Here is a 72,089-nt window from a genome sequence, read left to right on the forward strand (position 1 = left end):
TCACCTGTTAATTATAAACTTATTTAGTCACGAAGTCATTCCATTATAGTATGGTGATTGAACTCTCCCCAACGACATACCATTACAAAAGTAACTCGATTAGTGCTCGTCCAATGACCTTGTTATAAGTGTTACCCTCATAGGATATCCCTAATCTCTTTGGGATAATATCCATTCCTTCATGAAAAGTCAATCACTATCAAATAGTGATCAAGTCATTCATCAAAAAGACGAACAACCCGCGGTCACGTTTACTTTTCATCAACCATGATGCCAATGAAATGATACCCATTTCTCAGTCTATGAATTCTACTGTTGTGAATGACGCTACATACTGCAGAAGTCGTACACCCAATGCACCAACTTTCGATTTCTTATCTATTCAAACTTAGTCTTTTACTTACATCACAGTATACGAGTCATTAATACTTGGTCCATCATCCATTTAGGATTTAGGTATGTCACATTATAAACATCACAAGTCGATAAATCCATTAATAGATTAATAATCTATTCTTCTTGGGTCCAGTTTGATATACTGTCAGTCCTGTCAATCATATCTATGTCTCTCTCTTCTAGGAGTCACTCGCTTCGATGCCCAAGAAAAAAAAATCTCCTCAATTGGACTTGATAGATGACATATTAGTGTTTCAATCGATTTGCTCATTTCCAATTAGACTAAGGACATGTTTAGGTTCGTCTACTAACATAAGTTTTCTTTTCATATTACGATCTGACCACATAATATCGCTTAGTATTAGTTTAAACATTAAACAACCAATGAGCAACATTTGCTTCCATTTTACTTTGCTTACGAAAATCATATGAGGACAACCATACAAAGTATATTAATGTAATCCATGAATTTGTTTTATTATTCAATTTGTTTAAAAAAATACAAGTTTCCAAACTAATATACTACACTCGAAGCACTAGATCCAACAATTTGAGCAAGAATTGGTTGGGTTGGCTAAAGTAGTGCAACATATTAATCACTATAGCCTCAACTACATACTTGAATAGAGACTCATGAAATCACTACAACAACACTAATTAGCAAATTATAGGGATTTGATTTTCAACTTGAGTACAAGGTAATAAGCCTAAACAAGGTTTTCGATGCACTTTCTCATCGTGACGAAATTGAGGGGCTAGTATATGCAATTTAGTCAACCTCGTGTGTTATTGTTTGATATGATTCAACTAGAAATTCAAAATACTACAGATTTACAACAATTGCGTGAATGAATTGAGAAAGGAGGATTGTGTGACTTATGGTCAGTGCATGGAGGGTTGATCTTATACAAGGAACATGTTTATCTATTATTATTTTCTTCACTAATTTCCTTTGTAATACCCTTACCCAGTCTGGTCGTCGGACCCGAGCTATGAAATGCTACAGTCATAACTAGAGCAGTACGCTTTCAATTCACATCGATTATTTTAAATAAACATGGAATACTTCATAAATACACAAATAATACTCAAATTAAACATAATTCATACAATCGTAGTCAATTCATTTCGTAATTACCAAATACAACATTTCTCTGGCCTTATACAAGCTAATGTAAGCTCCAATATTACCTATGTACTACCCCAAAATTTTCAAGACAACAATTGTATTGTTCCAATAACGTACATGATAAATTTATTAAGAAAAGGGATTGAATGTATTGAAATTTGGTTTGGCAAAAAGAAAAAAGAAGAAAGTAAAATAAAATAATTTATAATTTAGTAAAACTTAGAGGACTAAAAGTGAAAATAGGTTATAAGAAGAAAAGGTGGAATCACAAATAAATATTTTTAACGCGACATAAACAAATAAAAATAAAATATTTATAGGCAAAAATAAAAAATAATGGTATGGACTAAATTAAATAAAATATAAAAGTTTAAGAACTAAAGTATAATTTTACTATTTTTAAAAAATTAATTGACAATTTTTCAATAATTAGTTGATTTTATGAGACATGATCATTACATTATATATTTAATTAATATACTTGGATACACTTGGATGGAAGGAAAGGTAATTAGGAGTAAAATTTGGTACAATTTGATTGGTTGGTGAATTAATGGATTAGTTTTCTTTTGAAGGTTGAACCGTAATTCGAGGTGAAAATATATATATAATTTGAGTCGTCTTTTGGAGAAGGAAGAAAGATTAGAAAAATAATAAAAGAAGATATTTTGATTGGATTATAGTAGTTCTTAGATAAAAGTTTCAATGATTGAATCCTAACCATTGATTTAATCTATTAAATAATAAAATGAACAAATAAAATAGAAAATTAAATTAAATTAAAGAAACAACTAGAAGATAGAAGAGAGTTCATTCTCTTCTCTATAAAAACCCCAATGTGGGGTGTAAAAAAATGGGGGAAAGAACAACGCCCTTGGCCGAATGGGAATGGAAGGAGGAAAAAGAAGAAAAAAATAAAAGGCTTTCATCTTATTTAATTTAGTCCTTTTCATGCAAAATTTAGAGTTTTCATAAAAATTCTTCTACCCCTACAAAAGGTCCTTGCGGTGGGAGGGAGAGGAGGTCTAAGTAAGGCATTTTATTAATTTTGTCACGGAAGAATAAGAGGAAATTTGGTTTGGAGAAAATATTTTAATAGAAGTTAATAGTTTATAAGAGTTTTAATAGAAATCATATGAATTGATTTAAGAGAATTATTTTCCATGTTTATAGAAATGGAAAGATTATCTCTATGAATGGGTGTGTTAATGGATGGGGTTTTGGAATTAATTTATGAAAGATTTAAGCAAGTAATCTAATGGAAATAAATAAAAGTGACTTGATTGCTAAAAGAGAAAATTTAAGAAAGTTTATTGGAGAAAAAACGATAAGTTATTTTATGCATTTAAATCACTTGTTATTGATTATGATTTTGGTTGAATGCAAAGATAAATGTTCTGTGACTAATTCGATGAAAAGATAGAGAATGATTAAATTGAAAATAAGATAAAATAAGAAAAAGGACCTTTTAAGGATGATGAAAGTTTCTGGCTTATAATAATGATAGTAAAAATTGAAATGAGATACCGATTAGTTAAAACATCAAATAATTTAATCATCGGGACTAAATTGATTAAACTGGATTTTTTGAAGTAGTGGACTATTTTATAAATTTTGAAATTTATGGGAGTGTTTATGTGATGTACTAACCAAATTTCACATTAAATAAATCAAAAGAAAATATTTGGTATTTTAGGGATTGAATTGTAAAAAAAAGTCAAGGACTAATATGTAAAACAGTGAAAATTGGACTGTTTGGATAGTTCTGAAAAGTATAAAACTAAAATTAGAGTAAATTGATTCTATAGGGCAATTTACCAATAAAAGCCCTTTTTTTTAAAAATTACCGAAATGGGCCTATTTTTTAATTATTTACCGGAATGGTCATTTTTTCAAGAAATCGCATCCACGTCAGCATCTCGCGTTGACGTGGACACGATTTTGGCCCGCACGTGAACAGTACCCAACGGTCAAAAAAATAAAATATCGGGCCCATTTCGATATATTTTAAAAATATAGAGCTTTTTTGGTATTTTAAAAAAATAAATTTTGAATCTTTTTGTACTTGTATTTATTTTTTAATCAATTAACTCTTCAATATTACATCAATAGCAACAAGTACAAAAAAGATTCAAAATTGTTACTAACAAGATTTGAACCAAGGTACTAAGGAAAAGAGCAAGTATCTTAATCAACTAAGCTAAACTAATTAATTAACATATTACAGAAATACTGTTATTATCTTAATTATATTACTTACGTTTTAACGATTTATCGAACCTATTCCATACATGTGTCAAATCAGAAAAAATAATACAACAATTCTGTAAAAAAATCCGGTGTTTACTTCAAATAAATAAAGAAAATAATGATTTGAATGTTTCAAAATTCAAATTTAAACCGAAAAAATCGAAATTTAGGGGCAAAAAGGATCTTTTTCGACGAAAACTACGGCAAACCGCCTTCGGCTGTTTGTCAGCACGTAGATCTCGAAAAGTTATTCTAAATCAAAAAAAAATCGTCTCAATCGGACAACCGAGCGAAAAGTTATGGCCTTTCAAAGTTTTCCAAGCTAAAAAACACAAAACTGTTCATCCACGTCAGCAAATAGCGTCCTCGTAGGCGCGATTTGTGTCCACGTAAGCAAAGCGCGCTGACGTGGAAGCGATGTTTTGACACGTCCCCTGACATCGCGCTGACGTGGACGCGATTTCGGAGAAAATGGCCCATTCCGGTAAATAATAAAATACTGGGCTTATTTCCGTAAATTTTAAAAAAATAGGGCCTTTTTTGGTAATTTGCCCGATTATGTAAGTGCTCAGATGAATTATTAGAGAAATATTAAACTAATAAATAATAAATGATTTGGTTTAAAATTATTTAATAAAATTTGATTAATAATTTATTAATGGAATAGAAATACGAACAAGCACGGAAAGTACAATAAAATAGAAATTCTAAGTGAAAAAATTATTGAAATATGATTATTATAAGGAATAAAGTTGACGTGGTTTGATTATAGAGAATAGTATTATAATTTAAGGAAAAGGTAAAGTAATTAGGAAATAGAATAGTTAAATTGGAAATCAATTATTTTTATGAAAGGAATAGAATATTGTTGGAAATATTATTGAGTTGGTTAATTTATATAAAAATTGAGGCGTTCTCTTATTTAGATCTGTTTATGAATTCTCATATAAAGGATGCAGAATAGAAATGTGGAAGAACAGTAAAAATAGTAGAAGAGTATGGCGCTTAAAAATTGTTATATAATGTATGAATGGACTCATTTGTAGTACTTTGATAGTTGTAAAATTTTATAATTTGATTTAAAATCATACGGTGTTGTAATTTGAAAGTAGATGCATATGAATAATAGTAATTTATATGGTATAGTAATTAAATTGCAGAAATGTGTAAATGTAATATTTTAGTAGAATTGTATGATATGAAGAGTTTGCAAATAGATCCTAAATGGTCTATAAACTATTGAAAGAGCTAACGGTAGCTCGAATAAAACTTGGAATGAAATTGGAAATTTATATTAACTGTAAGTCGTACTATTAACTTGATTAGGAAGAGTTTTTGAACTAAATTTCTCCGAAGTTGCTTTGGCAATGAGTGTAACATTCTGAAGCTCAAACCCAACATGTGGATCGGGTATAAGGGTGTTACAGCCCAGAATTTACTAGGACTAATTTGAAACATTTCAAAAATTACAAATCAAATACATCATAAATAAATCCTTCAAATAATCAATCTTGTCATAAACACTCACATATTATGATATACAATAAGATTTGAGTTTTAATCCAGCTTACGAAAACTCTTAAGTTGCCCGAGCACAAATAATGATCAAATTGAAACATTTTCAAAAGATAAGGGCATTCATAAAAATCAGGGGACATGACCAAGTGATAGGGGGTTGTGCGCGGACCAAGATCGAGTTGCCAAGTCACGAGAAAACTCCTACGAGGCTCTCAACGAACAGATCTGAAACGAAACAGAAATTAAAAGATTAGAACTTCGAATTTCCAGATCTGAAATAAAAATCCCCAAACCAGCAAAGAATCAAATTGAGAATAGGAATGAGTGTTAATAAAGGTTCTTGGGGAATCAAGAACATGTGATTGAACCCCAAAGAATACTCCAATCTGCCGAATCTGAAAAGAAAGACACAAACAGCAAGTTAAATTTCCCCAAAATTCTAGCAATCAAAACAACCCAAATCTGAAAAGAAGAAATCGGCAAGAACAAGGAATTTAGGGATTTTGAACGAATTTTGCTGCCAAGAACAAAAGGGGCGATCCGATCTTTAGTAAAGAAGAGGGCGAATCAGATTTGGAATGCTTTGGAACGCCTGAAACGCAACAAGAACAACAAACAAAGTGATTAAATAAAATCGACACAAGCAGAATTTAAAAGAAAAAAATTGACAACAAGAAATTAAAAGATAAGTCCTAAGAAGCCTTGAAATCCCGAAAGATATCACAACTCCCTTCAAACGGCTCTAATCTCCCCTCCAAAGGAATATCAATGGCAAGAAGAAGGCTGAAGATGGCTCCCACAATCAAAAGATTGTTAAAACAACTTCTAAAGAAAACTCAAGAGAGAATTCTTGGAGAAAAACTCAAGGAGAATTCTGCACTTAAACAAATCTGAAATTTTTAATATATTTGAGAAGTGAATCACAAGGTGGCCGGCCAAGCCTTTATATAGGCCTCTCAAGTGTTTTCCTAATCTAATTAGAAAACTAAAAATAAAAAAACTCCCAATTATTTTAATATTTAAATGAAAATTCGGCCAAGGGCTTTTAATTGGGCCTCTTAGACTGAATATCTACATAAAAATTTAAACTAAGTATTTAAAAAAATAAAACTTTACAAATTGGGCCTCTTTGACAATTTGACCTGATTTTCAAGTAAGTATGGTTTGTCTTCTTGTTTGGGCTTGGAATCATCTTATTGGGCCTTGCCTTCAAGAACTTGGGCTTGTATTCTATCTTCTACCGAAATTGGTTCGTTGATGCTCGTAATGGAGATCCAATGCGCTTTGGCTGCAAGATTTGGTTTCTTGGACCAAGATTTCCAAGAATTGAAATCTTGATTTTCTTGATTCTTGAAATCGCTCCAAACAGCAAGATTGGGTCAATATTCGGTTTCTTGATTTTCTTGAAAACAAGAAAGTGAATCTTGATTTTCTCTTTCTTTCGTGTACGCATCCTAAGGCCTTTGTGACTCGTATCAAGCCAAACGATAGAGGGTTGCGCGCGGACCAAGATCGAGTTGCCAAGTCACGAGAAAACTCCTATGAGGCTCTAAACGAACAGATCTGAAACGAAACAGAAATTAAAAGATTAGAACTTTGAATTTCCAGATCTGAAATAAAAATCCCCAAAGCAGCAAAGAATCAAATTGAGAATAGGAATAAGTGTTAATAAAGGTTCTTGGGGAATCAAGAACATGTAATTGAACCCCAAAGAATACTCTAATCTGCCGAATCTGAAAAGAAAGACACAAACAGCAAGTTAAATTTCCCCAAAATTCCAGCAATCAAAACAACCCAAATCTGAAAAGAAGAAATCGGCAAGAACAAGGAATTTAGGGATTTTGAACGAATTTTGCGGCCAAGAACAAAAAGACGATCCGATCTTTAGTAAAGAAGAGGGCGAATCAGATTTGGAATGCTTTGGAACGCCTGAAACGCAACAAGAACAGCAAACAAAGTGATTAAATAAAATCGACACAAGCAGAATTTAAAAGAAAAAAATTGACAGCAAGAAATTAAAAGATAAGTCCTAAGAAGCCTTGAAATCCCGAAAGATTTCACAACTCCCTTCAAACGGCTCTAATCTCCCTTCCAAAGAATATCAATGGCAAGAAGAAGGCTGAAGATGACTCCCACAATTAAAAGATTGTTAAAACAACTTCTAAAGAAAACTCAAGAGAGTTGCGCGCGGACCAAGATCGAGTTGCCAAGTCACGGGAAACTCCTACGAAAGCTCTAAACAATCAGATCTGTAACGAAACAGAAAATTAAAAGATTAGAACTTTGAATTTCCAGATCTGAAATAAAATCCCCAAATCAGCAAAGAGTCAAATTGAGAATAGAAATAAGTATTAATAAGGGTTCTTGAAACCCCAAAGGAGGTTGCGATTCTGCCCAATTGATCACCAAGATAGTTTTCCCCAAATTTCGGCAATCTAATTTCACCCAAAAAGAGTATGGATGAATCGGTAAGAACCCTAGAAATTGGGGATTTTTGGCTGATTTTTTAAGATAGAAAAAAAAGCTGGAAACAGAATAAGAACAGCAAATAAATTAGATAAAGATTCGGCACAAGCAGAATTTAAAAGAAAAAAATTGACAGCAAGAAATTAAAAGATAAGTCCTAAGAAACCTTGAAATCCCGAAAGATCTCACAACTCCCTTGAAACGACTCTAATCTCCCCTCCAAAGAATATCAATGGCAAGAAGAAGGCTGAAGATGGCTCCCACAATCAAAAGATTGTTAAAACAACTTCTAAAGAAAACTCAAGAGAGAATTCTTGGAGAAAAAATCAAGGAGAATTCTGCACTTAAACAAATCTAAAATTTTTAATATATTTGAGAAGTATCTTAACAAGGTGGCTGGCCAAGCCTTTATATAGGCCTCTCAAGTGTTTTCCTAATCTAATTAGAAAAGTAAAAACAAAAAAAACTCCTAATTACTTTAATATTTAAATGGAAATTTGGCCAAGGGCTTTTAATTGGGCCTCTTGGACTGAATATTTACATAAAAATTTAAACTAAGTATTAAAAAAATAAAACTTTACGAATTGGGCCACTTTGACAATTTGGCTTGATTTTCAATTAAGTATGGGTGGGCTTCTTGATTGGGCCTGGAATCTTCTCATTGGGCCTCGCCTTCAAGAATTTGGGCTTGTGATCCATCTCCTACCGAAATTGGGTCGTTGATGCTCGTAACGGAGATCCAATGCGCTTTGGCTGCAAGATTCGATTTCTTGGACCAAGATTTCCAAGATTTGAAATCTTGATTTTCTCGATTCTTGAAATCGCTCCAAATAGCAAATTTGGGACAAGATTCGGTTTCCTGATTTTCTTGAAAACAAGAAAGTGAATCTTGATTTTCTTGTTCTTTCGCGTACGCATCTAAGGCCTTGCTAACAAATTCTTGAATGGTCCCATTTAGTTTGGAACGCATTTGTCGGGCCTTTGATCTCAGACAGTACACGTTTAAATTCTACTAACACAAGAAACAAGAAGGTGTTAAATATTGTAAAGGAAGAATAAAAAGCAAACAAATGAAAACCTACAGCTAAGAATCAATAAAAGTTGCTGAAATCCAAATACCCGAAAAACTGCGGAGCAACTTGACCACTTTGTTCGAGGTGTTCCTGATCTCCAAAAATCACGAAATTAAATCTGGAATGTCATTAAATATTTAATTTTTGATCTGGAAATTTTGGGCACAAAACGCAAACCGTTGAATATTTTTTAAAATTTTTATTGGATTTCGCCTTTTTCAATTTTTTGACTTTTTCGACTAACTTTTTTGCGGGAAATATTTTTTTATATTCAATCACAGTGCCACAAATATGTATGTAAAATTTCAGATCAATCAGACAATGTTTACCGACTCAAATGAATTTTTTTTGAAAAATTTTTCTGGGTAAAACTGCTGTTTGTAGTTTAAAAAGTAGATATCAGTTTAGAAATCAACCAAGAACACCCAAAACGCCTAAAATCTAATACCAAATGATAAAGGGTTGCGCGCGGACCAAGATCAAGTTGCCAAGTCACGAGAAAACGAGGCTCTAAACGAACAGATCTGAAACGAAATAGAAATTAAAAAATTTGAACTTTGAATTTCCAGATCTGAAATAAAAATCCCCAAACCAGCAAAGAATCAAATTGAGAATAGGAATAAGTGTTAATAAAAGTTCTTGGGGAATCAAGAACATGTAATTGAACCCCAAAGAATACTCCAGTCTGTCGAATCTGAAAAGAAAGACACAAACAGCAAGTTAAATTTCCCCAAAATTCTAGCAATCAAAACAACCCAAATCTGAAAAGAAGAAATCGGAAAGAACAAGGAATTTAGGGATTTTGAACGAATTTTGCTGCCAAGAACAAAAGGGGCGATCCGATCTTTAGTAAAGAAGAGGGCGAATCAGATTTGGAATGCTTTGGAACGCCTGAAACGCAACAAGAACAACAAACAAAGTGATTAAATAAAATCGACACAAGCAGAATTTAAAAGAAAAAAATTGACAGCAAGAAATTAAAAGATAAGTCCTAAGAAGCCTTGAAATCCCGAAAGATATCACAACTCCCTTCAAACGACTCTAATCTCCCCTCCAAAGGAATATCAATGGCAAGAAGAAGGCTGAAGATGGCTCCCACAATCAAAAGATTGTTAAAACAACTTCTAAAGAAAACTCAAGAGAGAATTCTTGGAGAAAAAATCAAGGAGAATTCTGCACTTAAACAAATCTAAAATTTTTAATATATTTGAGAAGTATCTTAACAAGGTGGCTGGCCAAGCCTTTATATAGGCCTCTCAAGTGTTTTCCTAATCTAATTAGAAAAGTAAAAACAAAAAAAAACTCCTAATTACTTTAATATTTAAATGGAAATTTGGCCAAGGGCTTTTAATTGGGCCTCTTAGACTGAATATTTACATAAAAATTTAAACTAAGTATTAAAAAAATAAAACTTTACGAATTGGGCCACTTTGACAATTTGGCTTGATATTCAATTAAGTATGGGTGGGCTTCTTGATTGGGCCTGGAATCTTCTCATTGGGCCTCGCCTTCAAGAATTTGGGCTTGTGATCCATCTCCTACCGAAATTGGGTCGTTGATGCTCGTAACGGAGATCCAATGCGCTTTGGCTGCAAGATTCGGTTTCTTGGACCAAGATTTCCAAGATTTGAAATCTTGATTTTCTCGATTCTTGAAATCGCTCCAAATAGCAAAATTGGGACAAGATTCGGTTTCCTGATTTTCTTGAAAACAAGAAAGTGAATCTTGATTTTCTTGTTCTTTCGCGTACGCATCTAAGGCCTTGCTAACAAATTCTTGAATGGTCCCATTTAGTTTGGAGCGCATTTGTCGGGCCTTTGATCTCGTATTGTGCACACGTTTAAATTCTACTAACACAAGAAACAAGAAGGTGTTAAATATTGTAAAGGAAGAATAAAAAGCAAACAAATGAAAACCTACAGCTAAGAATCAATAAAAATTGCTGAAATCCAAATACCCGAAAAATTGCGGAGCAACTTGACCACTTTGTTCGAGGTGTTCCTGATCTCCAAAAATCACGAAATTAAATCTGGAATGTCATTAAATATTTCATTTTTGATCTGGAAATTTTGGGCACAAAACACAAACCGCTGAATATTTTTTAAAATTTTTATTGGATTTCGCCTTTTTCAATTTTTTTGACTTTTTCGACTAACTTTTTTGCGGGAAATATTTTTTTATATTCAATCACAGTGCCACAAATATGTATGTAAAATTTCAGATCAATCAGACAATGTTTACCGACTCAAATGAATTTTTTTTGAAAAATTTTTCTGGGTAAAGCTGCTGTTTGTAGTTTAAAAAGTAGATATCAGTTTAGAAATCAACCAAGAACACCCAAAACGCCTAAAATCTAATACCAAATGATAAAGGGTTGCGCGCGGACCAAGATCAAGTTGCCAAGTCACGAGAAAACTCCTACGAGGCTCTAAACGAACAGATCTGAAACGAAACAGAAATTAAAAAATTTGAACTTTGAATTTCCAGATCTGAAATAAAAATCCCCAAACCAGCAAAGAATCAAATTGAGAATAGGAATAAGTGTTAATAAAAGTTCTTGGGGAATCAAGAACATGTAATTGAACCCCAAAGAATACTCCAGTCTGCCGAATCTGAAAAGAAAGACACAAACAGCAAGTTAAATTTCCCCAAAATTCTAGCAATCAAAATAACCCAAATCTGAAAAGAAGAAATCGGCAAGAACAAGGAATTTAGGGATTTTGAACGAATTTTGCTGCCAAGAACAAAAGGGGCGATCCGATCTTTAGTAAAGAAGAGGGCGAATCAAATTTGGAATGCTTTGGAACGCCTGAAACGCAACAAGAACAGCAAACAAAGTGATTAAATAAAATCGACACAAGCAGAATTTAAAAGAAAAAAATTGACAGCAAGAAATTAAAAGATAAGTCCTAAGAAGGCTTGAAATCCCGAAAGATATCACAACTCCCTTCAAATGGCTCTAATCTCCCTTCCAAAGGAATATCAATGGCAAAAAGAAGGCTGAAGATGGCTCCCACAATCAAAAGATTGTTAAAACAACTTCTAAAGAAAACTCAAGAGAGAATTCTTGGAGAAAAACTCAAGGAGAATTCTGCACTTAAACAAATCTGAAATTTTTAATATATTTGAGAAGTGAATCACAAGGTGGCTGGCCAAGCCTTTATATAGGCCTCTCAAGTGTTTTCCTAATCTAATTAGAAAACTAAAAATAAAAAAATCCTAATTATTTTAATATTTAAATGAAAATTCGGCCAAGGGCTTTTAATTGGGCCTCTTGGACTGAATATCTACATAAAAATTTAAACTAAGTATTTAAAAAAATAAAACTTTACAAATTGGGCCACTTTGACAATTTGGTCTGATTTTCAAGTAAGTATGGTTTGTCTTCTTGTTTGGGCTTGGAATCATCTTATTGGGCCTTGCCTTCAAGAATTTGGGCTTGTATTCTATCTTCTACCGAAATTGGTTCGTTGATGCTCGTAACGGAGATTCAATGCGCTTTGGCTGCAAGATTTGGTTTCTTGGACCAAAATTTCCAAGATTTGAAATCTTGATTTTCTTGATTCTTGAAATCGCTCCAAACAACAAGATTGGGCCAAGATTCGGTTTCTTGATTTTCTTGAAAACAAGAAAGTGAATCTTGATTTTCTCTTTCTTTCGTGTACGCATCCTAAGGCCTTTGTGACTCGTATCACCATGTGTCCAGGCCGTGTAACTCTCTAGAGCTGTGTGGGTAAAAAAAACAATAACTTTCATCCAGCAGTCACATGGTCGTATGGCTTGGCTGTGTAACATACTGAAGCCATGAGAAAAATAGTTGACCAAATCGACAATACTAAAATGGGCGTGTGGCCAACCCGTGTGGTGCAAGAATAGGTCATTTGGTATTTGTTCAAAGTAACCACTCAAGTCATCAAATAGGTGCACTTATCCAACATGAAAACATGTTCAAATCACTTAAAATTCATGCCAAAACATATCATATATCATTTCCCTTAAACATCTAATCAATATGTCACATGTGGTACCAAAACACAACAAGGTTAAATGTTTTACTTCATGTCATTCAAGCTACTTATACAATTCCAGACCATTCATCCATTTCATGTAATCAACTAGTTTAAAATACTTAATTCACTTTGATTATTCTAACCTTACGTAAGATGATACCAACTTACAAGCATAACAAATTAGCATTTCCATAAGAATTTATGCTCAAAATTCCTCAAAACGTACATAACATTATAAACGTCTAAACACTCCTAAGTACATGGCACATATATTCGGGTTCAAATGATCAAAAGTCTACCAAATCAAGAGATAGATAGTGTGAGCTCCTTGAGGATCTGATTGGCACGTTTCAGACGTCCAAAATCTACAGGGGAAAAAAGGTATGACAGAATAAGTATTACGAAATACTTAGTAAGCTCATAAAATATAAACAATTAACTTACATCAACCATTCAATAGATATACTAAAAATAATGTAAAATCAAGTTCACCTAACATGGCATAACACAACAACATCAAGGTGAGTTTGACTCATAGTTGATTACATAACATTTCAATTACAAGCATAAGTTTTATATCATTTACATTCAATTTAACCACCATTCAATCATATGGAAATATACTCAATCATTGCCCTTAATCTCTCCATTGCACCACTTAGGATCAATATACATAATTCACATTGTTCAATTTCTACATTTTTGTATCATTAGTGTTACCTAATAAAACATCGTAAAAGAACTTGAATACACTGATTCTAATCACATCTGGTGCTAGCCCGAGCTAAACATATTCACTTGTGTCGGGTTACCCATCCGAGCTAAACCTTTTATCAAAAACTCAAATATTTTAGCCAAAGATGTAAATATACATGTCAGGTTACTTGTTCAGGCTAAACCTTTAAAACGTCATCAGGTTCCTTGTTTGAGCTAAACCTGTCACATGTATCTTCGAGTCCGTAACAAATGTTGGATCTCGAGATCATTGAAAATCAATCTATAACCATGTGTATGTGACCGTCTTTGGACATACAAACTTCCAGAGTAGAACTTCTGCACAAAAGATGTGAATAAACGATATCCGCAAGTATACAGGTCAGGGTGTAATATAGTTACAATAGAGTAGGTAAGTACTCCGAAGATCGTAGCCAAGGGAGGCGAGCACTAAATTAATTCTAATTTAAACATAAATAGATCTAATAAGTAAATTAGTTAAATTATATTATGAAATATTAAAAGAAGGGTTTTAATAAACTATAGGAAGAATCATAAAAGAAAATTAAATAAATGAAAAGTAAGAATTCAAATAAAGAAATATGTATCAAATTTGAGCATTGGTGATTTAGCTTGCTTCGGTATACATAATCAACTATTGTCTTGAGTTTTCTTGTTCAATCAACTACTCAATACCCTAGCAGGATCTTTCGATATGTACACTGAACTACATATCTTCCGACCTCACATTCCAGACCGGTTCAAGTTTAAGGTGTTCACGGATAGACCATACCAATTTTGGGTTAATTCCCACCTTGATAACTTCCTAGGGTTGTCAGACCTAGGGTTTTAGGTTCTTCATCTGTTAATAAATCCCTACAAAATAATTAATTATTCATAATTCAACTCGCTAATCCCCACAAGAGGATTAGTTCCTCATGGTTCTAGTGAACAATATAAAATTGAATGAAAGAATGAACATAAAGAACAGTTTCAAGAGTAAAGTTTAGAAGAAGCCTGATTATATTGAATTTAAGCACAAAATCCTCATAAGTTTGAGAATAATTCTAGAATCTGATTTCTTCCTAACAAAAAATAACAAGAACGGAAATCTAAAACCTAAGAAAAGAGAATATCCGAAGTCTAAATTTAAGGAGAAAATTATACAAAGTGAAAATGGGTCTATATAGCATGTGTTATCTAAGCCTATTTATAGATTTAGAATGGTCGTTGTCCTTAAACCTAGGTCAGCTGACATTCTCGAGCTTAAAGTTAGATTGTGCGGACCAAAAAGCCCTTGGCTCGTATTAATCTCTCGTACACTTGCAATGTTGCGACACATCAAGTCTTGTGTCGCGACATCAAGGGCAGTATGCTCAGGTTCAAGGGTATGTTACAACACCCTCAGGCTGTGTTGCGACATTGAAGGCAGTATTGGTCTTTTCTTAGTCTGTTCCCTATGTTGCAACATCGCATGCTCCGTATTGTAATTTAGCAGCCAATACTGAGTTAATACGCCTTCTAATGGTCTCCTGCACACTCACAAAGTATATTAGCTCCCCCATAGGTCAACAAAAGACTTAATTTACGCATTTATTAAACTTAATTAAACTTATTGAAATGTAATTAAAACGCAACGAAAATGCTCATGTTCAAGCTCTTAAAGTGCAAAAACTAGTTTAATATACTACATCAAATTACGGTCGATCAGTAAGATACATTTATAAATTTTCATCAGGGTAATTCAATCATGTAAATTCATGTTATTCCATTTCAATTTAATCATTTCTCACTCTTTTGTACTAAATTGTAAACAATCCAAAGTTCACTAAAACATTTATTATATATATAACATTCACAATCTAATACACATGAGGAATCAAAATATAAATACACCATATGAACTTACCCGAAACGGAAACTACAAAGTGTCAAGGATTAATCTGTAATTTCTCCTATTTCTTAATTAACATTCGATTGATTTAAATCTCGATCTATAATAATTCATTACCAATTATCAGTTCAAATTACCTTATAACATCATTTCAAGGCATATGATAACTTAATTTCATTTTACACAATTTCGCTAAAGTTTTGCATTTTATTCAATTTAGTCCCTAAAATCGAAACTTTCATAATTTTCACATTTAAGTCCCGTTTTTATTCCAATTTCAATTTCATCCTTGTATAGCCCTCTAAATTCAATAATTATAGAAATTTCATGTTAATTTTGAAATATTTTCATTTTAATCCCTACACTTATAACTAACAAATTTCACTTTACAAATTAGCTCTATTACATTTCCAAGCTTCAAATCCTACCATTAAACATCAAAAACCTCAAAAATCATCAATAAAAACTTTTAAAACCTTTGGTAGTTTTACAATTAAATACCCATGATAACTAGGTTAAGCTACAACGATATCAAAAACATAAAAATTACGAAAACTGACTTATTTAAGACTTACATGCAACGACCAAAAGTATGAGCATCAACAATGGCTTTACTAGTTTTACTTGATGAAGAAACGGTGATGAGAAAAAGAAAAATGATGAAGAAAATAATTTTTACCTTATCCTAACATATGTTTAATCTTTTATTAAACATTATTTAACATATTTTTCAATTAATTAGTGTTCCTACCGTCCATTACCTTTTAAAAGTGGTTAATTTTTGTTTAAACCCTCAAACATTTATTAATTAAGCATTTTAACTAGTAAAAATCAATAGCAATTAACTTTTACGATTTTTATGATTTAGTCCTTGTGCCTTAATTAATCACTAAATCGAAAAAAATACTAATCCAAAATTCAATTGAGCTATAAAATAACTTCATAAACATTTAATAAAAATGTTTACGGGCTCGATTTACAAAATCAAGGTCCTTATACCTTATTTTCCAACACCATTGACTTGAAGGTTGGTACACTTGTACTTTAACTAACTTTCCAATTGACAAATTTCACCAAACCAAAATTCAATATAAAATTATAATTAACTTGTAAATATTAATTAATAATATTTACAAACTCAATAATCAAAGAACGGGGCTTCGAAGCTACCATTTTTTGCACTACTAAAAATCAAACTATTACATCTTTAGTTCTATTTGGCTTCTATAATGCAACACATTAAGGGATACAAAAGACTTTATAGCCTGTGCACAAATATTTAGATTGGAAAGCGATGAAATCAACCATTAATAGGTATGTGGAAACATGTTTGGTTTGCCAATGCAATAAGGTCAAGCATTTAAGCCCAATTGACTTATTACAACTTCTACAATTACTAACACAAAGATGAGTTGTTATCTCAATAGGCTTTATTAACGGTTTTTCGAAATCATGGTATAAAATAATTTTTCTAGTGGTGGTTGATAGATTTTCTAAGTAAACCCATACACTGAAACTAGTGTAGCAATTAGCTTCTTTGAGAAAGTCATACAACTTCATGGCTTGCTAAAATCCATAGTAAGCAATAGTGAGGTACTTTTCACAAGCAAGTTTTGGAAGGAGTTTTCTTATTACATGGGACAAACTTAGCTTTTTCTTCGACTTATCATCCACAAAAAGATGACCAAACTGAAGTCATCAATCAAACAATTGAAATGTATTTGTGATGCTTTGCGAGAGATCGACCAAAGCTTTGGGTGAATTGGATTCCATAGGCTGAATGCTGTTATAATCCTTAATTTCACACCACACTTGGTACTTCCTTTTTTTAATGTGGTTTATGATCGAGATCTACCTCGTTTATTGTCCTATGAGGTTGGTTCTTCTCAAGTAGATGCAATGGACCAAGCATTATTAATCAAGTTATTGTATTACAATAGATTTGTTTTGGGCTTTAACAATCCTAACAACATATGAAGACTGATCTGTCATATTTACATACATCAAATAAAGTTATTTAAACACTTAATGAGCTTATTCTCGAGTACTTTATACTGTATTTTATTACTTTTCCTTGATTATTAGATTTTATGCATAATTTTAGTTTTTATTGCATTTTTATGCTTTTTGGAATAAAATGACAAGCTTGTTCCATTAGGAACATAATTTTTTATTTAAGTTTTTTTTTAAGCATTTGGTTAATATGAAAATGAAGAGAAAACCCTAAGCTAGAGCCAAAGTTGAGACACCAATGATGTAACGACACTAGTGCCTTTCCTATCAACCAAGGAATTGGACTTCAAAATTTTTCACATTTGAGTTGACTATCTTTAAAGTCGCAACACCAACTCTTAAGGTCGCAATTGTGGCCTAGCAAGGTCGCAACACTAGCCACAACCCCAGTAGATGAAAAATTCAAATTTCCTAAGGACGATGTCGCAACACCAAAGGGTTGTTGTTGCATCACTAAAGCCCAAAAGCATCATTAGAGTAATCTACTGCTAATGTCGCGACACCAGTATGTGGGTGTCACGAGACCGAGTCTAATGAGGCCAAAATTCTACAGGGTATTTCACAATCCAGCAGGGCTTAAGTTAGATTTTAAGTGAGGTCATAATTGTCTTTATTAGGTCAAATGTTATTAGACTATAAATACTACTTTATAAGCTTTTTGGAGTAGATTTTTTGGGGTTGAAACTTTTTCTTTACTTATCATATTTTTAGATTAGATTTTTTTTTCTTTTCTTCTTATTTTTAGATTAGGTTTTCCCTTTTTTAGAATAGATTTTATTTTTGTTGTTTTATTTCTTCTTTCTTGTTAAAGACTTTTGTAAATAAAGAGAATCAAGCTTTTGGATGCCATTGATTTCAAATCTAAATGAGCATTTCTTACTCTTACCTTTAAATCGTGTATATCAACTATACGATGACATGTCTATTTGGGTGTTAAGCTTTCTTATGTGATGATATTGCTTGTTGGTTAATTCATGAATTGATTGTTAAATTAATTTAATGTCTATGCTAGATAAACGAGACCAAAATGAGAGTTTATCATTAGATAGTTCGATATAATTATGTCGAATAGTGAAATTGAGAGAATATCTATATGCTTAAGTGAGACTGATAAGAGAGCTTAGGTGGTATCTTTTAGTTTAGAATGAGACCGAGAGAAGATTTCTAGCTAGAGTGACAAACAATATAATCGGTATAGGTTTATTAGCTTAGTTAGCAATTAACAAATCAATTGAACATTGTTTTAATCATTTTCATTGTCTAAAAATATGAAGAAAGTTTAGCTTAGTTTGTTTAATTGATAGTTTAAATTTAGTTTATAAACAATTTATATTTGAAATTTTCTTGATAATTTCCGACTCAATAGATTAGTAATTACTTAATTTGTAATTAACTTGATAAACACATTTACCAATTTAGAAATCCCTTAGATTCGATCTTTGAAAACTCCGAGTGTTCCATTATAACACTTATAAATATTACAACTGACATGTCACACTTGTAGTGAAAGTCACTATTCATTTCTCAATATTTTATGCTAATTCTCTACTCGACGTTCGTAAATCGTGGCACGGTTTAAACCATATTATGATAAAGGTTATCGTGACATTGATTATGTACCTGGAACATTGGTTTGGTTACATTGACGTCCTTATTGCCAAAAATCACTTCCAAAGACGCCTCAACATAAGCTTACCTCTAAGTTTTATGGGCCTTTCAAAATGTTGCACAAGATTGGTTCTATTGCTTATCAATTAGAACTACCCCCTGTGTAAACTTCATGACGTGTTCTATGTTTCTCTACTCAAGCCATTTCATAAGAACCAACCGATGACTATGGTTAGCTTACCATGTATCATCGATGGTCAAGTTTGACCCATTCCATCTAAAGTTCTTCGTGCTAAACTAAATCATGGTAAATGGGAAGTCTTAGTTAAGCGGATTGGTTTAGTTGAATTTGACGCCACTTGGGAGGATGTTGATGATTTTCACAATGCTTATCTAGACTATGAGCTTGAGGACAAGTTCTTTTTCCAGTGAGAGGGTAATGTTACAAATGCATTTATGGGTAAAACCTATAAACATTGAAGACCCACAAGCTTGATGTTTGATGGAGTTGTTGTTTGAGGAAATAAAAATTATGAGAAGGATTAGTAGATTGAACATTATTAGTGTAACATCCCATAACCGATCTGATCATTAGGTTCAAGCTACAGGATGCCACATTTGTTGCCAAAGCAACTATAATTAATAATGATTCAATTTAACCTTGTATGTGCTAAAAATTATGCATTCAATTATAATATGATAAATACTCGTATTCAGGTCTTATACGAGCTTACAAAAGCTCTTGATGTGATATCGATCACGTCATGTGATTTGATTAAAAGAACTCAAGAATGGGTCAAGCTTGAAGGGACTAAATGCAAGATGAGAATCAATCAAAGCCATGCAACATCTTGCATGTGAGCTTTAAGGCCTAAAAATCATCAAAATTATTTAAATTCCACAACCTTTTAATTTTTAAGTTTAGTTTATATATGTGTTATTTATTCTTTTGTGTGCTGCATTTTTAATATGTTTTAAGTTTGGTGTTTTTTTTAGTTAATTTAGTTGTTATTTTATTTAGTTAGTTTTGTTACATATTTATTATGTGTGTTTAATTTGTTTCATTGTTATTACATCTTTTAAATGTGTCTTAAGTGTGTCAATGTGTCCTAAAAGTTTGCTTTAAATTTGTCTTTTTTATTACAACATTATTAGTTGGTTTAATGTGTCTAATGCATGTTAAATGTGTCTTTCGGAATGTTTAAAGGCTGATGAAGGATCTAGGGCATTCACACACTCCAACTATTTGTTTTTGGGAGAAAAGGTGTTTATTCGGTCCCCTTAGGGGCTGATACATGAAGGCATTGCAAAGGACATTAGAAGATAAATATTTGGAGTAATTTTGTGCATGAACCAACAAGCTTACAAGGCCATTCGTTTTCTTGTTACTTTACCTATAAATAGTTTAGTTTTTAAGCATTGTAAGGTTAGACTTTTGAGGCTATTTGATATAATATATTTTGAGTTAATCTCTTTGTTCTTCAAGAACTTATTGAACTTATCAAGAACTTGTTCTTGTGGCATTCAAATCAATCTTATCACTTCATTTACTATCCCAAAGTGTGGCGATCTTTCTTATCCATCCTTAAAATTTTTGAGTCTAAAACAACCTTATAGAATTCGGGTCGCATTATTATATAACGTCGGTTCTTTTCTGGTCTGTTTTATTCGAGAGTTATATCCAATTCTACTTTGTCGTTTAAATTCTATCATTTTATCAACTTTTGAACTAGTACCTATTTAGACAATCGGGACATTTAAAATCGTGAAACAACTCGTAACTAAGCTCACGTCATCTCTTAAGGTGACTCGGGTCGAATAAGGACCAAACTGTAAAGGTTGCAAAATATTGAGTTGATGTCGTGACTTCGAGAGTTTCTCATTGCGATGCAACATACTGACTAGACTCGTCGCAACGTTAAGGGCCCGACATTGCGACGTGACCTATGTTTCTAACAAGGTCTTATCAGCCATTCCAACACCTAACCAATTGTTCCATTCAACCATTTAATTAAGAAATACCAATTCATATACTCAATTCTAACCACAAAACAAAATTTAACATGTACATAATTCAATATATCATTCAACACCTAAGCAATTGTTATAATGATGTGTTTCATCTATCTATGCTTAGATGATATCTATTCGGTCATTCTCATATTATGTTAGAAGATGTGATCGAAATTCAATTTGATCCATCCTATGAAAAAGAATCAGAATAGATCTTATCTCAAAAAGTAAAAGAGCTAAAAAATAATGCGTGCCAATATTGTAAGCCTTATGCGCAATTATAGTGCGAAAGAAGTTAACTAGGGATCAAAAGAGACAAAGAGATCCCAGTATCCCCACCTCTTTCTCAGTAAATTTTGAGGACGAAATTTCTTAAGACGAGACAATTGTAATGACCCGAAATGCAAGTGTCGAAAAGTACAATTTTGGAACCCCATTTTTGTAAACTGAGTCTATAAATATTAAATAAAAATATTTACGGAGTTATTCTAAAAATATATTGAATTTTGGTTAAATAATTTAGCTAAAAATCGTTAATTAAGGCTTAGGGACTAAATTGTAAAAGTCCAATTATTGTCGTGTGATTATGATAGTTTAAGATGTGATTAAGAAATTGAATGTGAAATTATATATATTAATTGGACTAAATTAAAATGAAATTAGATAAATGGATGTCGTGTGATAAAATAGCGTACATGGTACGAAAATGAAAATGTGGTCGGAAACAGGGTATGACAGGTAAATAAGAATGATTACAGGTATGGTAATGATATATATATGAAAATGATGCTTGTGTGAACTTAGTAAAAGGCTAGGATATATTTGGCATGCCAATAGGGTATACGCTTGATTGATCAAGGATTTACATGTTATAATGAGGTATTGTATTTATTGCAGATTCTCTAGTTATATGTATCATAGGTTTAGCCTGGACGGGTAACCTTGATATAATGTCGGCTTGTGTGAGCAACTTATTCACCCGTGTATCCGAGTCTATTTTACTATAGTTCTATCAAGCTATATTCAATTAAATGTAAATGGAAAACTAAAATGTGAATTGGAAATGAGATAGCATATGTTTGATATTTGATATATGATAGGTATGTGATTTCATTAATGTAGTGATATTACTTATGATATGAAAACATGACTAATATAATTGGTTGATAATGTTTATATGTGTCTATTTATTTCATTATATGCCAAGGATAGCCATGTTGAATGCCAAAATGATTAGTAGATATTATACTTTTAATGATCAAGGTAAGCTAATATAATGTGTGAGTTGAATTGAAATGGTAAGAAACTATGAATTGATAATAGTATATATGGACTGATTTGATAATATGGAACTATATGTATGTATATATTTTAATTTATGAAAGAGTAAGAATATGAAAATTTATGTGAATTGGATAGAATCAGTCCGTTAGCTCGAACATGTTTGAAATGGTAAAATGAAATTGAGAACTTAAATTGATGAAATAATAGGTATAAATATATGCTTGCAAATGGTAGTAAGAAATGAGTAAGTAGATTATGAAATAAATAGAAATTGGTATGGTAAGTAATAAGAAATGTGGTATGAATGAAAGAATCTGTACCTTAGTGTTAAATGGCATGAATGGTAAGTTTAAGTGCATATGTAGTGAATTGATGTTCCAAAATGGTTATATGCATGTTTCATATAGTAATGGAAGTTCTTGGTATGCAAAATGGCTATAATTTAAATTTGATTTGAGTGTAGGCATTTGAGTTAAGTTTGTGTTATATTGACTTGAATCATGGAAGTACAATTGAGCGTTATCGCTAAGCGTACGGTTTATTTATTTTGTGTGTAGGTATTGGTATAACTCGAAGTTCTGGAGGTGATTTCATCATCAAATTCGTGATCCTCGACTTGGCAATGTCAGTATGGTCCCTTTTTGTTTAATACATGGCATGTACCTAGGTTTTGAATTGATTTTGTATATATATAGTTGCATTGATGTTTAAGCTAGTAAAGGTTAGCTTATTATGGTCAATTGATATTGAAAATGTCATGTTGAGATGGTTGAAATCGAAATGTCATGTTATGTTATGCTAAATGGATTGGCTTGATATGAAAGGTTCAAATGCTTCAAAAATGGTAGAAATTGTCATACAATTCAATGCAATGAATGATATATTGAATTATGTACATGTTAAGTGTTGTTTTGTTGTTAGAATTGAGTATATGAATTGGTATTTCTTAATTAAACAGTTGAATTGAACAACTGGTTAGGTGTTGGTATGACTAATTGGGTACCAAATTAGACCTTGTTAAAAATAGAGGTCACGTCATGACATCAAGCCCTTAATATCGCAACTAGTCTAGTCAATATGTTGCGTCGCAATAAGGAGCCCCCAAAGTCACGATGTCAACCCCATATTTTACAACCTTTACAATTTGATCCTTATTCGACCCAAGTCACCTTAAGAGCTTTCATAAGCTCGCATAAGACCCGAATATGAGTATTTATCATATTATAAATGAATATATAATTGTTAGCACATACAAGGTTAAATTGAATTGTTATTAATCATAGTTACTTTGACAACAAATGTGACATTCCTTAATTCGGACTTGGCGATCAGGTCTGGTATACAGTGTTACAATTAGGAGTTTTGCCTCAGTTAAGATGTTTAATTTAATTAGGAGATTTTTATCTATTAGGAGTCCTTTTGTTGGAATATTTGCTGTAATACTTTATTTGAACTATATAACCTTTATTAAAGAGACCAAGTTGGGAGAAATAAAATTACGTTAGAATAATTTAGTCAAGAGATTTAAAACTCAAACGAGTTTCACTAGTTCACTATAAGTTATTCATGTGAAAGAAACAAGAGGAAAAGCTCCACTAAATCAAAGGATTCTTTTATAAATCGTTCAGTAACTCGATCCGTAACTAGAAACCTTAAGAATAGGCTAATAAAAAACTGGTGAAAGCTGATCCATTAGACAATGATTTATAATTTTTATCAGTATGGCGTGGACCCAAACTTCACAATTGTTGATAGTTGGTGTATTAGTTATATGGAACAATATAGAAGTGCTCAACATTTGAGACGTGATGGGCTAAGCAACTACATGTCTTGCCGAGAGCGATAAAACCACCAATTGGATGGTTAAAATTAAATGTGGAAACAGGGAAGATAATATCAATGACAATATGAGCCTGGAGGTACTGCTACGGGATTTAATTGGTAATTTTATTGCTTTTAAGTGATGCGGTGTTAGAATTCACCTAGTTGTCTAAGTAATATGTATGGATTTTATTAATTTATGAATGATTATTTTAGATGCACTCTTTTTTCTTTTTTCATATAAAAAAATGGGTTTTTTTAAAATAAGACATCTTTTTCATTAAACTGTTCTAATTCAATCAATTCGTTGTTTATGCTTTGTTGATTGGTAGTTGTTGGTTCCAAGTCTAAACGTTGGCGGAGAAGTCGAAAGTTAAAACAACATTCCAATTTTCCAAGCGGTTCAACTCTATTATATCCCAAGCTTAGCTCCGGAAACTGCGACTGATCGATGAACGAAGCCGTGGTCCCCCAAAACAGCACAATTTCCACGTTTACACTTTCAACGCCTAACTATTTTGATTGCTAACATATTTTTATATATTTCTAGAAGCAATTAATCGTCAACTCCTTTTATTTTTCCTGTTCTACAAATCCTTTTTTTTTCTTTAAATGAAATTTTTAAATTAATTTAGTTGATAAATTTTATCTTTTTCAATTGAAATTAATTTGAACTTTTATTAAGTGAAGTCAAATGCAAAAGAAATTCTAGTCAAATAAATCTATTTGAATTAAAATAAAATTTAAGAATTCCACCTAAAACTCACAAATCAGTAATATATGCAAAATGATTTAGATAAAGAAAAGGCTTGAGAGTACATGACTCAATTTTTTGGTTTTTTGAAAATCTAATTCATAACTCATCCCAATTTTAACATAGGAGGATAAATACAGTTTCAGCACGCTCGAACCCACATCTTCCTACATTGACAATAATGTCAGTGCAACCAAACTAAGACTCAATAAACCATAACTCTATTTTTAAATACCAACTACTAATTTTAAAAACAATGATACAACCTTCAAAAATAAAAACAATTAGAGAATTTTGAGAAATTAAAACTCATTATTTTTTATACAATGCATATTTCTGTTCATAATTCCTCTCAACCCTTAAAATAAAATAAAAACACAATTAAACGTGCTCAAACTCATTTTTTTTCGCATTACTACAATTACAACTGAATCAATTAAACTAAAGCTTAATCAGCTACTCCCAACTCATTATTTATATTTACAAGAAAAACTTGTTCAATATATCAATACTGAAAGAATTGTAGTAACAATTGTACTAAAATAGTCATTGTTTGATAGAAAAATGTTAAAGTAAAACTAAGATTTTAGTTAAATGTCAATTTAATCCTAACGAAATGAAAACCTAGTATATCAAATATTCCTTTCTCAAAATTTGATAAAAATTTAAAATTTATTTTATAATTATAGTTGTAATTTCCATTAAAATTTACTATATAAAATTTCTAATATATATCTATACTTACTATATATAAAAATTTTAATTGACTTGGTATCATTCATAATCGAGTTTCAACTCAGTTCTTAAATTACATAAATGTCTTAATTTCAATAAACAATAAATATTAAGTTAAAGGTATTTTTATTTTTTACATAAAATCTAAAAAAATGCATGCTTATGATAAGATTTGAAATCGAGACACCAAACAATACACTTTCTTAACTTTACTATTTCACATGCACTCGTATCTTTAATAAATATATTACATAATTATTTTAGCCCACATGTCATAATCTAATTAAAATAGAAATGTTATGAAATACGGTAATTCATTAGTCAAAATATTTATTTAGCAAGTAAAAGTACCACAAAATCACATGTACTATACCTAAATTGTATTTTAACCCCTCTACTAAAATGATGGGCAAATTAATCCCTGTATGTTGGATGAGTGAGCAAAACAACCCTTCCGTTAAAATTTCAGCGTTAAATGTTTGTTTTGTTATTTATATGCAAGGTATAATAACAAATTTAGCCCTCAACCTTTATACAATTATTCAATTTGACCCCTACTCTTTTACTTAAAGTAAATTAGAAATTTTTGAAACTAAGGCTAGATGGTCAAAAAGTTGTAGTAACAAATTAAAAATATATCATATAAGCCCTTTTAAATTTTAAAATTATTAAAAATCATAAAATTTATAAACAAAATTTATAAAAAATGTTATAAAATTTAAAAATTTAAAATTTTATTAAAAATAACAATATCGACCCAATAAAAGAGTAGGAGTCACTTTTTCTTAAACCTTATAACCATTTTTTTTAAAGGGTCAATATTATTATTTTTAATTAAAATTTTATAATTAAAATTTTTAATAAATTTTGTTTATAAATTTTATGATTTTAAATATTTTTTAATTTTAAAAGGGCTTAATTGATTTTTAAAAATTTTACTAAAGCCTTTTGATCCTTTAATCTTATTAGTTTTAAAAAATCTACTTTACTTTTGGTAAAAGAGTATTGATCAAGTTAAATAAATATGTAAAATTGAGGACTAAATTTATTATTGTATATTGTATATAAATATCAAATTTTAACTGCTCATACATCTATGGTACAATCGGAGAGAATTTTGTGATATTTTTACTTTATTTAGCTTATATGTTTGATTCGGGTTTTAAAGTATTAACTTCATTCTTCTTTTAAAAAAATATAACTTTACTCAAATTTATTTATTTTTAATTTAAAATATTTAATAATTTTTAAAATAAAAGAAGGTTTAAAGACTAAGCAAAGTAGATTGGGCACTGAGAAATCAGAATTTTAACTATCTCACCTGTAACCCATAATTATAAATAACTTTAATGTAATCTTAAAGAAAAAATTTCTTCCACGTGAACCAAACTCAACTTCATTCACTGAAAATCTTACTTTTTCATGGATAAATTTTCACATTATATGTTAGTCATATTACAGATGCTCTCAAATCAAAAAGGAAACGAAAAAGAATTCTATCTGCTGAAAATATATTAGCAAATAGAACGAAACAAGAAAAGAAAGAGTTATCTTTGTATTAACTGACCCAAGAAATGGTCTAATATTCACCTTGAGTAAACAGGTTCTTCTTTGATTGTTTCCAATGAAGGTTTTCTTGACCTACAAACAGATAACCTATGCTTGAATTCTTCAACCCCTTCTAAGCTCAACCTTGTTCCTCCCATCGACTTTTCTTGCTCGTCTTCAACGTTTCCGGTCTCCGGCAAAACCCTCACTTTTCCACTTGATATTCTCTTGGCTGAAGAGTTCGCCGCCATGAAAAGTATAGCCATATCGGCTGCGGTGATCACGGAATTGAGTCTTTTCATCGGGAACATGAGGAAAACGTTGCCCAGCTCCAATTCTTCATCGGCGGTCAGAGCTGAAAATCTCTTGCCTATGTGAAGAGACTGGGAATTGGTGAGAAAAAAATTGGGACACTCCAACATAAGCTCGGCAGCCTTTACGGGTTCCCGGAATTGCCGGATTTCGCCGCCGGGAAGGATCACCCTTGCAGCTTTACCACTTTTGATTAAAGGGGTGGCCAAAGTGCAGGAAACGTAATTTCCCATGGTGATTTGCAAAGAACAAAAGATGATAGCGGTATTGGAAATTAAGAGAAGAGGTGCGTGTGTTTTGAAAGGAAAACAGTTATGTAGTTGGTTAAAGAGATTGAGAGGGGATCCTAAGATATTTATATGAAGAATGTAATAGTCAATTATAGAAGGCTAAATACCAGCAAATAAAAATAACAAAAGGCCAAAAGGGACGCGTTAGTTAGGCAAAAATTACATGAGAAAAGATGGGGAAGGTGCATGTTTTGCTTGTGCAGTACTAATTTGTAATGCTAAATTTCGCTGTTATTGGCGTGTGGGTCCAGCTGAGAAAACTGCAGCTGGTGTTGCTGCCTATCTTCCATTTGCCCTTGTTTGCTAGCAAAGCATGTTCCAGTTGTTTTTATTATTTTATTTCACATTATCTTCGTACACGGACCAAATGTTTTCCTTCATAATTCGTGCATCCATATTCCCAACGTGTCATGTATATCTATTTTATATTCTTCTTAAAAAAAAGTTATTTTATTAACTTAAGTTGTGACTACTAATACCATCGACTTCCGTAAAAATAATTTGGGTTTAAATTTCAGTTGCATAAAAATTATTTTATATTCGTGTTTCTACTTATTGGAAATAATAGGTTAGCGAATGAAATATATAAATATAAATAAACAAATATTTATATATAAAATAAAATATAAATTAAATAATTTATATTTAAATTGTCAGATACGAAAATCAATAAATACCGTAACAAAAATCAGAAATCGAAAAGAAGAATAGAGATTTACTAAATGTTGAGGCATGTTTAACACAATTTCCTTAAGACAGATTCGGCTGCTCTTACGGTATTTGGAGAAACGTTGGTTGACTGTCTCCTAGAATACAACAACACGATGAGCAAAGCAGTATCACCTCTGCAGCGATCAACGAACAAACGTTGTATTTTTCTATCATCGAAACGTTGGAAAATATGGAGAGGAAAAGAAGAATTTTGAGAGCAAAATAAATTCGATGTGAGAGAGTATCAGTTGCAAAAAAATTCTTTAGAATTCAAAGCCTTCTTAAAAATAGATTTTGTATGTTTGAGGAAAAATAATTTTCGTGTTGGGCTAACATATCTGTAGACCCATTTTGGGCACGACATTATATATATATATATATATCTCACACTTGGTCTTTAACCAATGTGGGATCTAAGTTTTTCTTTTCCTCAACAAATATTTTCAAGTAACTTACTTTGAAAATCAATTTCTCATTCATTACCTAACCATTTTGAGCATATGATATACCGTTGTAAAAGTCTCATGGAGTAGAATATAAAACCATAATTTTATGATTCAACTCTTCACCTTTATCAATTGAGAATATGTCTCAAAGTTACCAAAAATTACAATTTTTCCAACACTACTTAATGTATTTACTTTTTAAAATGTACTCTTTTTAACTTTACTTTTTAAAGAGTTTTTTACTCAGATCAAAACTTAAAGTTATGTCTCGTCTAATGATTCAATCATTTGAATGTTAAAAGACTAATTGAGATATATAACTAATTTTAAACCGTTGTATGCCAAATGGTGATATCATTGTGATGTTAGTATCCAGCAAATTAAACATATATTCAACATTATAAACATTATAAAAGTAAGTACAAAAATATTAAAAGCATTAAAATTATTTAAAAATTATAAAATTTTATATAAAAAAATTTAAGAGATGGGAAGAGATGTCGAAGGGGATGGTGGCTCGTTAGAAGTTAATTGATGCAAATAACTTTCAATAATTTTTATAATTAAAAAAAATCTTTAGACAATTGATGTGCTATTGTTTCTCTCCTCAAAAACCCCTCCTCTCACTTCTTTTTTGAGGGAAAGAGAAGAGCTTTTTTAGAGGCCAAACAAAGCCCAAGGATCCTATATTCATGTTTTAGTATGCCATACCCCTATCTCGCAAGTTGTCAAATAAAGTTATTGGTAACTTGATTGGATGGTACAGGCTTTGGCAAGGGTAGTTGGTGGCGGAGTAAGGACTCTTTAGGTATGATGAAAGTGAAATGAAGATTTTTAGGTGAGATTAGGAGAAACTCCCTAGGTAGGCGTAAATTTATAGTGGCGAGCCTTTAGATGGGTGAGCCACTACACTAGCGGGGTTGTATTAGAAAACACCATGTTTGGTTTGGCATAACAATTTCCCTCGCCCCCTAAACGAAAAGAAGGTCATAAAGTGGTCTTTCTTGAAACGAGGATGGGTACACTAGGTTAGCCTTGCTCTGTCTTTATTTCATGCTTAGTGAAGTGTGAATTTTCTTTGGTGGACTTTTATCTAAAAAAGTAAAAGGGAGGATTGTTTTTTTCCTTTTAAGGAATACCATTAGTTAATGTTTTGCTAGGTAAACTTGCGTATGCCTTTATTTTTGTGCTTGAGGTTTTTTTGTTTCCATTTGCGACTTACGAATTATTTTTAACTATAGCACGTAGCTAATACGTGACACATGGATAGTTTTTGTTATGATTTTTGTGGCTTTTAAGTGTGGTAGGCCTTGTGTTGATTAAAGATTGGGTGCTGGAACGATGCTTGTTTAAGTATATTTTTCATGTGCTATTTGGTAATTTGCTATTTGTCCCAAAGTTTAATGGAGACTTCATTTTGGCACCTATAAATTCCTCTTCTCCAAGTGCAGAGTCTGTTTTGGTTTGTCTTGACCTTTTTTTTCTTTTTTTTTCTTTTTTTGCATTTTCTTGGTAGAGTTTTCTATTGTTTGCTTCTTGCACAACTTTTCATTAGCTCTTCCAAGCTTTTAAAGTCATTTTTGTGTAACACTTCTTGCCCGACCCTATTGTCGGGTCTGAGCTACAGGATGCCACATCCGTTGCCACAACAAACTACTGACAAATACACCATAAATAAATCATTCAAACATTCAATCTGATGTGATTCCACTCACTAAGGCTAAACTAATTTCAGCAAAGATGAACAAGATGATGATGGATCGAATTTTCAAGGCCCAACTCTTCATGAAATGGGCAATTTCAAACCTGAACTTTTGTACTTACCAATTGGGCTAATTATGGGAGGCCGAGCCAAGTGGGTCAAAGAAGAGCTTATAGGGCATATGTATGGGCATTGGGAGCAAGTCCAAATTAATCTTCTTCTGATTTAGTCAAGTCTAAGTCAAATGCTGATTCAAGCAAAAGATGAAACCTTTGTTGGGTTTGATTAATCATGGGATAACTTAAAGGACTTTAATTTTGTTTTGTTTCAGTTTAATAAGTTTGCATATTTAATTATGGTCTGCATTATATTTTTTTTCATTTTAAACATGTCATGCATTATATTATGTGTCTTATATGTTAATTATGAGCTTGTGTCATAAGTGTGAAGTGTGTCATTAATTAAGTTTTATTTCAGTTTGCATTTAATTAAGTCATGTATTATATTTATGTGTCTTATATGTTAATTATGTTTAAACATGGGTTTGAGTCACGTGTTCATAAATAAATGCGTGTGTGTGTTTATAGTATGCTGATTTTTATCATAAATATATGTGTTTTTAGTTAAATGTTTTAGCTGAATAAGAATGTGAAAAGTTGCAAATGTTTAATGTCTATTTACTTACGTCGTATGTGACTATTTATTGGACCAAGGAATGACTTTTCAAGTCTAATCGGTTTTATGCACTCAAAGCTTATTATGTTGCCATTAAAATAGATGAATGTCAAGCATTATAACATTCGACCATAAGGAAAATGAAGGGACAATAAACAACACATTTAAGGAACATTAAACCTTTATCAAGTGAAGAGACATGCTTGAATCAAGTGAAAAGATATGACTCTTTGGCTGTCCACCATATGTTATGAACTGGATTTAATTGTTTGTGTTAATAGCTAGTTGAATGCCGAATTTGAAAGGTCACCTATAAGTCTATATAAGTTGGTGATTAGACATTTGTAAGGGTACACAATATTTCTGAATTAAACATTACTTTGTGAAAATTTTCTCTTTGGTTCTAAACAAAACTATATCGAACTTATCAAACTTTCTAAATTTGTGGCATTCAAATTGTCTTATCACTCCGTTCACCATCCCGGAGTGTGGCAACTTCACTTCTACCAATGTTCTAGGAGATTCGTGAGTTAAACGGGTCTTTGCTTTAATATAGCTTAGGTTTTTTAGTTGCTACTACTACGACTCGAGGTTTCCATCCGTTGAATTATTTCAAGACGATCCAACCCAATCGAACCATTTTTGAACCATCCAAGTCTGGGAAATCGCATCATTATCATATCATAAACACATTCACATTATAATACACAATTAAATTCGAGCCTTAATTGAGCTTACAAAGGCTCTTTTGTTGACCTGAGCATAAAATACAAATTGAAAAGTTTCAAAATTTCAAGGCCTACGCCGTGACGTCGCCAAACAGTTTGACATGTCGTGACCTCAGCCACAACTTATTCAATCACAAATCATTCATCCAACCAACTAGTCATTCAAAATCAACTTCTCAACTATGCTAATTTATGTTCAAATAAGTTATTTTAAGTTTCATTCATAATTCAACCATATTCTCCAAAAACACACCACACCATTTACATTAAACATTAGCATTGCCAAAATTAAGCATTAGTGTAACGCCCTCCACCCGACCCGATGAATCGGATCCAAGTATTGGATGTTACGTCCTATAACAGATGTAAATTAAGCTTTTTGCCTATGTAAAAGTTCTATCTATGAATGTGACAGAGTCTCTTATGGGTGTACATTGTATGGTTACATTTACAATTCAAGATAATAAAATTTTAGTATCTCTATTTTATCTCTTAGTTTACTGTAAACGCATTGGAACGCTACTTAAACAACTTATGCTCTAACTTGAACGTGCCACTTAACTTCCTCTGTATGCATAACAGCCCATTGCGCCACTTTTTTTTGGCGTAGCCCTGGTGTCGTCCCTCCTGGTGCATACTTCTTTACAACGTGAAATATGAAACAACCTTTGTAAGTTCATAAGAACTTAGTGACTTAACCTTAAATATCTGATTCATTATATCAAAGCGTGATAGATACTTCACATGTCCTTCATGTGTCCTTTAACTTTTCCTTATTCCTTCTAACGGTTACTTGACTAAGATTTCTTTTAACATATTGTAATTACTCTTTTTTTATTTTAGACCTTTCTCTTCCTCTCAAGGTATTTAAGGACTTATTTTCCTCTCATATTCATTAAGCCTTCACTCTACTAGGCTCTAAATTCGAGGTCCAAACTCAAATGGTCATGTAACATCTCGATTTTGACCCTATTCGGAACTGTGGTTTTGGGACCACGAATCCGGGTCAGAAAAATATTTTAAAATTTATTTTTGGTGTTTATTCTGTGTGAATTTATGTATGTTAAATTTTCAGTTTGAAATTTTATCGTTTGAATGCCTGATTTATTAAAAGGACTTAATTGCGTAAGTTATGAAAGTTGCTAACTATTTATTAAAGTGTTTATTTGCTATTGTCTGTATAGTGTGGGGTCCTTAAAAGGAAATGATTCCATAATTAAAAGAATTGGATGGATATATCTTAATTTTATAATGATTTTACATTAAATCATAAATGTTAAATTTGTAAATATAGTAAATATATTAATAAAATATAAAAAAAACATGCATTAGTTCATCTTTATTATTTTTATTGACTGAATATAACTAAAAAAATGATAAAGAAAAGGTTTAAGGTTTCGGCACTTTGAAGCTTGAATTTAGGTATGTGTTTAGCTCAGTTTTTGTTAATTTTTACGTTTTTGATATCATTGCTTCGAATACTACGCAACCCATGCTTGAATTTTTGAATTTGGTGATGATTTTGTATTTTTTTCCATTATTGAGAGCTTGTGACTTTTGTTGTTGATGTTAGAAAATAAAAGAAATGAGATAGATAAACATATGTTGTATTTGAATTTTTGATGATTTTGAGTAATTATGGCTAAATTGCAAAAATAATAAATTGAGGGACTAAAATGTGAAATAAATGAAATGCATGGACTTATATGAGCTTAGTGAATATTCGGCCAAGCTATTGTGTAATGAAATTTTGTTTATTTTGTATTTTGTGAAATAGGGACTAATTTGTGAAAAATGTGAATGTTAGGGGAAAAAGTGTAATTTTCCCATTTATGTGTTTATGGATGAATTTGATGGAATATGTGATTAAATAAGTTTAAATTATACGAATTTAGATCAAGAAAAGAGGAAATCGGAATTGGATCGGGGGAAATCTAAAGTTATGGAACAGTCGTCCCGGTTCGTTTGTCTTCGTCCGAGGTAAGTCTATAAGCACATAAATGTTGTTAAATTTAAATAATTGTGAATTTGAAATGTTGAATTGAATTTATGTGTATATAAATATGAGATAGCCGAATGTATATGTATATGGAAATAATATATATAAGTTTAATTCGATCAAAATACGACGTACGAAGTCCTGAGTGAACCAAAGGAATTCTGATAAGTGTTATTGTGTTAAACCCTGTGTGGGATAGCGGCATCAATTTGTAATTGTGAGTAAGACCCTGTGTGGGACAGCGTCATCGCTATGTGATTACATGTAAAACCACGTGTACGACGTGGGCACTATACGATAAGTATGATTATTCGAGTATTCTATTCAGTTCCGAATGGTTCAGCAGGCATTATCAAGTTCTGATTGATTGTGAAATCAAGCTGAAAGGGTCAAGTAAGTGTTAAGTTCAATGTTAATAAAAAATTAAGGTAAGCTTGGTATTTGAAATGGTGATATAAACTATACATGATATAAAGTGAATTATATGTATTTACATGAATGCTCATATTCTGCTAAATGATGTATTTGTGATATTAAAAGTGAGAGTAATTTGTGCTTATGAGTATATGTGCATTCGGTCAGATGATGTTAAATTACTAATATTTTGTGATGTTATATGAATTCGCTAGTATGATAAGTGTAGATGTGATTAAGGGCTACTTGATTCGGCCTAGTTAAATTATATTAGATATCTTTGAAATGGTTTATTTTCTTATAACTTACTAAGCTATTCAAGCTTACTGTGTGTGTGTGTGTGTGTGTTTGTTCGTTGTTTTATAGTTTTGGAATCAAGTTATGAGCTCGGGGATTGTCGGAGTAATTAGACATACTATCAATCGCTAATTTGGTATTTTAAAAGTTGAACCTTATACTTATGGCATGTATAGGCTAGCTTGTGTTTTGGGTTAGTTTTGAATTTGTAAATATTAAGCCATGCGAAAATGGCTAGATATGATGCTTAAGTTTAAGCAAATTTCGGTTATGGTATATATATATGTGTGTGACGTATTTGGTATATGCATGATGATATAGTCTTGAAAGTTGGCATGATTTGCAATTATGGTTTGTTATAATTTGATTTAAATGAATTAGGTATAGTTGATGAATGAGTTCTTATTGATGACTATAAATTACCTTGTGATTTGGTAGTGGTGTTTAAATCATGGAACTAAATGTCTAGTTATATGTTACCGTTAATTTTTCTTATATTTGTTAAGTGTGGATTATTGCTATTGTATTATACTTAAATTGATATACATATTGTTATTAGAATTGGTAATTGGTATAATGAGTCTTGTTTACTAAATTAGTTTTATAAGTGACATATGATATGTTACTGGATTAATATTATTTATACATATATATAGGTTCGATTTTGGCATGTAATGCATTAGTAGATTTGTTTTCTATATTGTATATATTATATATAATGATTATGTTTTATGAGATGTCTTTACATGTAAATGATAAGTGTTTGTTTTATATTTGAAAATGACTAGGATACTGGCTTAGTAAGGTAGTAAATTAATAGCGACATATTTGTGCATATATTTATGTATTAGATTATGGATTTAAAAGATGTGATCAACAATGATGTATGGTAATTTAGAAAAATTAGACTCGTATTATTGGAAAGTTGATGTCCTTTTGGGTATAAACATTTGCGTATAATTGAATGATTATTATGGTGTATTTTCATTTATGTTTTGGCTAAGCATTGAACAAAAAGGCTAAAGAATAGTAAGGTACCGATTGTGATATGGTTATATGTTGTGGTTTGACTTGCTCGTTTTATATGTATATTGTAATTAATAAAATTGTTTATTTTGATATGCGCATAGGTTTATATGGGGAAGTGTTATTTTGATACTTTGTTTATGTATTAAATGAGTACAAATATATATTAATTCCGTGTCCTGAAATGTTTTAAAGTTGGTTGGGTTTAAGAGATTTGACCATGATTACGTGTATATACATGAGTTAGTTTGGAAGTTGTGTCGGGTCCGGTAATGCCTCGTAACCCCGTTTCGGCGACGGATACGGGTTAAGGGTGTTACAGCTCTTTTTTTTTTTAGCGTACTATACTTAAAATCTCTTCACTTTCTATATCTCTTCTTAAATCCTATCTTTACATAGTCCTTAACCATTTCATTTACCTTATTAGCAGACTTAAAATCTTATTTCATACTTATTGATTTTACCACTACCTTCGGGCGAGGTAAACTACACCCATTACTTAACGTAGAGTTAACCCAGATCTTCCTTACTTTAGGGTGCTATCTATATATAAATATAACACATATCCCGGATTCGTCACCTATTTTGGTGCACTCTAGCTTCACTATTATTTTCTTGTTATTATATACATGCGTTAGTTCAGAAGTTGTGTCGGGTCCGGTAATGCCTCGTAACCCCATTTCAACGATGAATACTGGTTAAGGGTGTTACAGGTCAATTTTTTCCTTTGAGCATACTATACTTAAAATCTCTTCACTTTCTATATCTCTTCTTAAATCCTATCTTTACATAGTCCTTAACCATTTCATTTACCTTATTAGCAGACTTAAAATCTTATTTCATACTTATTGATTTTACCACTACCTTCGGGCGAGGTAAACTATGCCCATTACTTAACATAGAGTTAACCCAGATCTTCCTTACTTGAAGGTGCTATCTATATATAAATATAACACATATCCTGGATTCGTCACCTATTTTGGTGCACTCTAGCTTCACTGTTATTTTCTTGTTATTATATACATGCGTTAGTTCAGAAGTTGTGTCAGGTCCGGTAATGCCTCGTAACCCCATTTCGACGACGAATATGGGTTAAGGGTGTTACAAGTTATTTTTTTCCTTTGAGCGTTCTATACTTAAAATCTCTTCACTTTCTATATCTCTTCTTAAATCCTATCTTTACATAGTCCTTAACCATTTCATTTACCTTATTAGCAGACTTAAAATCTTATTTCATACTTATTGATTTTACCACTACCTTCGGGCGAGGTAAACTACGCCCATTACTTAACGTAGAGTTAACCCAGATCTTCCTTACTTCAAGGTGCTATCTATATATAAATATAACACATATCTCGGATTCGTCACCTATTCTGGCTCACTCTATCTTTACTGTTATTTTCTTGTTATTATGCGGGGTTCACTTTTTTATTTACATACGATGTCTTTCTTTTAGAGTTCCTTGGATGCTTAGTTTCTTCTACTTGTCCATATATTATCTCTTACATTTACAATATCTTAAAATTTCTATCTTTACTTTTCTTTCAGAGGATCGTTCATGTCTTTCTTTCATAATTCCTTACACGTCATTCATTTAAATTTTTTTGTAAAGACATTCATTTATTTAAATAGCCGCAAAGGCTTCCTTTGTATTCACCACAAGGAATTTCTTTTGCAAAATTGAAACCAAGGCATCATGTTCTTAGGTTATGCCACAAAGGCGTTTCTTTTCAGATATAACCACGAAGGCTTCCTTATGAGGTTGCCACAATGGCTTTCCTGTCTAAAGTTTTCCACAGAGGGTTTCCTTTGATAAAGGTTTCCACAAAAGTGCTTCCTTTCATAGATTTGTCACAAATTTTGTCCTTTAACAGGTTTGCCAAAAAGACTTACTTTTCTAGATTTTTGTTGCAAAGACGTCCTTAAACAAAAATTGTCACAATGGCTTTTTTTCTCCTGATGATTTAGTCAATGGGGATTTTCCTAAACTCACACTTAGTGAGGTTTGCCCCTCATCGTCCTAGGACACAAAAGAACCACATTAGGTAATAATCTTCCTTAAATTTTTCCATATGATGTCATAACCCACTAGTTACGGTCTTACATGATATGGTCTCCTTTCCATATGATATCATCCCACCAGTTACGGTCTTACATGATATGGTCTTCTTTCCATATGATGACATAACCCACCAGTTACGGTCTTACATGATATGGTCTTCTTTCCATATATGTCATAACCTACGTGTCGAAACCATTTTCTTGTAAAAGGGTCGACCTTTATTTTGAAAATGAAAATGAAAATGGGAGTAGTCACTAATCCTTTTTATTGAGGTGTAATCGAATCACCTCATAATTGATCATTTTAATAAAATGTTTTGATTTACTAAAACAACAATTTTGGTCTGCGAAATTCAGAAAAAACTGGGTTCGGGAGTCAGTTACGTATGAGGAAGGATTAGCACCCTCGTAACACCCAAAATTGGTACCTAGTTGATTAATTGGTGTCTTAATGTCAAAAATTGAAAACTTTGAAGAGATTTAAAATACGATCATTTGTTAAAATATCGTTTAATTAATTTTTTTAAAAGGGTGTATTTCACGTCAATCGATAAAAAGAATTATATCTCGTGAGTTAGGATACAATGTCTGAAATCCTTGAAACGAGAATAAAAACCAAAAGTTTTATTATTTTAAAAGATATTCAATTATCTTGGTTTTAGAAAAGAAATCATATTCCATAAGTTAGAACATGATCTTTTATTAATTCACGAGATTAAAAAACTTATGTTTAAAAAAAGGGTTCGTGTATTCAGATTTATCGAGAAAATTGAAACCCCGTAAGTTAGAGAACAACCTTCCGAATTCCAAAGTACGAAATATTGCTTATTATTAAAAAATGAAATTTGTGTATCGGACAAAGATTAAAGTAATGTAAATTGGTAATAAAATATAAAAGAATAAGCAATGGTGCTAATATGCATAAAAAGCGTTAATCTGAATGACAATAATATAAATGTACTAATAGGCAATTCATAATACATCACTTTAATACCAATATTAACAATCAAAGAAAAATAAAATAAATAATAAATAATAACAATGATAACAATAATAATACTAATGACAAAATATGAACATGAAATGACAATACCAATTTTTAAATATAATAAAGACAAAGAAATAAATAAATAAATACATAAATAAATAAAATGGGAATTATAAAAGAATGACTTTAAATAAACCGAGGGCCGAGTCAGAATTAGAATGGAATTAAAAGTATAAATGTAAATAAAATAAGTACATAAAATACTAAACTAAATATGCAAAAATATTAAAAGTAAATAAAATAAATAAATAAATAAAAAAGAACTAAATGGTCAAAGGATCAAACAAAAAAATAAACTTTGATGGATAAATTTTGAAGAAAAAAAAAGAAATAGGGCCTAAATAAAACGCGCGCAAAGGGACGAGGACTAAAAGAAAAATTATTCCCAGTCCTCAAAGTGCATCGTTTCATAAAGGACCGAAATGAAACGAAAACGAAATTACACAGTCAAATTTAAAAAGTAAAGAGATAGGACTATATTGAAACCCGTTGTAAAAGCGGAAGGACTAACCGCACAAATATGCCCTTTGTTAAAAACAGGCAGATCCTCTGGAGCGAGTCGGGTCGGCACGCAGGTCAGGGTGAAATGACGCCGTTTTGGGCTATTGGAATCAGCCCTAAAATGACGCTGTTTTACAGCGCTTATAAAAGTTAAATTTAAACAAAATCGTTTTAGCCCTTTAACCAAAAAAAAAAAGAAAATCTATTTTTCTTTTTTCTTTGCAACAGCCCCTATTTCAACCATCAAATTAACGGCCGACTGCCGTGCCACCTGCCGGCCAATGACAACGGCGCCACCATCCACGGTGGCCGAAAACTGAAAATTTTTTATTTTGACCCCCTTTGACCCTCTACTTCAAAAATAAGAAAAAAAAAAGAAACCTTCTGATTTTCTCATGAAAACCGTCGCGCTGAACCCTTAGGTCTTGGGTTCTCGAAGTCGGAAAGAGCCTCCGATGACGGAGGGAGATGAAACGCCCCGATAAGTTTATTACTTTTATTTTATTCAATAAATAAAAAATAGAAGATAAAAAAATCACTTTTCTTTTTCTTTTGAATATGTATCAACCTTTTTTGCATTTTTTTATTTTTTCATCCAAAAAAAAAGAAGAAACATTTGTTGTAACTGTGGCCTTTTTATAGCCAAAATTACAGTCCTTCTGCTTCTATTTTTTTTTGTTTTTTTGCTATTAGTTTCCTCTGTTTGTTGTCTTCTTGTTTGTTGGCTTCTTGCAGGTGACAGAGCAGTGTCAGACGCACGTGGAGGAGGCTGGCGTGCAGCGACGCGGCTAGGGTGGGGCTAGGGTTTCATTTTAGTTTTCTAAAAAAACTTAATGTTGTGGCCTTTAGGGTTTGTGTTATTGGGTTGTTGGGTTTGGGTTTAGTTTTGGGTTTATTTGGATTGGGTTTGTTTTGTAAAATAGACTATTTGTTGGGCCCGGGCAAATTGGGCTTATTACAGCTGCCCCTCTTTGCTTGTTGTTGTGTAACGAGAGTAGCGCAAAGACTTTTAAGAAAGACCAATTTTGACCGGTCTCGTCGAGTCTTGATTTTTTTGGTATTCCTGTTTCCCAAGTAGCTTCATTCCAGTCTACTGCGTCTTGTTGCTTCAATCCACTCTATTGCAAATTCAGAGAGATATGACTTGTAGCTTCAATCCACTCCACTACAATTTTAAGGAGATGAGATTTGTGGTTTTAGTCTGCTCCACTGCACAGCAGGGAGATAAGATTTGATATCTTTAGTCTGTTCCACTGTACCTTTAGGGAGATAAGACTTGTAATTTTAACCTACTCCACTGCAACTTCAGGGAGACAAGATCTGCAGTCTTCAGTCTACTCTACTGCATTTTCAGGGAGATAAAACTTGTAATTTCAATCTGCTCCACTGCAACTTCAGGGAGATAAGGCTTGTAGCCTTAATCTATTACACTGCAACTTCAGGGAAATAAGATTTGTAGCTTTAATCTATTCCACTGCAACTTCAGGGAGATAAGATTTGCCACGATGACTATAATCCATCCCACGGCAACTTCAGGGTATAGGATTTGTGGTTTCACTAATCTGTTCTCTGGAAAACATGACCTGTAGAATCCATTTCATGGACCTATTTATGCCTAGTGATTAGGATGTCATGATCAAAATGAATCAAATGTTCCTAATTAGATGTGTATGAATGATATTTGCATGAATGCAGATTATCATTTTTTGAGAATGATCCCTTTTTAATACTTAGGTTGTCATTGCTCGTTGTTTATCAAGGTTCTATCACTGATGTGTTACCATGCCTTCTTATTCAACTGGTATCTTTAACCGAAAATCCAAAGAAATAGTCACAATTTAGATTATTCTTTCTCAAATGTTTCCAACCCTTAAGTTTGGTTAATTCTAAATAGTGGTCTTGTTTTCAGACCCTTTTACTATTTAGAAAACTTTTCAGAGCAATATGCAAAACTCCTTTTACTTGAATATTATTAGTCCAGTAATTGTTATTTCAATGAAAAATGCTTGAAAAAAATTTTAACAATGGACATGATTGAAATTGATTGAGAACAGAGCTCGAAATGAATGAATTAATCAAAGATAGCAAATACTGCTAAAATACAATATGGGTAAGATGAAAAACTAGGTGCCCCAGATATCGCAGCGTGAGCTTCTGTGCACAAACTTTTCGAGGACCATTTTGAGCCTGATAAGTGTCTAAGAGATCCAGAGTATTTTGTTGATGCTCCAAGATGTAACGTTCCTCCTCCTTGTCAATTCTGAGAAGACAAGACTACCACATGCCCCATCTTCGATCAAAATTTGAATTTCTCTTTCCTAGGTTTTCAACTTAAAACCCCTTTGGTCTCAAAGCTCCCTTTGTGGGTTTTCGCCTTGGCCTCTCCTCTTTTTTTTTTAAGTGAAGTACTTCTTGACTGAATCTGAATTCACAGGATTAGGCAAGTTTTTGCCATCCATCTCAGTCAAAATCAGTGCTCCTCCAAAAAAGGCGTTCTTTACCAGATAAGGTCCTTCCCAATTTGGCATCCATTTCCCTTAGAAACCCTTTTGTATGGGCAGGATCTTTTTCAATACTAGGTCCCCCTCATGAAATTCTCTAGGGCGAACCTTTTTGTCATAAGCTCGTATCATTCGTTTTTGGTACATTTGACCATGATGGACATCCCTTAGCCTCTTTTCTTCAATTAAGTTCACTTGATCATATCGAGACTGGATCCATTCTGCTTCATCTAACTTGAGTTCTGACAAAACTTGGAGAAAGGGAATCTCAACCTCAATAGGCAGACCCGCCTCCATTCTATAAACCAAAGAGAAAGGCGTTGCCCCGGTGGAGGTCCTGACAGATGTTCGATAAGCATAGAGGGCAAATGGTAACTTCTTATACCAATCTTTATAAGTCTCAGTCATTTTTCCCACGATCTTCTTAATATTCTTATTGGCTGGCTCTACTGCACCATTCATTTTGGGCGATATGGTGATGAGTTGTGGTGTTTGATCTTGAATTGACTACAGACCTCCGCTATCGTACTGTTGTTCAAGTTCAATGCATTGTCAGATATGATCCTTTCTGGCATCCCATACCAATATATGATTTCTTTTTTCAAGAATTTGCTAACTGCCGATTTCGTTACATTAGCGTAAGAAGTGACCTCTACCCACTTAGTAAAGTAATCGCTGACCACAAAGATGAATTGATGCCCATTAGAAGCTTTTGGTGATATTGGCGCAATGACATCCATGCCCCACATAAAGAAAGACCACGGGGAAGTCATGACATGAAGAGGTGAGGGAGGCACATGAATTTTGTCTCCATAAATTTGGCACTTATGACATCTTTTGGCATAACTAATACAATCTCCTTCCATGGTAGACCAATAATACCCGAATCTCATGATTTGCCTGGCCATTATAAAACCATTAGCGTGCGTTCCGCAGACGCCCTCATGGACTTCTTCCAAGATTTTCTTAGCCTCAACAGCGTCCACACATCTTAATAGTACCTGATCCTTCCTTCTTTAGTAGAGGATCTCCCTATCTAAGACATAGCCACTGGTCAGTCTTCTCAACGTCCTCTTATAATTCTCAGTTGCTTGGTCAGGGTCCTCATGATTCTTAACATATCGTAGTATATCATGGTACCAAGGGTGGTCATCCTCTTCCTCTTCTTCGATGTTGTAATAATGAGCCAGAGCCTCAAAAATGCTCATCTGGATAGGTTTCACATCCTCTTGTTTGTTTACTCTGATCATAAAAGCTAAAGTAGTCAAGGCGTCGGCCATCTGGTTTTCATCTCGCGAGAGGTAGCAGAAGGTGATGTCATCAAACTCCTCAACTAATTCGAGAACTAGCTTTCGATAACTGATCAATTTGGAGTCTCTCGTCTTCCATTCACTTTTGAGTTGATATATCACTAATGTCGAATCCCCATATACCTCTAGTACTTTGATCTTACGTTCTATGGCTGCACGGATGCTCATGATGTATGCTTTGTATTTTGTCATGTTTTTTGTGCAATCAAAATCCAATTTACTAGTAAAAGGATAATGATCTCCATTTGGGGATACTAGGACTGCCCCGATTCTATTACCCACAGCGTTTGAGGCTCCGTCGAAGTTTAGTTTCCAAGGATGGCCTTCTTGAGAGTCTTCTCCAAATATTGCAACATACATTAGATCCTCATTCAAGAAATCAAAGTTCAGTGGCTCATAATCTTCTAGAGTCCTACTGGCCAGAAAATCTACCGTTGCACTCCCTTTTACCACCTTTTGGTTCACATAGACTATATCGAACTCGAAAAGTAGAATTTTCCATCGGGTCATTCTTCCATTCAAAGCAGTCGATTCCATCATGTACTTTAAAGGGTCGAGTTTTGAGATGAAGCAAGTTGTGTGGTACAACATGTATTGTCTCAATCTCCAAGTCATCTAGATTAAGGCACAACACAGCTTTTTAATTAGAGAATATCTTACCTCGCATTCAGTAAAATTCTTACTGAGGTAATATATCGCTTTTTCTTTTTTCCCTGACTCATCATGTTGGCCAAGCACGCATCCCATGGAATTCCCGAATACTGCCAAGTATAGTATCAGTGGCCTATCTGGGCTAGGAGGCATCAGTACTGGGGTATTAAATAGGTAATGCTTAACCTTTTTAAAAGTTTTCTAGCACTCCTCATCCCATACACCTAGATTGTGTTTCTTAAAGAGACGAAATATGGGGTCACATTTCTCAGTTAGCTGTAAAATGAATCGGGCGATGTAATTTAGTCTTCCTAGGAAACCTCAAACTTCTTTTTGAGTGCGCAGCGAAGACAATTCTTGTATAGCCTTGACTTTGTCTAGGTCAATCTCAATCCCCTTTTCACTAACTAAGAATCCTAGCAGCTTTCCTCACCTAGCCCCGAAAGTGCATTTTGCTGGATTGAGCTTTAGCTAGAACTTTCTTAACCTTAAGAACAGTTTTCTCAAGACTTCCATGTCAAGGCGATACCGATCTGAACCTTCTCATATAGTTCCTATTGAGGAGATCGAGGTTCGTTCAGATTTATCATTTGATAAGGAACTGATACAGATCTTGGATCATGAGGTCAAAGTTTTGCAGATGAAGCATATTCTATTCATGAAAGTTTTGTGGAGGAATCACAACACCAATAAGGCCACTTGGGAGTCAGATGATTTGATGTGACAGTAATATCCTCACTTTTTCCATTAGGTAAATTTTGAGGAAGAAATTTTTATAAGGATGGTAGAGTTGTCAAATCCCATATTTTTATTATTATTTGCGCAAGTTTGAGTCTAGTAGTTTAATAACTCCTTAACTATCCTAGTGGTCCAAGGTTCAAGTCTTATTGTTCACACCTCTTCAATTAGATTTTTTACAATTTTTTTCATGTGCATTAAGGAGTTACCATCCACCCTATAGTAACCATATTTAGGAGGATTCCTTTCCTCATTTAAGATTCAAACTTACCTTAAGTTGAGGGTGCATAATCCTCTTTTCACTCCATGTCTCTGTTCCTTGCCAAAACTTTATACCTTGCCTTTAGTAGAGGTTCATTGAACCTAGTCATTGTTGACCAAATAATTCCTCTCACTCCCTACCCCTATTATCATCTCTCCAAACTCATCTATTTTTCTCATTTTTTCTAACCACCACCTTCTCTCTTTTTCTTCTTTTCCTCCCTTTCTCCACCACGACCGACCCTAGCACCACCAATCGCCACACTTTTAGTCACTGTCGCATTGCCTCTTCTCTCATTTTTCTTTTTCCATCGTCGTCGTCAATCGTCATCATGACCATCGCTGCGTGCCACTGCAGGTTTCACTCCTCCTCCATTTTTATTTTCTTACACCTTCCCATTGTGCCAAACCACTCTAGTTTCTTTCTTTAACTCATCGTCGGACAACCATCCCTTCGTCGTTAGATCGACATCGTATCATTGCCAAACCATCGCTGTCACTGTCGCAATTGTCGCCGTCCTCGTCTTCCCTTTTCTTCCTCCTCTATTTTCCCTGTCGTTCCTCATATTGATTAAACTTACACTCTCTCTTTACTCTAACGATTCTTTTAGATCACTCAACCCTCCAGCCTCGTTCCTCATTTGATTCATTATCCACCCAAATTTAATCAAGTTGTAAGTGTGGGTAATTTTAATCCTAAACTCATCTTTTGTTGATTTTATCCCTTGGTCGATTAGTATATTAGTCATAGAGATAATTATATTTTGTTATTTACTTATTTTCGTATTAATATTATTCCTTTCAATCTTGAAGGACCAAACATTAATCATACGGGGACTTACAAGTTCTCACTGGAAATCATCTTTTTGAGAGTCCAAAATCATAGGGTAAATGTTGGTGAGCCTATTAGTAATCGATCTATTAGTGATAGATTATTTTGAAACGGAGCCTAATCAATAAACATTACTCATTTTTTAGATACGTCTTTCAAGTTAGATCAAAGTGTAATCGTTAATAAGGATTGTGGCAAATTAGATCTATGATAAAAGATGTGGGATCGATTCTACTTATTGTTGGTGATATAGCTATCTTTTATCTGTTAATAAATTAATTATAACCAATTGTAAGCACATTAAATAATCTAAGAGGATTTGAAAAACTAAATACAAAGGACCCAAGCAAGTGACTCTATCCGAAATACATTTTGTGAAATGCATGAGATATGTGATATGATGTGATTATTACTATAATAATGATGTATGTGTAAATCGTGTTCCCATGACATGTGTTGCATGGGTTCATGATATATTTGTTAATTCAAGTATGTGATATATATATGTGAGTATGTGAATATTGAAATCTATGATCTAATGTGACAAACATGACTAAACATATTAAAATGATGACTATCGAAATGTGATTATGTGAGCATGTGCACGTGCCTAAGTGTTAAAAGTGATTCAAATGTGTTTAAAAGTGATATTGCCATGTCACATGCATGGGGTAGGATTTTGTAAAAGGTGAAAGCAGTGACAGTATATCTGCAAATCAGTGGTGGCTTGTCCAAAAATTTTATCAGTGGCAATATATTTGCATACCAATGGTGGCTTGTCCACGAAAGTGTTATCAGAGGTAGTTTATCTACAAATCAGTGGTGGCTTGTCTACAAATGGTGTTACGGATGAACGAGTTTTGGAGAACTCGATATGTGGTGTGTGGCGAAGATGGGTAAGAACTTTCTACAAAATGTGCATCGTTTTTAAATATGCATCGATATGTCCATGCATAAGTATTAGTGATATAAATCATAAATATTATGATGTTTGATTTATATATTTTGATATGTATGTAATTATATTTATGTTGATCTCACACTAAGCCTTTTAAAGCCCACCCACATTACTTGTGTGTTTCAAATAATCTCGTGGTTAGGACTCAAAATCAGTCATCAGAGATGCTCTCAAAAAATGGTTTTCATGATTATGGATTTTTATTAACTTTTGGTCTTTATGTACTCTATAAATTTTATTTGGGATTTTATTTCGCGATATATTGTTGAACTGTGGCATGGGATTTTAAATTTTGGACAATGGACAATTTGCATGGATTTTTATATTAGGATTAAATAATTTGATATTTCCCTAATAAAATTGTTTTCTGCAAACTCAATTTATTGAATCTGAATACGAGGATTATCAAGTTGTTTTACAAATATTAAGTAAGAGTGATTTCAAATTTATATTAAAAACCATGTATTTAAGAGAATTACTAGCACATGTTTTCCAAAGGTTAAACCAATTTACTTCAACTCAAGTTTTCACTGTACCTATGGCCCATGTAATCGCTTAGATTTGGCCGTAATGTTTAGGCTTAGTTTTAGGGGTTTCATACTATATCAATAATGGGATAGTGTGAGCTTCTCGACAATCCAATAGACACGCTCCACAAGTTGGCAATCTGCGAGGATAAAGGGAGGCAACGGAGTAAGCATATTTAATGCTTAGTAAGTTCATATTAAATTTACTTAACTTACCTTAACATTACAACAAATTAAACATTTAATACATTGCCTTTCTATATGGCATCCCTCGGTGTCTTTATAATATCATATGCATATCAACAAATATAACCAATAGGTTAGTTCACTAACATATCAAAGGCTTATAACACAAAGCACAGATATATATAGAAAAATCCCATTTAATATCATATGTAATTCAATTCATTTTCAAATTATTTCAGCAATTTCATTTCCAATAGGCTACCATTTTCACCCGAGAGAACCTTAGTAAATCAACTCAAATACACGAGACTATATTGCTCACACAAGCTGACAATGATCAGGGTTTGCTCGTACAAGCTGACATTTATGAATTTGCTCACACAAGCTGACGTTGTATCGAGGTTACTAGTCCAGGCTAAACTAATGATACATATAAACCGAGAATCTGCAACAAATGTTGGATCTCATATAACCTTGTAAATCCCTGATCGTTTCCATATTTGACCCTAATGACATACCATATGTATCATAATCCTTTACTAAGTTCACACGAGCATTATTACTATAATCATATCATTTCTATCCTTGTAACAACATGTACATGTTATACCAATAATATAAACATTCCATTTTGGTACCTTGTACCTATCCATAAATACCATATTTTACATACTTTGCATTTTAGTCTAATTGATGCCAAAATCACCAAATTCACATTTATATAAACTAATATGCAAAATAATTACAATTCAATTATAACATTAAACAAATAGTAAGTTCCATATGAGCTTACTTGGCAAAACAGCAAACGAACAACTCTTTAAGGACTAATCATGTAACAACTCATTTTTCAATGGTGTTAGAAACAATGGTTTCGAGACGACATATACGACGAGTGAGTCCGTAAATATTATTATTTAATATTTACGAGTCAAATATAGTATTATATTGAATTTTGATCTGATAATTTTTGCTAATTGAATGAATAGTTAAGTACAAGTCGTTTGCCCCTAGAGACAAGTGGTTTTGGAAAATGAGATAGCGGGACATCATTTTTATAAACCGAGCCCGTAAATATTTTTATTAAATATTATATTTACGGAGTTACTATATAGGTGTATTGAAATTTGGTCCAAAAATTTTGACGTTCAGATATTTAATTAAGGAAAAATGACTAAATTGTAAAAAGTATAAAAGTTAAATCGATATTGATGTTTATTAATTAAATGGCTTAAAAAGTAAAAGTGGTAGGTTTTATGTTACAAATAGACCATAATTGATGACGGTTTGTGGTTACAGAATAATTAAATTATATGTAATTATATATAAAATAAAAGTAAAAGTAAAAGTAAAAACATAAACTATTGTTGTAACACCCCTAACCCGTCTCCGTCGCCGAATTAGGGTTACGAGGCATTACCGAACAAACACAACCATTTTTAAAACCAAACTGATCACAACATGAAAATTTAATTACTTTCGCATAGCTATTATAATTTACAATCAAAATGTAATTAACATCGTACTCAAACCTATACATGCCATAAGATTAAGTTCAAATATTTAACAAAATACCAAAAGAAGTCGATAGTGTGATGGACTATGCTGATGATCCCCGAGCTCGTAACGCGTCTCCAAAATCTATAAAATCAAATGGACGAAAACAAACAAAGTAAGCTTTTATAGCTTAGTAAGTTTACAGCATAACTAAATGTATATAAATATATATATAATATAACTCATTATCTATTTCACCGAGATTTCAATTAACACGAATAACTAATTTTTATACATTATTGAACTCGCACCATTTTATTTATATTCGATATGTATGCACGTCGAATGCGATCAATTGAATATATATTTATACCAAACAACATTACAACCGAATGTACACAACCGATCATATATATATATATATATCATACACATATCATAACCGAATGTGTATGTATACTCATGATAAACTTTAAACCAATACAAATCTAATACGTATGAACGAATGCATTCATTTTCATCAAATACTTATAAACAAAGATATATATATCTCGAATGCATATGTAGTTACAAATCAAGTATGCAAATATTTATAAGTATATATTTATCAAATACAAAATCCCGAGCATATATATATATATATATTTTACAATTGCATAAACCGAATATATATATAATCATCAAACGCACTTAGCGAATGTATATATAAATATACTTATCAATTAAATATATCCAAAATCATATAATTGTACACTTAATCACATGCTTAAAACAAATTCACGGCATTTAGCCTGCTAGGCTTAAAGCTCGATTCAAGACACCTAAGACTTAGCACGCTAGACATATAGTCTGAAATATTTCACCGGCATTAAGCCTGCTAGACATTTAGTCTGAAGTGTTTCACCGGCAATAAGCCTGCTAAGCACTAAGCCTGAAAATCTCAATTTTCCCATATACATAATAATTTCCTCAAATACTTATTAATAGCAAACACACATTCATTGTAGTCCATATTCAATCACAAAAAAGTTTGCAAATCATACATTCAATTCAATTCAAGAATCTGTACACGAATATACACTTAGATATATTCGAACTCCCAAGTACGTATTTAACATTTATACCTTAAAATATAATCAAGACCTATTCATATATATATAGATGTTCCAACTCCCATATACCTACTTATTCGATCTTATCTGTACAATTACAACATATATATCTTTAATCAAACCCAAATGTTTTTACCTACATATATATATGTTCGAAACTTATGTGCACATATATATATAACTCTCATACAACCAACCAAATTCAAGTATATATATACATATAGATACATATATAATTATTTGAATATATATATATATATATATACCTTTATACCATTCATACTTTAACTTAATTCAATATTTATATAAGCATATATCTATATATTCAACATTGTATATACATATTTATACCATTTATAATTTGAATTTATTCAATTAAATTACTTTTAATTATAGCTCAACAACAAACATAATAGATATACATACATATATATTGATTTGATAACATTAAATAGCTGATAAACTTACCTCGGATATCAGCAGACACGATCGACTATTCGATTACTTTCGTTTTTCCCCGATCCAAATTCGTTTTCTTCGTTTCTTGATCTAAACATAATCAAATTTAACCTTTTTATTCATCAAAACATTCAATTAAGTCCAAAAATACATAAATGGAAAAATTACCATTTTGCCCCTAATATTTTGCACTTTTTGCAATTTAGTCCTAATACAAAAATACACCAAATACACCAAATACACAAAATTCATCAAAATCATGCCTTAGCCGAATCTTCCAATGGTCCCTAGTAGCCCATATATTTCATTTATTTCGTATTTAAGCCCCTAAATTTTCAAATTCCACAATTAAATCCCTAATTTGGATTTTTTATAAAAAATCACTTAATTAAACATGATAATCAAACATCAAAGATTTATTTTTCATCATCAAACAATAAATTCCTCACATTATCAACAATGGCAAATCTCAAATTCATCATCAAATCCGAAAATTAAAGCATGGGCTAGGTAATATACAAAGCAACAATCTCAAAAATGTAAAAATTATTGAAAACCAAACAAAATCCACACCTCAATTTGAGCTTCAAAGTGCCGAATCTTTAAAGCTTCCAAATGGTTCTTTTTCTCTTCAATATTCGGCCAAAAGATGAACATGCATGGCCCTTTTGATTTGTTATATTAAGCATATATTAGCCTTATTTTTTAATTTACTATATTAACCTTTATATATATATATGACATATATAATAAGGTTACATTAGTCCTTTGCCACCCACTAACTTACATAGTGGACTATTTGCATAATAAAACCTCTAAGTTATAAAGACAACAACAATTAGGTACTTTTATAATTAACCCCTAAATTTTTATTTTACGCAATTAAGCCCTTTTATTAAATCGAACACTTAAACGACGAAATTAAAACACGAAAATTTCACACAATCAAATGCACACAAAATAAACACACAAAATAATATTAAAATTTTTTTTTTGACTTGGACTTGTGGTCCCGAAACCACTATGTCCGATTAGAGTCAAAACCGGGTTGTTACAGTTGTTGTCATCTTCCCCATTTGAGGTTTCCTCACCGAAATTCCATAGTTTCTAAGTCTTCAAGCTTCGGACTTGTTTATAATCTTGCATGTAAGTCAATTTTCACATGTTTTTCATGAATTTATGTTTTTCAGATCATTGTAGCTTAATCTAGCTAGCCCAAAAATTATTTTGTAAAACTGTCAAAGTTCTAAAAACTTTCCATTAATATTCTTAAAGCTTTTTAATTGTTAATGGTTTAGTTTAAAGCTTACATCAAACTAAGATTGATGATCAATAATGATGACAAGCCAACCTAAGATTGATGATCCTATTATTAGGTTTGTTTATGTGGGTAATAGTAAATAATTAGTTAATTCGTTAAACACCATAAAAATATGTATTTTTAATGTCAGTAGCTAAATCTTACATCAATTTCTCTAGCTACACATAGTAACTTTGTTCGTTAAATAATTTGGATGGAAGAATTGCAATTTTTTAGGCTTCTTTCATTTAAAATTGTTGGTTGAAATTGTACCGAAATGTTATAAAAAATAAAAATAATGACAGGTAACAACAAAGCTAGTCTTAGAAAGGGTGTACAAGTCATAGGGCCAAATGAAAATTGAAGTCCTGCCAATTATAATTTGTTCCCCACTTCGTTGTGGGAAAGAATAATAATTTTAGTGGCGTAAAATGTGGGAAACCAAGTTAATGAGTTTTTTATACGTATCAAGCACCTAGTCTTATCACTAAGCCACTTATTTCTTTCTTAATGTGGTGAAAGTGCTTTTGCTTCCACTTATGTTTTTTCTCCCACAAGATGTTGGATTACCCAACTAATTAAGGCCAACCAGGTAGATTTAATTATTATTACTATATTCCATTTTATGGTATGCTTGTCATGTGTTCAAATAATGACCAAGTTTAATATTGAGATGCCACATCATTTTATTTATAGTTTGGCATTTAATGATAATTTCGCATTAGGTAATATAATTTTTGAGCTTTCACCGATTCACATTTTATTGCAAGAATTAGTTATATATATATATATATATATATATATATATATATATATATATATATATTCTTCAATCTTTAAATAGGAAGAACAATATCAATGTCAAATAAATTAAGACTCAATTAATATTAATATACAAAATTCTGTCCAAGTCGAACTAGGCCCAAAATAATTCAAACTTGTGCCCTTTTATACTGAGAACAATACCAATATCAATCGAATTAAAACTCAATTGACTTTAATATGCAAAATTAGATGTACAAGTCGGACTCCACCCAAAAAAATTGGAAACTGAAAATTTGATTTGAATCATAATATTTGGTTCTTTTTCACAAGTTAAAAAATCTCAATTATAATGTATTTTTTATTTAATTTATAATTAATTTTAATTTTTATTATGTAAATTCTTTTCATTTAAAATCATGAAAAAACTTTAAAATGCTATATAAAAATTATTTTTAAAAAATACCATGTGAAAATTATTGATTTTTTCACTTAATTTTTTAAAAAAATACTTATTGTTATACATCAATAACTTGAGACCCTAATCCTAGAAATGACCCAAACCTTTGACCCAGACTCAAATCTTTGACCCATGACCCGATCGCGAGAGGATGACAACAAGAACCCGATCACAAGGCAAAGCTATAGACCCAGGTCGCAAGACCCAACTCGTAGGATTCTCATGCAAGCTCATAAGGCAAGATCGCAAGTACAGCTCGCGAGATAAGGGTACAAACCTAGCTCGTAGGGATCTAGGGAAGGCCGTAGCCTCACTTCGCATATACCCGACGAACTCGTAGGAAGTGCCACGTGCTTCACAGGCCACCCAGACATGTATCAAGCGGATATGGAGCTCGCCCAAAGCGCCAGTCCTAGGAGCAGAAAGGATCGCGTGCTCTGCAGGCACGTGCCCAGCAAGCTTGGAGTTCGTAGAGAATATCAATGCTAGAGGAAAAAAAGTCAAGACAAAATAGTGGGACCCTATCATGAGTTGTAATAGTACCAGTAATATCATGTATAAATACCTTGATACTCATATAAATAAGAGGTAAGCAAAATATTATTCAACAATTGGTACGGTGAGCATGGAACTTACTTTCGATCATCAGATTTCTTTCGGTTTAATTAAGTTTTCTTCGAAACTCGAAGAAAATGGCTCACCCAAGCGAAACTTCCCCCTTCAACCCCCCGTCAAGACAATCCGGAGCGTCGAGCTTTAGTGCCCCATACGAGGAGACAGGTTTATTTGCTGAATGGTTCACCGACAGGTTGGAGAACCTTGGCAATGCGGTTTGTCGGGGATCTTCCCATTCTTTGGACTTGAACCTCTCCATAGGTCAAGGACTACCACTTCCTTTAAACCATAAAACACCCCCGCAGGAGTTTCTAACCCTCTAAGATAAGATGAAGTTCATGAGAGAGTAGATCACCGCTCAAGAAGCGCGATTTGAGGAACAACATGTCTTCTAGCAATAACTATTGAGATAGAATGAGGAGTTACGAAGGAAGATGCACATGGACAACTTCGGTTCCCAAGATAACGTGAATACACAAGATGAAGCCCCGAGCACACAAGTGAAAGAATGGCAAAATGAAATGGATGAACTACACTGAGACAAACGGCGTTACATCCTAAGTCATAGACATGAATTGGTTATTCTGCTCTAACAACCCATTGGCCCTTGAAATCATGACAGTAGTCTTACCACGCAATTTCAAGGTCCCAAAAGACATGTTCCAGGAGAGAATAGAACCACAGGCTCACCTGATGCAATATAATGATTATATGAACGTGTCGGGGGCATCAAACGCAGCGAAGTACAAAGTCTTCTCGACAACATTAAAGGGAAACGCCAAAGATTGGTACTTATCTCTCCCACAAGGTTTAGTCTACAACTTCTCACAACTGTTCTAGATGTTTTTAGGTAGGTTTAGAGCCCACCTAGCGGTCATGAACACACCTATGGGATTGATGTCAATAAAACAGCAAGAAGACGAATCCCTTCAAGACTACGTAAAAAGATTCCATGTAACGACCCTTAATATGAAGAACTTAGAGGACCAGTAGGTAATAGATGCCTTCGTCATAGGAGTACAAAATGACCACGTGCAGTACTTATTTACAGATAACAAGCCACAAAATCTGGCAGAGCCATACAAGCGGGCTCATAAGTTTGTCGAGGCTGAGGAGATTAAAAAAGCGTCGTAAGCTACCTTTCAAAGAGAAGATAGGTAGCCCAAAAAAAATAAGGAACTCACAATAGGCAGGGCCCCCCAACCAGTCCTTGTGAGCTAGAATTGACAGGCCTCAAAGATATCAAACCCAGAATGATATATTCAGGAACCCTCAAAGACCTCAGTAAGAGCCGACTAGGAGATATACCCCTAGGGAAGGTTTGAGGCCTACCCTTCTGAGCCCTACACGTACTTACATCCTCAACTAGGTAAAGTGTCTTGGCATCTTGCCTAAACTATCCCCGATGAGAAACATTGGTGGGAGAATAAATTCCAAGGACCGATGTGCTTTCCACAATGATATAAGGCACAAAACCGAAGATTGCTTCACACTGAAAGATGTTATAAATGAGGCAATCCAAAATGGCAAACTTGTTGAATTTTTCAATCAGAATGGTTTCCAATAGAGCCAGAGCTCAAAAGGTAACCTCAAAGACAAACAGAAAGTACGAGGCACTATCCATGTGATCGTGGGTACTGAGAACGACTGGACAATCTCAAACACAAAGAGACAGGCATACATGAGAAGTGTGATGTCAGTCAGTACTCCAAAGAGGTTGGGACAACAAGAAAGGTAGAATGTTGAATTTAGTAGCGGCAACGAAGATTTAGTTCGTGACGAAGAGGGAAATGACCTGATGGTAGTCTCAGTAATGGTCGCTAGCTTCAAGGTCAACATAATACTGGTCGACAATGGGAGCGTAGTGGATGTCCTATCCTGGGAAGCATACAGAAAGATTAGGCTAAAAGAGCAATTGTTACCCAAAGCCAGCCCGCTGTATGGTTTTGCAAACCATCTAGTCGAGGTAAAGGGCACAATCACCCTACCAATCATTTTAGGAGACGGTTAGCACACGACCACAGAGTATGTCCAGTTTTATGTAGTGGACCAACTGATGGCATACAATGCCATCTTCGGGTGACCATAATAAGAATGGCGAGGATAGTAGTGGCGACTTTCTACATGAAAATCAAGTTCCCAACAAAGACCGGGGTTGGTTTCCTACGATCTGATTAGCACACAGCGAGGCAATGCCACATCCTATTTTTCAAGCAAGCAACGAAACCCACAACTGGGGGACAAGGTTCGCAGGAGGCTGAGTTAGCAAGCCAGGTTCTGGACCTAGACAGTTTAAATGTGAGGGACAAACACAAGAACAAAAAGCCCGAAGCTATTGAGCATATCAAAACTTTGCATCTCTTCTGTGACAATAAAAATAGAATGATCAAAATCTCTTCAACATTAAAGGAGGATGAAAAACACATTGATCAAGTGCATGAGAAAAAACTCGGATGTCTTTGCCTGGTTCGCGACAGACATGCCAAGTTTGGACCCACAGATAATCATGCACAAGTTGAATGTGCTCCTCGAAGCAAAGCTGATAAAGTAGAAAAAAAGAAAATTCACACCGTAGGTGATTGAGGCAGTAATGCAGAAGGTCGCTAAGTTACTGTCAGCAGGGTTTATCAAGGAGGTGGAATACCCATACTGGATCTCACATGTGGTAATGGTAAAGAATATGAGTGGTAAATGGAGGATGTTCTTCAACTTTACAAACCTCAACAAGGCATGCCCCAATGACATCTTTCTCTTACCCTCAATCGGTCTTCTAGTTGACACATCCGCAGGCCACTAATTCATGAGTTTCATGGATGCTTTTTCAGGCTACAATCAGATTCTGTTAGACCAGGACAACCAAGAAAAAACAACCTTCATCACTAAAGAATGTCTTTTTTGCTATCGGATCATACCGTTTGGACTCAAGAATGCAGGCGCGACCTACCAGAGGCTGGTGAACAGAATATTCAAAAAATAGATAGGTCGCAGCCTAAAGGTATATGTGGATGACATGCTTGTGAAAAGTGAATCTATGGGGGAGCAAGTGCGAAGCCTATCGAAGGTGTTCGCAGTGCTAACAGCTCACAGAATGAAGCAAAACCCATAAATGTGTGCCTTTGGTGTGCGAGCCAGTAGGTCCCCAGGCTTTATGATCTCGAAAAGGGGAATAGAGGTGAATCCAGAAAAGATCCAGGCCATCATGGAAATGTCTCCCCCACGAACCATAAAAGAAATCCAACGTCTCACAGGCAGGGTTGTTGCGCTTAACAGATTCATATCTAGAGTGGCAAAAAAATGTCTCCCTTTCTTCAAGGCTATAAGAACCTCCTTCTGGTGGATCGAAGAGTGCCAAAGGCTTTCGAGAAATTGAAATAGTATCTCACTTCCCATCCACTATTGAAGACACCTCAAACTGGAGAAACACTCTACCTCTACTTGGACTCCTCGGAAGAGACGGCCGCAGCGGTATTGGTTAAATTAGAGAATGCCCGTCAATTCCCCATATACCATGTCAGCAAGGTACTCCAAAACAGCAAGGTAAGGTGCACAAGAATGGAAAATTTTATCTATGCTTTGATTATTACAACTCGTAAATTACGACCGTACTTTCAAGCTCATCCAATCATCGTAGTTACTAACCAGCCTATGAAAGAAATGTTATCCAAAGCAGATACCTTAGAAATAGTAACAAAGTGGAGTATCGAGCTTGCAGAACTTGGGGTAGATTTTTCCCCATGAACAACAAAAGGAAAGGTACTAGCAGACTTCATAGTGGAGTGCTCGTTTGAGTAGGCCAAGGACGCAACAGGTAACACAGGTTATAACCTGATATATCAAATAGCAAAATATATTGAAAAGATTATGTGATGTTTGAACATTTATGAAGGTTAGCAGTTTAATCAGACATATTTTATAGTGAGGCTTTAACATGCTAGCTGTTGGAACGCCAGCACCCCCACGGCGCAGCAAAAATTAATTCATCCGGCGATCCAAACCATGGATCCATGTGCGAGGAACAAATCGGGGTGAAATAAAGGTTTCGAAATTACCAAATCTTTAAATTGAGTAGACAGTGATGCTTCGACAACGAGTATTCTGATCTACTATCGAACCAAGCCTCAACCTTTGATGACTCCGACCTCTACGTAATCCACCCAGTTGAAAATGAAAAGAAGAAATCCCCAAAACTGTTTTTGAGAAGACTTTATTTGACGACTGCTAGATGTTTTTTTAAGCAAAGAAAAACGGGATTTTTAATTTTTTAGGGTTTTTTTAAAAAAAACCCTCTTTTACCCTCTTATAATTGGTATATATATAATGAATCGTAATTCATTAAATATTTATTCGAACATAATAATCATAATTGAAATTAAATAAATATAACAATGTTTTAAACCAAAAATTATAAGTACATTAATTATAATAATGATTTCGGTAAACTATATTTATTTGAATTTATATACGAACCAAATTCATATATTAATACAACTATGTTCTCATTATGTGTACAATAACCTTGTACATATAATATGTTCGATATTTAATTACCCAATTAAATTAATTCTACAATTAATTTAATTCATGTGACAACTAAACACAATACCAACTATGTTTTATTCCGTTCATTTCAACCATAGGGTGTGACCCTGTAGGTTCTTGTAACGTTAGCAGTAATACTAGAACGATTCTAATGTTACAAATAATGAGTGGCATCTAGCAATGCATTATTGCTACCTAAGTTACAAGAAATCATGATTCGACATAACCTTTTTGCGATTAACCATTCATGCATTAATCCTTAAGTCCTTTAACTCTGGGTTGGACACAAGTCATGGAATAGTCACACTTGCATAGTCCATCCCATGTTCCTTGATATCTTGAGTAGACTATGATATATAAATAAGTATGACATCTCATATCGGCTTATTTGAGCATTGTCATGCATTTCTAGTCTCACTCAATCAAGTGGCCTAAGACAACAATAATGCATTAAGACTAACATGTAGTTGGCTAGGACAACAATAATGCATTAAGACTAACATGTAGTTGATTGATGATAAAAAGTTGTCATTGATATGGAGTGTCAAAATCAATGTATGAATATGTATGTTAGAGAAAAACATATTGGACTGACCCGTTATAAGTATGTTTCTTAGATTATTATGTAATTGTCACAACATTACTCATAGTGATTAATATGTATATGATCCTCAGACTTGAGATCATCATTATCCCAACATCGTGAGTTGTATGTTTTGATACAGTCAAACGTACACCATAACTGGTTGTTCTATAAAGGTTGATGTTGGATATACCACGATCTATGTAAAGGGATATGGTTGATCGATATAGGATTATGGTTGATCGATATAGGATAAGACCCTCCTAAGAATAATGGTAATGCCTTATATTAATAAACATGATAAATCAAGTATGTTATTACAACCATCTCATAATTGATCTTTTGGGCATACTCTAACACTAGCAACTCTTGAATTTTATGTAATGTATGAACATCGATGAAAGTTAGCAATTTAATCAAACATATTTTATGATGAGGCATAACATGCTAGCAACTCTTGAATTTTATGTGATCCATGAACTTCAATCAAAGTTGGCAGTTTAATCAGACATATTTCTAATGAGGCATAACATACTAACAACTCTTGAATTTTATGTGATGCATGAACATCAATGAAAGTTAGCAGTTTAATCAGACATATTTTATGATGAGGCATAACATGCTAGCAACTCTTGATTGTCAAGTGTTATAATAATCCCAGTTATTATCAAATCCAAGCAGGAATAGATTTAATGACCAAAGCCCAATATTTAATTCAACAAAAAACTTATAATCTCTAGACTGATGGAAGAAGAATATTGGCATACGATACTGGAACTAGAAACATCCAGGAAGATTGAGACAAAGAACCTGTGCAACTATTAAAAATGATAGCTGACATGGAGATTGATGATTTTCCATCTCATATAATAGAAGAAATCAAGAATACGTAAGAGAATTGGAACTCACCAAGATTGTCAATAGATTCATTACATCTAGATGAAATAGAGGAAATGAATCTAGATAATATTCAAGAAGGATAAAGAAAAAAAAAGGAAGCCATGTGGAAAAATGACATCCAAGAAAGGAACTTGAAAAAAAAATATTCAAATATCTTTAGAATAATAATAATTTAATATTCAACTAGATAGGGGATGGGGAAGATATTTAATAATATTATTACAAAAGTAGAAGTAAAGGAAAAGTTTTTCTAAAGAAAGAGAGGATGGTGGATAAGAAGTGGATAAAGAAAGATTTTCTAAACTTTTTTCGATGCCCGTTCTTAGGCTTATTCCTTCCTCCTTTATAGGAGAATTATTGAATCCTATTTAATTATTCTTTGAATCCCGCACAGTTTTCTGATAATGATAATGTCTCATCATTGACATGGTTGCTTCCACGTTGCTTTTCTTTTTTGTCTTATCACATCATTGATTTGACATGATTGCTTCCATGTTGCAATCTTTTTTGTTTGCTTTCAGTATCGTATGCCAATATTCTTCTTCCATCAGTCCAGAAATTATAAGTTTTTTTTGAAGTAAATATTGGGTTTTGGTCATTAAATCTATTCCTGCTTGGATTTGATAATAACTGAGATTATTATAACACTTGACAATATTTTTTGTCAAGTGTCTTTTTTCTTCTCTAGCTGCAGAAAGTTTGGGTCCTCCAATCATTTTTTGAAGAATCCAAATTTGATATGGTTGATAAATTTTTTCTTTCTCAGCTATACTAATGAGACTACTAATGTCAAGATGAAAATAATAATAAAAATCATCTTCATATACCATAAGTTACATGGTTTTGATAAATGCGAAAAATATTTTATTAAATGAAAAGATAAATTTTGAAATGTTATCTCTTTAAAAAACCCCATTCAATACTGCTTATATCAAATGGTTCATGATCAAGTCTAAATTTTATAGTAGGAAATTTTCATCTAAATCATTAGTTAAAACATATGCTTGTAGAAAATATTATGAAAAGCTTTTGAAATTGAGCTTGTTGTTTGCGATAACTTCATTTATTTTTGTAAATATTTCAACAGTAAAATAGAAAGCCTTATTATATAAACATACCCTAAACATTTTATTTATAATAGGGCTATTTTTCCATTATTAATAAAATAATGAAATATTTCAAGAAGATTATTTACCTCCTTAATATCTAAATAACGATTTCTAATTCTTCCCAATCTCTATGTAAAATAGATTTTATTAATAAATCATGAGCTTCATTTTATTTAGTTGTTTTTCAACTAAAAATTGTGAAAGCTTAGTAAGAGCTCTTCTAAAATTAGCTCTTTGTTCAGAAATATGAGTTTTCCATATTTCATTAATAAAATTATATAATTGTAGTGGTAAGCCTGGATTATAAAAATCTTTTATTTCCTAAATTTGTTGTTGTTTCAACAAATTTTCTAATGAACAAAACTTTTCTGCTCCTTTTATTATTTCAGCATAACTGGCTTGGTATACTGAGTTTGGATCTTGGGACCAAGGGAATTGACATACCGTTTTTGGTGTAAATGATAAATGAGTTCCAACTGGTTATCCTACCATTGGATATGGAATATAATATCCTTGATTAGGATAAAAAGATGCATGTACAGGTATTGTCACAAATCCTTGATTAAGATTTGTTGTTTTCCCTTTGTTGGTTCTTTTATAGGCAGTAGTCCATTCTCCGACTTTTTCTAGAGGTTTTTTACCTCTATCCATATGGCCTGCTAAGATAATCAGTAATAATATTGATAGTTCCTTTTACGTATAAGACTTCAAAATTGAAAGTACATAATTCATTGTACCACCTAATTCTTCTAGATACCGTTTCCAAGCTTTTATTAGTAAGGAAACATTTAACTGCCTGATTATCAGTTTTTATAATAAATTTTTCAGGTGCTAAATATATGAGAGATTTTTTTATTCCTTTCTTTATTGTTAACCATTCTTTTTCATATATTGGGATTTTCCAATTTAACTTCACAATATCTAGCGCTATTTTGCCATAATTTTAATGGTTCTTCACTAAAATTATTTTCTAATATTTTAAACAACCAATGACTTGTTTCAAGTTGTTGAATTTGTTCTTTTCTTGGTGGCGTAAAATTTTTATCACAAATAAATTTATGATTTTCTACTAATGGTATTTCTCTGAAGTTTTTCTATAGATAACATAATTAGATTTTTATCAATAGAAAATGGTAAATGTTGGTATATAAAATTATATCCTAATAATATATCTCAATGCATTGCAGAAAGCCTAATATTTTAGGTATCACAAAATCTTACATTATTTATGTAGATTGGTACATTTCAAGCTTTATATTGGATTATGGTTTCATTACCTTCTATTCCTATAGCTTTTATTGGATGTTTCATAGGTTCCCATTTTTCTAAAGGAATGAATTCTGTTTGCAACTACCAGTTGTAGCTCCAGTACCTAATAAAGCATGCAAAGAATATATTTTATAGTCTCTAAATTGAAATGTAATTTCAATATATGTGTAATATTTCTGAATTGGAAATTTGACAATGTAATTACATCACTTGTTCCAAGTTTCATTTGTTGGATAATTATTGAAGTTCGTATTTTTTTATTCTAGTGTTCCTAGAATTTCTACTTGGTTCTATAGGAAAAATAAGAATATGAACTATTTTCATTCAATTGGTGTTCAAGGTATAGAACTTGTACTTGTATTTTCTTCATCTTCCTCTATTTGAGTATTTAAGAGTAAAACTAAATTATCATTTGTATTTGTTATAGCAATATTTTTAAAATATAATTTATCCCGGATGACATATATTCTATAGTACTTACAGGTTTAGAAGTACTTGCACTACTTATCTTTTCTATCATCCAATCTCTAGGTATTGGTAAATCTCTTAAATGTAATAATTTTGGTTGTATTTCAGTAGTGAATTTATTAGGTTCAAAGAGCTCAATAATTTTATTATTAATTTCTTTGATCTCTACTTCATTGTATTAGTTTATTCGTTAATAGAAGTCCAACTTATAGCTAGATCTTACGCTAAATCATTAATTTCAAATTTTTATCTAAATTCTAAGACATAAACATTCTTCTAGCAGATGATCATTAATAGATATAAAGTAATTCGGTTTAACTTTAAATCTTATTACTCTTGTATGTAAATTTGATTGAATTCCTCCAATAAGTGCTTTTATTGTATTTTCAAATCTTTTATCTAATAAAATTGCTATTATTGGTATATCATTGCCTTTTCTAAACAAAGTTCTTATTTGTTATCATTCTTATTCCTAATCGTATATATCTAACTTGAGGATATTTCTTTTAATCCTCTTACTTTTATCTCTAGTAAATAATGGGATTTCATTAATCCTCCTCTAGTATCTTTAGCTATTATATAACCACTTATTTTTTCTATATGTCTTTGACACCATATTCTATATTTAGATATTTTATAAATTTCTTCTTTAGAAATATTATTTTTATTTTTCTATCATTTCTTACGAAAAGTCTTTTCTTCTCCAATTATATTTCCTAATTTTATATCTTGTTGCTCATTTTAGGAATTTCTTCTAATTGATTATTAGAATTGTTTCCTATATTAAACACAAATATATATATTCTTCTTCATCAGATCGAACCTATTTACGATATTAATTAAATATAATATTTCCTCAAGATTTATTTCCTCTTCGAACATATTTCTACATCTTGTTCTTCAAGTGTTTTAATCATTTTCTTGCACTTTTTCCATTATTAGGAAAATTTGGTGCAATATGTTCTTCTTCATCACATATAAAACACTTATATATTTGTTTTTAGGTTTTTAGAAGGATTTCTTTTAATAAATCTTTTCTTTTTATTATAACCATATTTTTCTATTTCTGGTTTCCATCTAACTAGCTTATATCTTATATTTTTCTTTTTATATTTTTTATAAGTTTTAGGACGTACGGTTTACATCCAAATTCCCATTCATTTTCTAAAATTTTTGTACAATGCATATTACTTAATTTATGCTTAACTTGTTTAGAAGCCTTACTTTGTAAACAATATAAAGTTATTCTTTCTTTTGCAAAATTAATTCTATTTCCTATAGAATCTATATTGTGCAGTTCTACACCGCTATTTTACTATGCTTTTCTAAATAAGAATCGTACTTTTTTATACAAATCTCATCCCATGGTGGTGGTAATTTATGAAAATATTGGTTTTCTAAAATTCTATATTTTCATTTTTTAGTTTTGATATTCATGAAGAGATTTTTTATAAAATTCTTCTAAATATCTAATGTCACATAATTTAATTTTTGACAATATATAACTAGACTGGCAATCCGGATCTTTTTTATCAGTATAGCCACAAAATTTTTTTTAGAATAAAAGTTAATCCTTTTAAAAGATCTTTGGGAGTTCCAATCTGGTTGATTAACTGCCCTTTTTGTTCTTTACCTTTTTCAAATTTTTCCCATCTTCTTAGAAATTGTAGAACATCTCCTTGAAATGTTCCAACAAAATAGTTTAGAAATTTTTCTTTTAACCACATATTGTTGTTGTTGTTAACAACAATAGTCATAGATTGTGCCCAATCATCTATAGTTTTTTCATAGTCTGCTATAGGAATATTAGTTAGATCTAAATATATTCCTCCTTTAGCAAGATTTTATTAATAAAATATAGAAAACTTACATTTCGAACAAAGAGCTAATTTCAAGAGCTCTTATTAAGCTTTCACAATTTTTAGTTGAAAAATCAACTAAAGAAAATGAAGCTCATGATTTATTACTACAATCTATTTTATATAGAGATTGGCAAGAATTAGAAATCGTTATTTAGATGTTAAGGAGATAAATAATCTTCTTGATATATTTCAGTATTTTATTAATAAAGGAACAAATAGCCCTATTAAAAATAAAATGTTTAGGGTATGTTTATGTAACACCCTAAACCCGACCCAGACGTTATGGCCGGATCTAGAGATGTCACATGATAGGGTATTTGAAAACTGTGTCGACGCGTTAAAACTATTTCCATTGAATTCCTTATCTTAATATCTTATTAATTCCAAAATTTTGTTGCTCATTTAATCGATAGTTTCAAAACGTTATTCGTTTGCAGAAGCTTTTAAAACAGATTAAACAATCGTGCGTTTAGGAAAAACATTTGATTCTTTTGAGAACCGAGGTTTCCTACTACTAGCAGTTGTAATCCGTAAGGTAAAGATAATTAAAACCCAAAACCAAAGTCCGAAAGTCCAATTACAACCCAAAAACTTAGCCAGTAAAAATAGAATATAAATAAAATCGATTATCGTAAATATGGGTCAAAAACCATGAAAGTCCAAAATCGTGGTCACCGCTGAGTACTCCGCTGCACCGATCCGTCTAGATCTGGGGATTACCTATGCACATTTAAACAAAAGGGGTGAGTTTATGAAAACTCAGTGTGTAATCCCACAGAAAACAAACAATAGCAAATCACAGTGCAGAGTTAAAGCAGTCCTGGGCCTAAGCCCTTTTTCAGTATCAGTAACAGTTTGGGCCTTAGCCCATCTCAGTATAGTATCAAATATGCAGTAGGGCCTTAGCCCATCACAGTATTAGTAGCAGTCATGCAGTATTCAGTAACAAAGTCCTACCCAACCAACCTCTACACACCATCTCCATCAAACCCTACACTCCATGTGGAGATCAAATCAACCCACCCATCCCTACACTCCAGGTAGTACCGAATGCGGCACAAAACAGTAATTTGCAGCTAAGCCGGCAGTATGTTAGGCTTAAGAGCCTTTCAGTACACTTCCTCCAAATATAATTAACCCAACCCCATACAATGCAACATACAAGTCATGACATGCTATCTCAGGACATCAGTACATATAACCAGTTCAGTATACAAGCATACTATCATCATGCTCAACACATATATAAATCAAACAGTCTGTTCTTACAATTAGGGGTCTAAGTGATGCTTACCGACCCTACAATAGGTTCACAGTCGACTTGGGCGACTCGTGAAACCTTAGCAATCAATTCACTGAAAATGGGCTCACACGCCCATGTGGTCTGCACGTGTGGGCCCACACGACCCAATTTGACCTTGGCCGCGTGGTCCATTTTTAATGTAACCCGTGCTAGCTAAATATTCATATTTGTTTTCACTATTTACATATATGTTCCTTCAAAGTTGTCTACTTGAGCCACTATTACTAAATTATTTATATATTGAGCTACAAAATTCCAAATTAAGATCCGCTTGATGTTTTTTAAACTACACTCAAATACTTTTCTACCATAAAATTTTCGGAATTTTGGGTTTAGCCAATAAGTACAGTGAAATCTTCAATCTTACCTCTATTCTACTGTCTGACAGCATCGACCTTTCTTTGCTAAAAATTAATTATCACTTAGTAAAAAATTTGGATGATGTTACCATTTGTTTCTATTGAAAATAGACTCATTAATAATTTAAACATGCAGATTTTAACCCCTAATTATTTTTCTCTAATTTTTGATGATTTTCCAAAGTCAGAATAGGGGAACCCAAATTCATTCTGACCTTGTCTCATAAAACTTATTATATCTCATGATTTATAATTCCATTACTTACATCATTTCTTCTATAAGAAACTAGGCTCAATAAGTTTTAATTCCATATTTTTTTTCATCCTATAATTCAATTTCCATAATTTATGGTGATTTTTCAAAGTTAGCCTACTGCTGTTGTCCAAACAGCAAGCAATTTTGGCTTTTCGCCGAATCTCATTTTCTGCGTTTCGAATACACACCTGGTTTTGTTTGATGGTAAAATAGTCCTGAGCACTCCAAATCCTATAATTGAACAAATAAAACTAATTTAATCACATATAACGTGATCCCAAATCAAACTCGTATCGAGATTTTAACCCATAAGCGACTAAACATTACCTTCAACCAATGAACAGTAATTCCCACACAAACTAAGACTCTGATTGGTGATTACAAGCTCTTGAATCCTCCCCTAATTGGCATAAACAAAACACTTCAGAAGAAATTTAACAAACAAAGACAAATCACTTATCTAAAACTTACCGAACGATCAAAAACAAACGTGGAGCGACACGAGGCAGAGTGGGAAAAGAAAATCAAGAAGATGAAGGGTGAAAGAGAGCAGAAATTCGGTATCAATGAAGAGAAAAAATGGCAAGCGGGTGGAGCGATTTTGGGGAAAGTAAAAAAAAAAGAAAAAAAAAGATGAACAGAATATTTGATAACCACCCCAATCCCTTATTTCTCTCCATCAAACTCCCCACTAAATCCACTACTCAGATTTTTTGACCATCTCAAACTCTCCTGGACGCACGAGTAAAAATAATGCCCAGCCAAGATTCGAACACAGGACCTCCTTCACACCAACACTCCACTTATCCACCAGACCAGCAGGCCCATTTTGTTAATTATTTGCCAACTTTTACTTAAAAGCCTACTGAGCAAAGATAGGGTTTATTCATAAAAATACAAAAATTTTCCCAAGCCCTATCTTGAACTTGGGACCTCCCAAACACACCCAGAACACATAACCACTAAAGCAGACAGATATTTTGTATCACACATTCACAATACCCAAATTAAAATTTTAGAGCGTTACAGTTTATATAATAAGGCTAGAAATATTTTACCTGTTGAAGTATTTACAAAAATAAATTGAGTAATCTGCAAACAGCAAGCTCAATTTCAAAAAGCTTTTTCAGAATATTTTCTACAATCTTATGTTTTCACTAATGATTTAGATGAAAAATTTTCTACTATAAAATTTAGACTTGATCATGAACCATTTGATATAAGCAGTATTGAATGGGGTTTTGTTAAAGAAATAACAATTCAAAATTTCTCTTTTCATTTATTAAAATATTTTTCTACATTTATCAAAACCATGTTATTACATACGATATATGAATATTATTTTATTATTATTTTCATCTTGACATTAGTAGTCTCATTAGTATAGCTGAGAAAGAAAAATTTTATCAGCCATATCAAATTTGGGTTCCTCAAAAAATGATTGGAGGACCCAAACTTTCTGCATCTAGAGAAGAAAAAAGACACTTGACAAAAAATATTGACAAGTGTTATAATAATCCCAGTTATTATCAAATCCAAACAGGAATAGATTTAATGACCAAAGCCCAATATTTACTTCAACAAAAAACTTATAATTTCTAGACTGATGGAAGTAGAATATCGACACACGATACTGGAATTGGAAACATCCAGGAAGATAGAGACAAAGAATCCGTGCAACTATTAAAAAAATAGCTGACATGGAGATTGATGATTTTCCATCGTATATAATAGAAGAAATCAAGAACACGTGGGAGAACTGAACTCACCAAGACTGTCAATAAATTAATTATATCTAGATTAAATAGAGGAAATAAATCTAGATAATATTCAAGAAGGATAAAGCCAAAAAAGGAAGCCACGTGGAAAAATGACATCCAAGAAAGGAACTTGAAAAACAAATATTCAAGTATGGACAAAAAGGAGGCAACTTAAAGAAAACGACATCCAAATGCAAACAAAAAAGATTGCAATGTGGAAGCAACCATGTCAAATCAATGATGTGACAAGACAAAAAAGAAAAGCAACGTGGAAGCAACCATGTCAATGATGAGACATTATCCTTATCAGAAAACTGTGCGGGATTCAAAGAAAAATTAAATAGGATTCAATAATTCTCCTATAAAGGAGGAAGGAGGAAGCCTAAGAACGGGGATCGAAAAAAGTTTAGAAAATCTTTCTCTATCCACTTCTTATCCACCACCCTCTCTTTCTTTGTAAAAACTTTTCTTTTACTTCTACTTTTGTAAAAATATTTCTTTATCCACTTCTTATCCACCATCCTCTCTTTCTTTGTAAAAAGTTTTCCTTTACTTCTACTTTTGTAATAATATTATCCAATATCTTCCTCACCCCCTATCTAGTTGTAATTGGTATCAGAGCATCGGTCTAACGATACTTGGAGAAATAATATCGTAGTATTCATTGTAAGTTCTTATCTTTTATTTACAATTTCGTTTATTTCATGCTTATTTATCTTAAAACCTTTATGTCTGTTATCATGTCTTACTATTGTCTATTTATGTCTGTGTGAGACTTTTGGCTTTTTAAGAGTAAAGACATATAAAGATACCAGAAGGTTTTAGGTTCCCAAGATAAATTTCATGGAAGAAACTGATTGTCTATATAAAAATAAAATTTGCAATCATGCTATGCATATTGATTCTAAAATGAAAACAATATTTCAACTCTTAGTAAAGGTTTTAATAGTTTAATGGATATTACTTCTATATATTCTCATAAATTATATAATAAAGTAAGTAAAATAGAACAACAAGTAAATAATTTAGGAGAGGTTACGAATTAGATTTGAACAACGAATCTAAAGAAATCTTATCGATGTTAATAATAAACTAGAACAAATTCTTATTAATAAAAATATAGAACAAGAAATAGATTTAGGACCTTTATATTATGAAAATAGTAATATAATATCAACTTTATTCGAACAAGAAGATACTTCCTCGGAAGAATCATCTTCTACAAATAAAAGAAATAAAAACCCGAAAAGCAGAAAAGAAAATATGCTCATCAACAAAAATATGATTTCCAATCCTATAAACAACTTATAGAACATTGGAAAAATAAATTTACTAAAACATCGATCAAAATGAAAAAATAGAATATCTAAAACTAATTGAACAACTTTATGAAAAACATAAAGATTTGTTTATATTATTTAATTATCATTATATGTTAAATTATGATACTATAGATGTAGTAGTTCTAATAATTCTATCAATTTAGAAGATATAAATGTTACTAGCTATAATTACGATGAAGAAAATACTTCAATGATGAGAAAGAAAATATAGTAATACTATAACCTATGGATACTGATCAAACAGATCCTCATGGAAAAGAAAAATAGAACAAGATCTTCAAAAGATGATTATCTGAGATCTTTTAATAAAGAATATGAAAAGTTGAAAATACAACTAGAATTCTTGGTAATCAAACCGAAAATATTGCTACAAATGAAAAAAAATCTGAAAATTTAGGAGAATCCTCTACTCAACTTATACCACATAGGATAGATGATTTAAATAAAAGAAATGTTGCTCAATGAGGAATATATTTAGATCTAACTAATGTTCCTATAGCAGACTATGAAAAAACTATAGATGATTGGGCACAATCTATGACTATTGTTGTTAATAAAAACAACAATATGTGGTCAAAAGAAAAAAAATTTAAACTATTTTGTTGGAACATTTCAAGGAGATGTTCTACAATTTCTAAGAATATGGGAAGAATCTGAAAAAGGTATAGACCAAAAAGGGTAGTTAATCAACCAGATTGGAACTCCCAAAGATCTTTTAAAAGGATTAACTTTTATTCTAAAAACAGAATTTTGTGGCTATACTGATAAAGAAGATCCGGATTGTCGGTCTAGTTATATATTGTCAAAATTAAATTATGTGACATTAGATATTTAGAAGAATTTTTAAAAATTTCTTCATGAATATCAAAAACTAAAAAATGAAAATATAGAATTTTGGAAAACCAATATTTTCATAAATTACCACCTCCGTGGGATGAGATTTGTATAAAAAGTACGATTCTTATTTAGAAAAGCATAGTAAAATAGTGGTGTACAACCAGACAAAGACATATTCTATAGGAAATAGAATTAATTTTGCAAAAGAAAGAATAACTTTATATTGTTTACAAAGTAAGCCTTCTAAACAAGTTAAACATAAATTAAGTAATAAGCATTGTACAAAATTTTAGAAAATGAATGGGAATTTGGATGTAAACCGTGCGTCCTAATACTTATAAAAATATAAAAAGAAAAATAGAAGATATAAGCTAGTTAGATGGAAACCAGAAATAGAAAAATATCGGTTATAGTAAAAAGAAAAGATTTATTAGAAGAAATCCTTCTAAAAACCTAAAAGACAAATATGTAAGTGTTTTATATGTGATAAAGAAGAACATATAACACCAAATTGTCCTAATAATGGAAAAAGTGCAAGAAAATGATTAAAACACTTGAAGAACAAGATTTAGAAATATGTTCGAAGCAGAAATAAATCTTGAGGAAATATTATACAATTAATATCGAAATAGGTTCGATACGATGAAGAAGAATATATATTTGTGTTTAATATAGAAAACAATTCTAATAATCAATTAGAAGAAATTCCTAAAATGAACAAGATATAAAATTAGGAAATATAATTGGAGAAGAAAAGACTTTTCGAAGAAATGATAGAAAAATAAATAAAATCATATTTCTAAAGAAAAATTTATAAAATATCTAAATATAGGACATGGTGTCAAAGACATATAGAAAAAATAAGTGGTAATACAAGAGCTAAAGATACTAGAGGAGGATTAATAGAAATCTCATTATTTACAAAAGATAAAATTAAGAGCATTAAAAGGAAATATCCTCAAGTTAGATATATACATTTAGGAATAATAATGATAACAATAAAAGCTTTGTTTAGAAAAGATCATGATATACCAATAATAGCAGTTTTATTAGATAAAATATTTGAAAATCCAATAAAAGCACTTATTGGAGGAATTCAATCAAATTTACATACGAGAATAATAGGATTTAAAGTTAAACCAAATTACTTTATATCTATTACCGATCCTCGATAGAAGAATGTTTATGTCTTAGAATTGAGACAAAAATTCTGAAATTAATGGTTTAGCGAAGATTTAGCAATAAGTTGGACTTCTATTAATGAATATACTAATACAAAGAAGTAGAGATCAAAGAAATTAATAATAAAATTATTGAGCTCTTTGAACCTAATAAATTCACTACTTAAATACAACCAAAATTATTACATTTAATATATCTATCAATACCAAGAGATTGGATGATAGAAAAGATAAGTAGTGCAAGTACTTCTAAACCTATAAGTACTATAGAATATATGTCGTTAGGGATAAATTATATTTTAAAAATATTGCTATAACAAATACAAATGATAATTTAGTTTTACCCTCAAATACTCAAATAGAGAAAGATAAGGAAAATACAAGTACAAGTTCTATATCTTCAACACCAATAGGAATGAAAACCTAGTTTTATATGTAATTACATTTTCTATTAAAAATCAAATGTTTTATAATAAATTCTTTAATTTGGCTTTATCCTTCTTGAATATTATCTAGATTCATTTCTTCTATTTCATCTAGATGTAATGAATCTATTGATAGTCTTGGTGAGTTCTAATTCTCCCACTTGTTCTTGATTTCTTCTATTATGTGCGATGAAAAATTATCGATCTCCATGCCAGCTATTTTTTTTAATAGTTGCACGGATTCTTTGTCTCTATATTCCTGGATGTTTCCAGTTCCAGTATCGTATGCC

The 72,089-nt window shown here is 32.1% G+C and overlaps 2 protein-coding genes and 2 long non-coding RNA genes across 4 annotated transcripts; all 4 read right to left on the reverse strand.

Moving 5' to 3' along the window:
- Positions 1 to 6,173: 6,173 nt before the first annotated feature.
- On the reverse strand, positions 6,174 to 8,105 carry LOC128041383 (uncharacterized). Its single transcript, XR_008196389.1, has 2 exons — positions 7,926 to 8,105; positions 6,174 to 7,542 (listed from the first exon to the last, which is right to left on the reverse strand). It is a non-coding gene; the product is annotated as an uncharacterized LOC128041383 (long non-coding RNA).
- Positions 8,106 to 27,264: 19,159 nt separating this feature from the next.
- LOC105766076 (uncharacterized) lies at positions 27,265 to 27,771 on the reverse strand. Its single transcript, XM_012585387.2, has one exon. The coding sequence runs from the start codon at positions 27,769 to 27,771 to the stop codon at positions 27,265 to 27,267; it is 507 nt and encodes a 168-aa protein (XP_012440841.1).
- Positions 27,772 to 42,953: 15,182 nt separating this feature from the next.
- On the reverse strand, positions 42,954 to 43,439 carry LOC128041068 (uncharacterized). Its single transcript, XM_052630377.1, has one exon. The coding sequence runs from the start codon at positions 43,437 to 43,439 to the stop codon at positions 42,954 to 42,956; it is 486 nt and encodes a 161-aa protein (XP_052486337.1).
- Positions 43,440 to 48,811: 5,372 nt separating this feature from the next.
- Positions 48,812 to 51,129, reverse strand: LOC128041221 (uncharacterized). Its single transcript, XR_008195925.1, has 3 exons — positions 51,042 to 51,129; positions 50,478 to 50,558; positions 48,812 to 49,041 (listed from the first exon to the last, which is right to left on the reverse strand). It is a non-coding gene; the product is annotated as an uncharacterized LOC128041221 (long non-coding RNA).
- Between the last annotated feature and the right edge of the window lie 20,960 nt (positions 51,130 to 72,089).

Source organism: Gossypium raimondii, chromosome 5, assembly GCF_025698545.1.
Source record: "Gossypium raimondii isolate GPD5lz chromosome 5, ASM2569854v1, whole genome shotgun sequence".
In the NCBI taxonomy this organism is placed as follows: Eukaryota; Viridiplantae; Streptophyta; class Magnoliopsida; order Malvales; family Malvaceae; genus Gossypium; species Gossypium raimondii.

Bases quoted from the DNA above. Each gene is read 5' to 3' on its own strand.
- LOC105766076 (XM_012585387.2), bottom strand. From the start codon at position 27,771: ATGGGAAATTACGTTTCCTGCACTTTGGCCACCCCTTTAATCAAAAGT.
- LOC128041068 (XM_052630377.1), bottom strand. From the start codon at position 43,439: ATGACAAAATACAAAGCATACATCATGAGCATCCGTGCAGCCATAGAA.